Source organism: Mixophyes fleayi, assembly GCF_038048845.1.
Source record: "Mixophyes fleayi isolate aMixFle1 chromosome 2 unlocalized genomic scaffold, aMixFle1.hap1 SUPER_2_unloc_3, whole genome shotgun sequence".
Lineage (NCBI taxonomy): Eukaryota > Metazoa > Chordata > Amphibia > Anura > Limnodynastidae > Mixophyes > Mixophyes fleayi.
This window is the reverse complement of record NW_027445880.1, coordinates 99,487-160,434: the sequence shown is the minus strand read 5'-3', so window position 1 is coordinate 160,434 and position 60,948 is coordinate 99,487. Positions and strand designations below refer to the sequence as shown.

General features: G+C 31.9%; 1 protein-coding gene across 5 annotated transcripts; it reads left to right on the top strand.

The window, feature by feature from the left end:
• The first annotated feature begins 4,158 nt into the window (after nt 1-4,158).
• Nucleotides 4,159-20,102, top strand: SMIM12 (small integral membrane protein 12). Of its 5 annotated transcripts, XM_075193704.1 has the most exons (4): nt 4,160-4,299; nt 4,778-4,867; nt 17,515-17,639; nt 19,358-20,102. In XM_075193704.1, the coding sequence occupies exon 4, from the start codon at nt 19,416-19,418 to the stop codon at nt 19,689-19,691; it is 276 nt and encodes a 91-aa protein (XP_075049805.1). In that variant the 5' UTR covers nt 4,160-4,299; nt 4,778-4,867; nt 17,515-17,639; nt 19,358-19,415; the 3' UTR covers nt 19,692-20,102. The 5 variants fall into 5 exon arrangements, with proteins under 5 accessions (XP_075049804.1, XP_075049807.1, XP_075049805.1 ...); XM_075193703.1 differs by lacking the exon at nt 17,515-17,639 and having other exon boundaries at nt 4,159-4,261; XM_075193702.1 differs by lacking the exon at nt 17,515-17,639 and having other exon boundaries at nt 4,161-4,299.
• Nucleotides 20,103-60,948: the final 40,846 nt, after the last annotated feature.

Here is a 60,948-nt window from a genome sequence, read left to right as displayed (position 1 = left end):
AACAGAGAGCAAGGGATACAGCAGGCTAGTATGCAGCAAAGCAGGAACTATAACCGGCAGGAAGGCTTTGCCCCTTCCTGCCTAAAATACCAGCATGGCCCAATGGGAGTGAAGCAGCCACAGGAGGAATAAATTAACCAGCTGGCCCCTTCTCTATTTGCGTGCACGCCCGGCTGTCCTGAATGCCGGAGTGCAGCGCTGCACAGTGAAAGCGTCCCGACTGCTGCCTTGGCAAAGGCCGGGACAACCTGGAAGTGACGTCCCGGCCGTCATGAGGGCAGAGAGTTGCGGCGCCCGAAGCCGCAGCGGCTCATGACAATAAGTACATTTGACATATCATAACAGTACAAGTATAACAGACATCAGTTTACCAAATGAATTCTCTTATCTATTCTTTGACAGGTAAGTTGTTCATTTATACCTTCAGCTATAATATCACCATCGTCTATTTATATAACACCACTAATTTTGCAGTGCTGTACAGAGAACTTACTTACATCAGTACCTACCCCATTGGAGCTTACAATCTAAATTCCTCCATCCCGCCCTCTCCGATCTGCCAATGACCGTCTCCTCTCCTCCCCTCTGATTACCTCCTCCCACGTGCATATCCAAGACTTCTCCCCCGCTGCCCCCCTCCACTGGAACAAGCTCCCTCCCTCCATCAGAACATCCCCTAATCTGTCCAGTTTCAAACGGGCTCTAAAAACCCACCTCTTTCTCAAAGCCTTCCAGTCTCCCACTTAACTTTCTACCTTTTTTTCTGCCTCTCCCCCCTCCCCTGAATCTGCCTCCATTCCCCCTTCTCTCCCTCTCACCCGTGTCTCTCTGTCTGTCTACCCCTCCCCTTAGATTGTACGCTCCCTTGAGCAGGGCCGTCTCTCCTCCTGTTTCCTACACTTCTAACTCTGCTCTCCAGCTACCTTTGTTCCCCGTCATCCGCGCCCTTCCTCTTGGGCTCCGGCGCTTGCTGGTCTTCCCTCCCCCCTCTCTCTAGCTGTACTTTGAGCTTACTAAGTTACTGTGCTTATTGTTTACTGTACCGTGCCGTCCCACCTAGTATTGTACTTGTTTGTCTCTGTACAGCGCTACGAACACCTAGTGGCACCCTATAAATAAAAATTAATAATAATAATAACATACACACACACAAACACACACACACACACACACACAGACTAGGGTCAATTTAATAGCAGCCAATTAACATACCTGTGTATTTTTAGAGTGTGAGAGGAAACCCATGCATACACAGGGAGAACATACAAACGCCACAAGGTCAGAAATTGAATTCATGGGCTGTACTGCAGAGGTGCTAACCACTAAGCCAACGTGCTGCCCTGTAATGTAATGTAATATAATATAATATACTATAGTGTAGATCTATTGGGCTGGCCAGTTGACATGCTTAAAGTATTTAGATCAGTTTAGCATGCTGTCAGTTTTATTTTGTAAAATCAATTAGAGTCTCAACATTCATAGCAGTGCATTCTTATGTTTTAGTCAAATACATTTACTTCCTAAGAGAAATATCCGTAGACTTTCCACGTAATCCTACTGCCATATACCTTGCATTATTAATGTTCAGTAGACTTGCAGTAGTAGTAGTATTGTCAGTTTATTCTCTATGGCACTGTGAAAGCTCTTTGGTACTGGTGTTGTACAGTCAATTACTTGGGGTATCCTGTTGCATGGTATCCCACTCGCTGTCACCCTCCTCTTTTTCTATGGTGTGGGAGTGGCATCCATGACCAACGGGTCCCCTGAATACTCAGGTGTTTAAACACAATGAACATGGAGTAGTCACTAGTTTTTTGCAGTGCAAAGTCAAATAAATGTTGGGCACCAGACCATCTCATAGCAAATAGAAACAGTTTTTATTTTCAAATGTCTTCTCCTTCTGCACATATCATTTCGCTTGCAAAGGACAAAGATTTAAATGCCAAACTCCTCCAAGACTGATCATAGCGGTTACAAGCACAATTTCTCAAAACACCTCCAGCACATAAACAGCAGATGAATATGCTCTACACCTTTAATCTAAATGCATTTTACTTGTTTAAGTCCATCAAGTATAGTTATACAGATGCAAACCTGGAGTTGCAGGGTGCAGTAGCCCGACACACACTAAGAATACTTTGCTCTCTCTATGAGAGGTGTCAGCACACAATTGGCATACTTCAGAGTTTTATGCTTACGCTCCAACAAGGAATAAATGACATCCCACTACTCAGGGATTCTCCTTGCCACGGTCAACCCCATCCCTCACAGGGAGCCTCTTACTTCAGCCCTACTACTGCATCTCACACTGCCCATTTCAGATGCCATCCCAATATCCAGGGACCCTTCCATGCTTGGGACCTACACTGCAGTACTATGCAATTCAGGGGCATTAAATATCCAGACAGACCTCTTAAACATCTCAATGGCCAGGAACTCTGTCTCACTTGAGCAGGGGCAGGCTGGGCTGGGGGGCAGGGGGACATCTACTGGCTCTACACAGGGTCTTCTCTCAGATCACACGTGGCTTTAACCAATCACGCACACCCCTTCCAAGAGTTCCTTTCTGTTCATCCATGCCTTTCTCCTAGCACTGTCATCCAAAGGCTTTCCGCCTTAAGACTTTTGCTGCTGGGGATTCTCCCCCTCTTGTCTTCTTGTTCATTGTAATCCAGGTGCACCTCTCATGCAGTCCTGCACCTCTTCATGCTCTCCCCTGCACTGGGGCCTCTTCTGGGATACCCCTAAACCCGAGGATACCCCTAAAGGTGAGGACCCCCTTCAGCAACCCTCTCTATGGGGCTCCGAATAAATGGGGGATCTTTGGCATAATGTGGGCTTTTGACTTCCGACTGCCACCAGCTCTCTCTATCTACCCCTCTTTTATCACACTGGAGCTGTTTCTGCTCCCTTGCGGCTATTACATCAGGTGGGGTTCTCTTCCCCTTACACGGGCTTTTAACAAATGTCACTAGCGGCAATCGCCACGCACCCCCTTTGTGGGGGACCTGGGGCCACCCTCCTCCTCCCCATGTCCTGGATCGAAAAAGAATGGCTGCTCCCTAAACACAGGGAAACCAATCTTTATAGACTCTCCTCAAGATCAGGAAAAATTAGTCTTCAAAGACTTGGGTCCCCACGTGACTTGGTGTACCAATCACATTGTGCTCTCATGCTGCGATTGAAGCCACACATTGTCTCGTCGATCGCGAGGTCTCATCAATTCTATTATCCCCCTGGAGACTTCACCTGTCATGGTCACAAAATAATGCGGCCGATGTGAAACCACCAAGGAGAATTCTGTTCTGTGTTTTGGTTATTTTATGCTTTGTAAATAAAAGTGTATGCAGTTCTACACCCCCCCCCCCCAACTGAGTCATGTGTTAAAAGTTTAGAACATAAATAATACGTTAGCAATACTCAAAATACATCTTTATATGTACAAAGTGACCACAATGCTGCAACTCTGTAGCCATTGGACCCGGCCTTTGTTGCCTTTCTACAAACCCAAAACACACACAACAAATAAGTCTATTGAAAAGCAGGGCCGTTACTAGGGCTGTGCGACAGGGGCGACCGCCCAGGGTGCAACGCTGAAGGGGGGCACAATTTAGGAATATTTTAGGTTAATTTAGTTAAAATTGAGGGCTAGGGAAGCGGCATTTGTCTTTCTCGCCACGGGCACTAGAATTCTAAGTTACGGTTCTGTTTAAGAAAAGAAAGGGTTTTCCGAGTGTAACAGGTAAACTTAACTTGAATATTAGAAATCTAAGCAACTTACCATTATTGTATTTAATTACTGAAGATAATTGATTAATTTGTTCGTTTTGATTGTAGTTTTACCCACTTAAATTGATTTCTGCTTTTTGTCTTTACAGTAGTCCCTGCACTAAAACCGATTGTCTTTTAAATCTTTTAAAGTGACACTATTTCATCCAGTACCTATGGAGATTAGCGCAGGTGCTCCGTTTTCATATTAACGCCTTTCTCAGCCCATAAGAGAATTATTGGTTGTATTTACAATAGGTATTACGTATGTATATGCATTATGTAATGTTACACGCAATAGCCAGCAGACGGCAGAGTCCGCATTTAAAAGGCCTTAAAGACAGCGCATGTTCTAGATGACACCGTGAGTGATGGTCACAGTAGCCAATAGGGAACAGAAGTCGGCAGTCCTCTATATTGGTTCACCCTTTACGTCAAGGAAGTAGAATACACGCAGCGCCGCTGTGTGTATCGTGTGTTCAACGTCATTTAGGTAAGTAAGTTCATACACATACTTCTATGGCTGATCAGGTAAGCGGAAAGTGATATGGTTTGGAAAGTCGGGTTTCACGTTGTACAAAGTAAAACCTTGACTTATACTGCAGAATGGTTCACGTTTTCTTAATTTTGTTCTATTCTGATTGTAAAGGCTGATACATGCTGTCAGTTTCTTACTTACATGACGCTTTAACTATACGTGTGTCTGTCCAGCAGATAAATGACCTTGGGAATTTGATTCACGTTGGCAGCCATGTATTATTATTTCATCAGTTTTCGTTGAGCAATCACTGAATTGATTAGAGAACTGCGTATTTGGTGTGGAGCTGAATAATGAGTTAAATACAGTAATCGCACTATTGAATGTATTGAAAAAAATGAACGCATAATGCTTCCATAATAAAACTTCCTTTGTTGTTAACCGCTAAAAGCAGGTGTTTATATGCATTCAATATAGATAAACTACGACCACCATGCAGCACCTCCTTTTCTTTTTTCCTGTTCCTCTTAGAAGCAGCTGAAAACTAGGGAGTGGGAGGAGTGGAGTGAACAGGAGGACCAATCCCAAGTTCCAAACCTTCTTGCCCACTACATTGTCATGGTAATTGCATAACGCTTTAAATCTGTCAATCATTAATAGCAACTTGAATCAAAACATTAAAGAAAACTGAACAACTCAATTTGCCTTACAGGTAACCAAAGTGTGTTATGTTATAGAAACACACTTAATTTTTACAGTGGATTGCATCTTAAAATTCTCTTTTCAACAAAGGCTACATGCCATTTGCACTGAAAGGAATTTATGGAAAATGTACTACTTTTAATTTCAGAGTATGCGTTGTGATTGCCTTGTTCCTAATAGTGGGGCAACCTCCTAAAGATAAACTGTGTTTTTTGCATAACCCCCAAAGTAGGGTCCCTACTTAAGATACTCCATTTCCTGTATACTGCTTGTCATCTGTCTTTTGTTATAAAGATAAAATTAAATATATATATCCATAACAGAAAACAGGCAGGGTGCCTCATAGTGTATTATCAAGATGTACAGGTTGAAAAAGGTAATAGTATGCGTAAGGTAAGCAGCAGTGAATGTCACAACGGAGATGGGGATAACCTCTGTTCTGGCCTGATTCCTCCAAATCTCCAAAGAATCAGCACAGCGATATAAAGAGAACAAACATAGTATAACACTGCTATAGATAATATTCCTAATGAGGGTATCACACCTTTAGACATCGATGTATTATGGGGTGTGTGGGACCTAGATCACAAAGACACATAGAAGGGAACACCCTTTAAAGTGCAAAAATAAATAAGCAATCTGCGTACCAGACAACAAAGTAGATCTCACATATCAAGCAGTTTGTTGATAGCAGGTTTTCACATATGCTTAACCATAAGACTCCCAGTTTCCATCTGTGTGCTAGTGTGTCAGCTGTGAGTGGCTGTTGGCTGTGGCTATGTTAGTAATGTAAGCAGGGAAGAACATCAGAGGTATTTTTGAGGAGGAACCCCAAAATTCTCCAAACAGCAATCCAATGCCGGCACTCACCCTCAGCTACTGACACCAACATGCCTCTCAGACAAAAAAAAAAATATATATATATATATCTATCCCTTATTTCTGGATTTAGACCATACATGCCTACTCTCCCGAATTTCATGTAGTTGTCCCAGGGGCCTCAATGATGTGTGTTTTCACTCCCCCTGATCTTGCCACTTGACCTCTTCTCTGGGAGTTTTGAAGTGGGCAAGTATAATTTAAGCAATGTATTCTTCCTTATGGACCTTCTCCAATCCTTAAATCATACTTATAGATCCTGGACTTGTACCTCAAACAATTTGTTGCTAGTAGTCATATCTATTGCTTCTATGGAATCCCTGCCACTGCTGGTGGTGGATGAAAATGCTCCTTTCTCAAAGTTTGTTACATGCTGTACTATTCTGAAAAATAGATGTGACTGTTACCCATTTATCTGAACTTATATTCAAAACCAAAACATGTATAGATGCTCCTCCAAATTCTGCAGTAAACGTCGGACAATTCTTTTCAGATATTCCACAAACCCATAAAAGGTATCCTCCCCTCACTTTCATACAAAATATTGTCCTTGTATTTTCCCTATGCAAAGATCTCAGAAATCAATTAATTTGTATGTGAAAAAGGTGCTATCTATTCCAATTTGTCACGAACAGCACTCACCTGAGCCTGTATTGTGTGTGTGACAAAGGGTTAATCAAAAACAACCAACGGGTTTGTATAAAATGATTAAATCCTTCCCTATCTATAGCACACACTAACTTTGCTGTACCAACTATGCCACCACCAAGGTTTTTTCTGAAGCGCTGATGCTCTTATTTAGGAAGCCTTCGGTTCTTCCTTAGAAGTAACCTATCACAATTTACTTTAATCAGAGTTAATATGGACCACAATGTTCTCCTCGGTTTTCAGTTATGTAGCGTTTTGACTAAACTTTAGCATGAATTCGTAAGAACACAGAGACTTGAACTTATTAAGGGTAATTTAATATGGAAAATACATCCACTATGCTTAAGATAAAATAATTAGTACATGACATACAAATATAATGCAATATTTCTTATAATATGAAAGGGATAAAACACAGATATGATAACTCGCGTATAATCAAATTTCTGGTGCTGGGAGAAGTGGAAAAGTGGGACACTCTTCAATATCAGATTGACTTCCAAAAGCGAACAATTTCTTAGAGGTATACTACAGTTTTAAAGACTGCAGGAGTGCCCACAGCCCCCTTGCCTGTGTTGGGGTATCGGGGTTCACCGATCTACCAATCACCTTCAATGTCAGTCAGATCTTCCTTTTATTTTCAGTCGACTAGTGAACAGAAAAGTACTCAACACCTGTATGATATAATTTGAGACCGCTTCAGCGTCTATTTTTATATATGTAAGTCTAGGGGGGTATAGATGCTGAACAACCAATTATAAGACAGTAAATTATGAAAGAAAGTCAATCAACAATTATATATATATTGCAGTTTTCCAACAAAGTTCAAACAATTCTTTCTTCTTTATGCGTTATCTCTTTCCAGGTTTTCTGCCAATATTCTTGTGCTGCTCTGTGAAGAACGTTTCGCTTTGCTGCGCGTCCTTGGTCTGTTTCTGTTCATGGTAACATACTGCTATGCAGTTTCACAACCTTGAATAATTTGTCTTTTAAACTGAACATAATATCTGCTAATTTCTCTTAAGGTTATAGCATAACATATTAGTTTCTAAAGCTTAATATAAGAATGATATGAAATCAATAATCCTACAATTTCACTTTAACACCTGTGATGTCCGAACTGAAAGGTCTATGTAAATTCAAATTGGAGTCATAAAACCCTTGTTGACAAAAACCTTCTCTAGTCGGGATTTAAATACCCTGGTCCCAACTTTTTACCAGAATGGCTTACAAACATGATTTTACCTCCACACAACAGGTCATATGTTCCCCTTCATCTGCATACCACACATGCCTCTGATAAGTATGATATTGGAGAAAATTATGATATTTTCCCATGACCCTATTCAGCTTGAATTTTCCATTAACATATAACCCTGTCTTCGCAGTCGGCGTGTCTGTGGCTTCCCAGAGGTGTGTTAGATTTCACTTTTGCGACCTACCATAAATTAAACAAGGTGCTACAATGGATCTAGGCTCTTATCTACCAGCACCCTATGGGGAATTTAACATAATCAAACACATTGATTTAAACAGCTCCTTTGAGCCATGTCATGCTATGTATAGGAATTAAATAAAAAACACTTATTTGCATATTTATATGCCCAGAAATTAGCTTGCACATGACACCTCCCCGTTCTAGAGGGTGGCAGGGAAATTGTTACCTATGTGATTATCCCTACTCGCCTAACACAATGCTTCCATTGTGACAGTCTGTCTGTTACCATGTTGCTCTCTTTCTTATGCTGCACAGTAAAGTGACATGGGGGGGGGGGGGGGGGGCAGATTCCGCCTGGGTAACTTTACTTTTCTGTGGTCTGAGAGCCAGTACAAAGATGGCCACACCCACAACGCTGCACTCTTTCCATGGACCCTGTAGGGACCAATTGTACATGCCTATCCCAATCCCAGCTTCCGCTTTTCTTGTGAGACACAGGCAAGGCTTCTTCTGTTAGACCTCTCAGGGTCTTGGCACAAAGGACAGTCCATGGTACAGGCTGCAACCTCTCACATTGGGTCCAGTGTCTAGAAAAAATAGTCTGGGATTGGGGTCTACCTGTTGAGGGGGGTGAATTGGGGTATAGATTCAGCCTGTCCCTTTACCCATAGATCCCTGCATTCCCCCCCCCCCCCCCCCCCATCCTGAAAGCTCCATGCGGCCACACTGTTATCCAGCACTGCAGCAGTGGTCTCTGGGAAATCAGGGACAACACACGACATGCCCTCTTAATGTTCTGCCTCCCAATCAATCCCTGTGACACAATACCTGTTTTTGACTTTCCTTTGTAGGAACAGGGTAAAGTCTGGAGGTAAGCTCCCGCAATAATCTCTTCTCTATCCCTAGCTGGGTCTCTTCTTGGGGTCTAAGTGAGAAAGCACATTTTCCCCTAGACTCAGATATTGGGGAACCCACTCATTTTGGTACAGACGGGTACATACTAATCCCTAGTACTACCTCCCTATTCAGCTGTTCCTCCACATTCTGCGACTCTACTCCTTCTTCTTTTTCACCTGGCTTAGCATACATAGGTTCAAGGTGGGCCCAATCTGCCTGTGATCCTCTGACATCTGTCTTTACCAGAACCTCTGGAGAACTAGCTGAGCTTCTCCCCGTTAAACTCCGGTAAGCTGTGCCCACTACAGGGTTGGGCCATGCTGGTTCAAGCACAGATGGATACACAATTTTCCTCTGTCCTCCCTCCCACCCAGTCACACGTTACCCTTACTTCAGTACACATTACCTCTAGACATGCCCTGTTAATTCTGAATGCATCAGACTTCAAAACAGCTAGCACAGATTGCACATGCATTTAACCCAAGTCCGTATCATGTACAACATTGACAAAACTATTGCCCGCTTCCCTTATCTTAGGACAGGGAGTCTAAAGGGACAGGGTTAGATTGCATCACAACACAGTTTACCATATTGTAATCAGACACATCTATCATTGCAGGAGCTGGAGGAAGGGGGGTTGAAGAGACTGATTCAGGGTCAGTGTTACCTTCTGGCAGCCCCCTTCCCTCCCCCTCAGGGAATGACTCTAGGATATTGTCACCTTCACATTTTTAATCCATTCTCTCTATGTGTTGCAGTGATCTATCGCCCCCCCTGGAACATACCAAAAATTTATTGAGGATTTCTCTGCATGGCTCCCTCATTTCTAATCTTCAGATATCCCCACCCTCATCCTGGGTGAATTCAACATCCCTATTGATAACCCACCTTCCAAAGCTGCTTCCGAACTACTTTTTCTAACCTCACTTGACCTCTCCCAGTGGATTGAATCATCTACACATCAGGATGGCCATTACATTGATCTTAACACACCCTTCACCCTCGCAGATCATCATCTTATTAGCTACTCGCTCACCCCCACTGTTCTATCCTCTCTAACTCCGCCAAGTCTCCTCATACTCGCAGAAATCTTGACTCTGTTAATCTTCAACAATTTTCCACCTGTCTCCAACACCTTCTCTCCCCTATCTTTACATTCTCCTACCCTGAGATGTCAGTACCTCATTTTCACCAAACCTTAGCAACAGCCCTTGATCAAGTGGCTCCAGCGACTCTTCATACTACATGTTGACTTTGATGTCAGCTGTGGCACACTACAGCAACGAAAAAGCTTCAAAAACTTTCCCGTAAAGCAGAACGTCACTGGTGTAAATCTCGTACCTCTAATGACCTTCACATATACTTCTATCTATCACTATCGAAATGCTCTGGACACTGCAAAACAAACATGCTTCCAATCTCTCATCTATGCTCAGGCTTCTAACCCCAAACGCCTTTTTAACACATTTAAATCTCTTCTAAATCCTCCAACCCCAAACCCTCCGTCTACTATCAGTGCCCATGATCTTGCTTCCTACTTTAAGGAAAAGATTGATAAAATCAGACTAGAAATGGTATCGTCTTCCTTGACAAGCAATCGTCTTAATTCCTTCCCACCACCCTCTGACACCTTCTCTTCATTTGACCCCCACAAATGAATAGAAAGTATCTATTCTCTTATCTTCCTACTCTACCTCCTGTCTTCTTGATCCTACTCCCTCACAAATTGGTAGATCCCTGTCTCCTGTGCTCTTTCCACCTCTAACTAAGATCTGTAATCTCTCGCTCTCTACTGGCATCTTTCCATCACTGTACAAGCATGCAGTGATTACTCCTATTCTGAAAAAACAAAATCGACACCCAAACTCTCTCAAATTACTGTCTCAGCTCCCCTGCCTTTCCAAGCTTCTAGAGAGACTTGCCTACACTTGTCTCCTAGGCTTCCTTTCCACAAACAACCTATTGGATCCTCATTAGTCTGGCGTTCGTTCTCAACAGTCCACAGAAACTGCATTGACTAAGGTTGTCAATGATCTGATCACTACTAAAACTAAACGCCATTACTCTCTTCTAATTCTCCTGGATCTCTCTGCTGCATTTGACACCATTGACCACTCTCTTCTCATACAAACACTGCAATCCCTAGGTTTTCAGGACACTTCTCTGTCCTGGTTCTCATCCAATTCAGTATTAATTTCTCTGGATCCACCTCAACTCCGCTTCCTTTATCAGTTGGAGTACAGCAAGGCTCAGTGCTAGGTTCTCTGCTGTTCTCTATACCGCTTCTCTTGGAAATCTAATAAGCTTCTTTGGATTTCAGTATCATCTCTATGCGGATGATGCACAAATTTATCTATCCTCTCCTGATCTCTCGACATCTGTGTTGTCCTGTGTTACTGACTGTCTTTCTGTCATTTCATCATTATCATTGTTTATGTAGTGCTTTAATCTTGGATTTCATCCATCTTGGATGTCCTCTCACCAACTCGAACTTAAATCTTTCTAAAATAGTTAATAATATTCCCACCCATCAGCAAGAGCATACCTGACATTTCTATCTCTGTTGATAACATGACTTTAAACCACACCTTTCAAGCTCTTTGCCTAGGTGTGATCTTTGACTCAGAACTATCCTTTGTTTCCCATATCAACTAAATCATGTTATGTACATCTAAAAAACCTTTCCAGAATACGTACATATCTTACACAAGACACTGCAAAAACCTTAATTCATGCACTCATCTCCTGCATTGACTATTGCAATTCCCTCCTTACTGGTCTTTCCCAACACAGACTCAAACCCCTACAATCTATTTTGCATGCAGCGGCTAGATTGATTTTTCCCTTGCAAATCGTTATTTCTCTGCTGACTTACTCTGTATGTCTTTACACTGGCTGCCTGTTATCTACCAAATCCAATATAAAATACTTTTACTAACCTAGAAGGCCATCAGCAAAGCTACATCTTCTCTCTTGTCTCAAAATATCTCCCAACTCGGCAACTCCGTTCTGCACAAGGGCTGCGTCTCTCATCCACCCTCATTACATCCTCCCATTCCCGGTTAAAGGACTTTTTTCGGGCTGCACCCACTCAATGGAATTCACTCACTCGCACAATAAGACTCTCCTCTGGTCTACAAACTTTCAAGCGTTTTCTGAAAACCCACCTCTTCAGTCAAGCTTATAATATTCCTCAACCACTCTCTTAACCTCACTAGATTACCCTATTACTACTCGTTACACAATTCACACAAGACAACAACCCCCCCGACATTGCTGTGTGACAGGATCATTTAACTTACGAATCACTTTTTACCTTTGCAGTCTGGCTGGACCGAAATGCAAATTGTAGACTTAACGTTATGTATTAAACTCCCATTGTCCCATAGATTGTAAGCTTGGGAGCAAGGACTTCTCACCTCTTTGTCTGTTTTACCCAGTTTGTTTATTACTTTACTGTTTGTCCCCAATTGTAAAGTGCTACAGAATATGTTGGCGCTATATAAATGATCTATTCCAAGACATCAAAAAAAAAAAGTAGGGGCTGCTGTTGGCCCATGTATTAAGAACATACAATGAGATCAGGTTAGCTAAATGATGCTTACATCATTTTGTATAAATAGCCTAATTGTGCGTATAGTAATCGTTCCCTTTTTTTTTTTTTTTTTTAAAAAACTAAGTTATGTATTCCACACACAGTATTGCTTAACCCCTATGCTGCTAGGGCATTTTTTTTCAACCCCTCTACTGAGCCTTTTTTAGCACATCAAATATTAGCTTTAGTAACTGTTCAAAATTTTCTGCGCAGTACCCACACAAATTATAACTTGTTTTTTTCTAAATATGTATTCAACAGCAGAGCTATAGCAAGTTTGCAGTGTTCTTAACATGTGTTGACTGTAGTTATCTTGAGGGTTTTTTTTTGGGGGTTGGAGACTCCAATCTAAGGTGGATAATCTCATCTGGTAAAGTGCTGGTGACTTTCTCACAGTATTTCTACCTAATAAAGGGTAAACGTGATGGTGGCTGAGCAGGCTTAGTTCCAAACAACTACCTAAATCTGCATGTTAAACTTGCTTGGTTACTGTCAAGCCTGTTTAACTGAACATCAGTTACATGGGAAGAAAAATACTTTTCAGTTAATACTTGCTCCATCTAGAAGTGTATGGCAGTATGCAGAGGTTTAAGCTCTCCGAAATGGCTTTATACATGTCAGGTTTTTTTTTGTTTTTTTTTTTCTTTTCCTGTCCTGTCAGACATAGGCACCATATATCATTTAGCTTGTGATGTCTATGGAAAAGTGTTTTTGGAGAGAAAATTTTGTTTATATGCTGTCATTGACTCTCCGTTTAGTGTTTCATACTTCTACTGTGGTCTTGCAAAACATCTTATTTTGTGGTCAGCTGTTGAGTGGCTTGTTGAGGTCTGTGTGTGAGAGCAGGTTCATTGACTTGTCCGAGATTGTGACCTCTGTATCAAGGACACTGTTTCGGAACTATTATTCAAGGTGTAATTCATGAATCTAGCGCAGCCCCACCACATAGGCAAGAACATACCTTTTTCACCCAGTATCTAAAACGACACTTTTTTCCTTATACATATGTGCAAAGTTGGACAGATTTGGCCAACATTGTTCTAATAGCCCTGGTTTAATGATTGTTTAAGTTGTAATAACAAAGCTTTTGCCAATACCATGTTTAACTCCCATGCCCAGATACCAGTTTTAGTCAAGTCATATTCCTTTTTATTGAGTAGCCAGTATATTGAAGATTTACTGTGGCTTGTTATGCGCCATTATTATTTTTATTTCAAACCTGCTGCATATGGCTTGGGTTACGAGGTGCCCAAGTACTTCCTAGCCCAGGATAACCTTTGCTACTAGCAAAGCTGTTAACAGTGTCTTTTATTTCCAGTTAAATTGCTAAAGGTTGTACCAATAGGACAGGGAAAAGTTTATCAATTCAACATATCTGTATTATTTTTTGGTATCATTACCTTCTGAAATTTTTTTAAGTTTGGATGTTTTTTGCACAAACGGCTGAATTAGAGCCTTATGTACAGTTATTAGTATCCATTAAAGCAACATCAGAGGGAAACACAAAATCAAAATGGGAAAGTAAGTAATAATCTACATTTCCAGAGACACCTCCCCAGGACACATAAAAATAGGGATATTGAAACACAAAATAGAAAACCCAATATTGCTAGTTATAGCTCTGACTAATTTCCTTGTAAACCTATTTAATGTGAACCAAGTTTTGCACTTGTCTTTGAAAAGCATTATGATATTACACCCAGGACATACCCATTTTCGTCTCTTCGTCAGTGTGATCACGAATCTCATTGCCCACACCTGTTACTGTGTATAGAGCAGCGGATGTGGCTGGGAATTGGGCAACACGACTCCCATTAAATCATAATTGCCATACGCCTTACTAGGTTTTGAACTGCTGTTAGGTAATATAAGAGCTCCAAAAGTAAAAATACAATGCAAATGCCTCATCTGTAGACCAGAGGTGTCTTTGAAAAGCCGTATGATATTACACTCATGCCAAAGCAAAATGTTAGTAGCAATTTGGTAGTGCAAATCGAGTGCCAAAGTGACAATTTATATTTTTGTGAAGTTCTCAGAGATGGACACTCGGAATGCTTTCAGGCACCAGCTCAAGCTTATTTCGCTATTGCACTTCTTCCCTCTATGCTGACAACACACACATTTTCCTCTCCTCCCTGACCTCTACACTTCCATCCTCTTGTGTCGCCTTGTTTTCTGTCATATTCTCTTTAATGTCTCGCTGCTTTCCCCATTGACAATACCACCCACTCCTGCCTGGGTGTCATTCTGACTCCTCCTTCACCGCCCCCACATTCAGTCCCTCTCCCAAGTCTGATGCTTCACCACCCCCCTGATTACCCTTGCAACTCCCATCCTTCAGGATTTATCCTGCGCTGCTCCCAAGCTTTTGAATGGACCCCCACACCCAATTAGGCTATCCACATATCTCTGAGGCTTTAACTGTGTCCTAAAAAGTCACCTCTTTATTCAAATATATCAGCCCTCCTCCTAACTCTGCCACCTCTAGAACCCTAACCTTTGCCCCCATTCAGCTTCTCCCTCTTTGTGCTTGCCCCTTCCCTAGAGAATGTAAGATCTCATGAGCAGGGCCGTTTCTACTAGTTAAATTACTATTTTACCTGAGGTGCAGATTTGTCTGTTTTATCTGAGTCTGCCCTCTGTATTTTAGGTATCCTGAAATATAGTACTAGAGCGCTGTACAGGGTGATTCAAAAGTCGCAGTACACCCTTTTATTTCAAAAACTCTACAGGAATTGGGCCGATTGGCCGATTTCAAGATGGCGCCCATGTTTGGTACATACCGTAAAAGATAGACCACGTCACCCATACCTTACTGGAGTATTCAGGTTTCCCAATTTCCTGTAGAGTTTTTGAAATAAAAGGGTGTACTGCGACTTTTGAATCACCCTGTATATTCTATATTAGTGTTTCCCTCAATTTTTTTTTTTCAGTAGTTTTTTTATTTACTATTGGTACAAATAGATTTGAATTTGTAGATGTAGTTACAGCTTTTAGTGTCTATCCTGCGGCTGAGTAAAAAGTTTTTACTGTAGCCTGTCTACTAGTGTTTTCTTAATGTAATTATTTAGTTTTGCAGACAGTATTCCATGTATATTTTGACTTTTGTAGTTATGTAATTTTGTTTGTTCAATCCCTTGTGCTTGGCACTGCACCATAATAATACTAGGCACAAATGCCTTTTCTAATATGCTTTAATACTTGATCATTTTAGGCTTGAGAGGGGACAATTCTAAAAAAGTAATTGATAAAAGTAGCACTTCACTAAATATGCAGCCTGTTACATGTAGTGCAGAGTCCACTCCCTCCACAAACAAATACAGATTATACAATATAAAACACACATGTACACTTGGCGCACACCTTTTCACATATGATGGTAAATTACTCTTGGATTACATGATATTACCATCCTTTAACCAGGATGGTGATCTTTATCCTTCTTTCTCAATACACATAGAATCCAGGCTCATAGGAAAAATAGAGAAAATGATGGTGCAATACGTTTCATAACACAGATATCAAAAGTCCAATAAATTCCCATAAAGAAGTTCTTTCTACCACCTCGTGATTATGGATAAAAGTTGCACCAAAACAATCTTGTGTTAAAACACCATCAGATCCCCAAAAGATGTATGCTTACAGGACTTTAAATAGTGTAGAGCATTATAGGTATCATCCATGGATGTCTCCACCAGATTCAATCACAGGATCCATTCCACAATACATGTAGTGAGAGAAATAATAAACAAATTCTGGTGCATTATCAAAAACAATTTCCCATGACTAAGCCTGATACGGCGAAACGTACGTCGGGTCATGTGTGACGCGTGACGTCACACACCCAGAAGTGTGAAGCCGGTTAGCGGAGTTTAGCCGCGATCGTGCCACACTCTTTGAGAAATGCAGTCTCATTAGATACCTTTTTGTTAAATATCAAGACGTTATATTTGGAATACTATTTCAGGGGAATCAAATCCTAGGGGACTACTGTGTGTTTCAGTACCAGTATAGACAAAATATAGGGTGGTGCTTTGAAAGAGACCTAGCCAGACTATTGAAATAGCACTGATATAGGTGAGACTACCAGTACCGGTGTAAACCAATTACAGGGTGGTACTTTGAAAGAGATTTTCCTGTTTGCAAACGCTATCACTAGCCAGACTATTAAATTGGCACTAGTACAAGTGAGACTATTTAGTGCTAAGTACTGGTGGAAATCTGACACTAATAAACGCTATTTTGCAGAAATCCCCCTGTGGCAATAATGTTTCTATCTCTTTCTATGCAGCATACCTAATCCTAATAGGACTTGAGGGTACTACACATATAAGTGTCAGGTCATTTGACAACACAATAAATGTCATATTAATAGACCTCATTATCAAGGAACATCTTTGTTTCATATTGGTACTTCAATGATCCCATAATCCTGAATTTGAATAGCGCATATCATTATAGGGACTGCTTTTACTCTTACCATAGAGTGGACACAGTGTAACAATATGAGAGTTGACCCAGAGTATCCATGAATATGTGGAATCAATAAACGTTTGCTATTTTGAATAAAGTGATACAGTGTCCATACTAATGGATATTTTTCCCATTTAATAACCAAACCAATTTTTACAACTATAATTATGTGACTACCGGCCTCCCGGAAGGGTTTTCTTATTTACCTTTTATCACCTTTTTTCATTCTTTATCACTTTCTTTATTTTAAAATTCGCCAACCATAGTGATTCCTGGTTATTTGATTTTAAAGATGACCTCTAATAAATTTTGTTTTTATACTAATCTAATGGACTGGAGTGCCTTAGTAACCAACCCCTCTCAGGTGATCTTTTTCACCACTTGTGCTTTTTGAATATAATTTTTGGTTGGGAGAGCACCCCCTCATATTTAATTAACAATATATTTTTTTTTCTAAGGTAAAAATAATGAGGAAATCCTAATCCTAGAGTGAGATGGGATTGCTTTTTCTCTTTGCATTATCAAAAACACCAGGTTTATTCCATAAAATTCTGTCACACGGACAAAAATGCTGATAAAAGTAAGAGTATACCAAATCTCCAATCTGACAAATAGTAATGTATAAACTCATACTAGATTGAACAAGGATATTCGCATGTCACAAATCGATTAACGATGTAAGACGATCCAGCTGATATGACGGACCTGCTTGCATCTAGGATAGTCAACGCGTTTCGACTCGAACAAGAGTCTTTTTCAAGGTAAATTAACTGTCTCCTAATGCTTCTATTTGTACTCACATTTGGCGCAGAAAAACGGAGGAACAGTCTCACAATTTCGTCCGCCGTGAGATAGAGGCTTGACTAGCATGTTGTTACTTCCGATGACGGAAGTTGACAGGGAAAAACTTTATACATACACTTCATAATGGAACAACAAATAACTTGTCGCTACAAAATATCCGGGACTAATGAAATCTGTGCATGTTTCTTCTAAGCAGTATAATGGTCATATGAAACATCATAAACAAACAATCTTTAAAACCACAAAATGAATGTACCATAAAATCATATACATAAAAAGCATAGAATACTTGATCATTTTAGGCTTGGGAGGAAACAATAATGGTCAAAATGTTAAAGAGCATTTGTGCCACCATTTTATAAAAGGTGGAGGCCACTGGGTACTGCAGAACACATTATCTATCACTCATGGATCAGAAGTTGATAGAAAGATCTTGTGAGGTAACAAAGAATGAATATAAATGGCTCTGTTCTTATGGATAGAGGCTTCGGATATAATTTAATTACTAGTGTTACGTCTGTGACCATTTTCATATTCCGATGTCTGAGGAGCTCTGTGCACAAGGAGGCCTGAAGATAGTCTTGTTTCTGAAATCCGCACATTGACATGGTCAAGTGATGCTGCTCACCTTTTGTGGTCTGTTGAGCATAAGTTTGAAGTTGTCTATTGACTCATTATTGCTCAGTTTCTTGGGTCATAGCTGGATTAACAGTCTGTCAATTTTCTCTCTGCCCAAGCCATGCTTCTCGGTATATTACTTATGAGAGTTTTGTATCGGGGGTATGTCCATTATTGTTAGGAGTTGGATCCTGTTCCCTCCACTGCCTCAGTGCTCAGACATGGGAGACGTCTGAAGGCGCTTTGCAAGGAGTACTGATATACTGTACCCCCAGACAACTAGTTAGAAACTTTAAAATATGTTGGGCTGTTAGAAGTACCTGTCGGCACTTTTAATCTCAGAGTCTGTGTGTGTGTGTATATATAATGGAATTTTTTTTCTACTGCCTACTAGAAGCACTCTGTTTCAGTTTCTAAATATAGTAGAAAACAAAATATATTTTATATTGGCTTTAATAGATAGATATATATATATATATATATATATATATATATATATATATATATATATATATATATATATATATATATATAATATTGGCTGAAGTACCTGCCGTTGCCTGGGTTTAAATCTTCAAGTTAAGTTATCAATGTGTTGGCTGTAACTGTCAACCTTTTAAAAATAATTGGCAGCTTTTCCAACACAACCATAAGGTAGCTTGTCCTTCTTTTTTTTTTTTTCTTTTTTTTTAGATTGTCATTCAAATCCTTCAGTGGAAGGCCCAGATCAGGCTCCCAGAGTTAAACAAGAACTTCCTGATATGGTTTTGTTCAAAAACTTTTGGGTAACCGTATTGTAGAAGAATTCAGCTACTTATAATCATTAGGCTGCTGAGAACATTGTTTCATCACAGTTTATGGATAAATTTGCACTTTGCTACATAGCAAAGTGTTTAGTGTATGCAAATCTGAGGATAGATTGTTACAGAGGAAGGCGTTTTGATCATTTTATGGAGTAGTTTTAGAATAAAGGAAACGTGTTTGATGTTTAAACAAACTTAAATGTATACAGCTTAATAACTACAAGTAATAATTGTCTTTATCTTCATCACTGTAGGTTGTCACCTGGATTTGTACCCCCACATCAGGTTAGCATTACAGATATCTGATTTAAAATGTTGCCTATACTATGGGCTCTCACAAGGACCTACGCTCCATATATCACTCTTCCAGTGGCATTTGTGGTGGGTGCTGTAGGATACCACCTGGAGAGGTTTATCCGTGGAAGCCCACAACAGACTGTAGAAGAACAGAGCATTCTAGAAAAGAGAGAAGAAAGAGCCTTACAGGAGGCAGCAGGATGTGATCCTACTAAGGTCATCAGTTTGAAGGAAAAGTTGGAATTTAAACCTAAAGCTGTTCTTTATTGCAACAGACAGGAGAAAAGCTAAGAATACATATAGTGATTATAATCAAAATATCTGCGTGATGGTAAAGGAACACATGAGAGGGGGGGGGGGGGGGAGCCTTTGTTAGACCTGCACACGGAAAAGTAAATCTTTATAATGCTGGAAACATTTTATCCTCATGAGCTGTTCAAGCTGAATCATTAGAAAAAAAATTATTTTCTTACTTATGCTGCAACTGTAGTAAACATATATGAAATATTGGATGGTCCTCTGTGATTTAGCTTTCCATTTTTTTAAAAATACAAGAATGAAATCACTAATTTTAAATAAAAAAATAAATAAATGCATGTCTTAAGATTTTGTGTAACCTACTGCGTTCAGCCAAGTATATGCACAAACATTCAATGACTTTGTTTATCTATTTTCTTCTAAATAAATCTGAATTGGGAGTGACTCTGCTTTTCTTCCTTCCCTTAACAGCAATTGTTGAATGGAACAGGTTAAGTTAAAGTATATTTTCTTTCCTATTGGTCAGTAGACAGGTGGATTCTATGGGAAAATATTCTGCATAATGTAGGACTACTACAATATCCACTATGTGTTTTTGTTCAAATAGAACATTCATTTGTTGAAAATTTAAATTTTGCTAGTGGTGGGGATGGGATGGTGTTTTTAGCATAAATGTTGCTTTGGGTTGAGTTCTTTAAATGATTCAAGATAAAGTGAGATTTAATAAGAAAATAATATTGCAGTGGGAGGGAAGAGTAAAGCAATAAAAGTTCCATCTATACTGCAGATATTATGGTGGTAAAGTAAAAAATATTCATGATACATTTAAGGCTGTTTACTGACATTAAAAAAAAAGTGATCTTTTGAGACAAACACAATGGCTTACTTATGTTGTGCCTAGCATATTATAATATGAGCCATAGCCTTATACACTCTCATTGTATAGCAGACTAATAAGTTGTAGGTTTCCTGCAGTGCCATTTTACCAAGATTTATTTATTTGTTAACAATCCCCTTGCTTCTGTATGGATACCCAATGTATTTGCTTTCTGAACTGCATGAGGAGTTCTACATTTTCAGTCCGTCTCATTGAAAAGTGTTTAAATTCAAATTGGAATGCTTGGTAAGTGAGTTGAATAACTAGAGTTGCTGGCTCATGCAGTTGAAATGGCTAGTAAATTTATCACAATGATGAGATCAGGAGAATCAGGAGAACACTAGGCAAAACTGAGAATAAACAAATCGGAAGCAAAGTAAAAAACAATGGAGGGGAAGATGGTTTGTATCCATCCTAAATTCTATCAACCTTTGGTAATGTCCATCTAATGTTTATTAAGATACACAGTATCCCTATGAATAGAAGAAGTTGAGTAAACGCATGTAACGCCAACGCCGCAGCTTGCTTCCCCTGCTCCCCTGAATGATGAAATGAATGATGACATGGATGATGACATGGATGATGAAAGGAGTGATGAATGATGAAATGAATGACCAATAATGAATGATGAATTTAATGATGAATGATTAAATGAATGATGATATGATGAATGAGGAAAAGGATGATGAAATGAAGGATATGAAATGGATGATGAAATGAATGATGAAATGAAGGATGAAATGAAGGCTGAAATAAATAATGAATGATGAATTCAATGATGAATGATGAAATGAATCATGAAATGAATAATGCATGATGAAATGAATGATGACGAATGACGAAATAAATGATGAATTGAATGATGAAATGAAGGATGAAATAAATGATGAAGGATGAAATGAATGATGAATAATGAAATGAATGATGCATGATGAAATAAATAATGAATGATGCATGAGGAACTGAATGATGTAATGAAGAATGATGAAATGAATGACGAACGATGAAATGAAGGATGATATGAATAATGAAATTAATGATGAAATGAATGTTGAAATAAATGAATGAAGAATGATGCAATGAATAATTAAATGAATGATTGATGGAATGATGAAGGGTGAAATGAATGATGAAAGATGAAATGAATGAATAATGAGATAAATGATGAAGGATGAATGATAAAATTAATGATAAAATGAATGATAAATGAAATGAATGATGAATTAAATGATAAATGATGAATTGAATGATGAAATGAATGGTGAAATGAATGATGAATGATAAAATGAATGGCGAAATGAAGGATGAATGGCGAAATGAAGGATGAATAACGAAATGAAGGATGAATGGCGAAATGAAGGATGAATGATGAATCATATGATGAATGAGGAGATGAATGATGAATTCCATGATGAATGATATAATGAATGATGAATTAATGATGAAATGAAGGATGAAATAAATGAATGATGAAATGAATGAATGATTAAATGAATGATTAAATGAAAGCTGAATGAGAAATAAAATGATTGATGAAATGAATGATGACATGAAGGATAAAATATGAAATGAAGGATGAATGATAAAATAAATGATGAAATGAATGCTGAATGATGAAATGAATGATGAATGGTGAAATGAAGGATGAATGATAAATTATGAATGATGAAGGATAAATGATGAATTATGAATGATGAATTGAATGAATGATGAAATGAATGATGAATTATGAGATGAATGATGAAATGAATGATGAATTATGAGATGAATGATGAAATGAATTATGAGATGAATGATGAATGATATAATGAATGATAAATTAATGATGAAATGAAGGATGAATGATGAAATGAGTGACGAAATGAATGATGAAATGAATGAATGATTAAATGAATGATGAAATAAATGAAGAAGAATGAATGACTAAACGAATGATGAATGATAAAATGAATGATGAATGATGAACTGAGTGATGAATGATGAATGATTAAATGATGTGATGAATGATGAATTCAATGATGAATGATGAAATGAATAATAAATTCAATGATGAATGATGAAATGAATGATAAATGATGAATTATGAATGATAAAATGATTGATGAAATGAATGACGAAATGAATGATGAAATTAATGCCGAATGATGAAATGAATGGCGAATGAAGAATGATGAAATGAATGCTGAATTAAGAATGAATGCTGAAATGAATGCTGAATGATTAAATGAAAGATGAATGATTGATGGAATGATGAATTGAATTATGAAGGGTGAATGATGAAAGATGAAATAAATAATGAATGATGCATGATGAAATGAATGATGCATGATGAAATGAATGATGAGATAAATGATGATTGATGAAATAAATTATGAAATGAATGATGAATTATGAAATGAATGATGAATGATGAAATAAATGATGAATGGCGGAATGAAAGATGAAGGATGAATCATGAAGGATGAATGATATGATGAATGAGGAAATGAATGATGAAATGAATGATAGGATGAATGATGAAATGAATGATGAAATGAATGATCAATGATGAAATGAATGATGAATGATATGAAATGAATGATAAATGATAAAATGAATGATGACTGATGAAATGAATGATTAATTGAAAGATGAAAGATAAAATGAATGATTAAATGAAAGATGAATGATGAAATGAATGATGAATGATAAAATTAATGATGAAATGAATGATGAATGATAAAATGATTGATGAAATGAATGCCGAATGATGAAATGAATGCCGAATGAAGAATGATAAAATGAATGATGAAATGGAATGATGAATGGCGAAATGAAGGATGAATTATGAATGAGGAAATAAATGATGAATGATGAAATGAATGAAGAATGAATGATGAAATGAATGATAAAGGATAAATGATGAAATGAATGATAAAATGATGAATGATGAACTGAGTGATGAAATGAATGATGAATGATTGAATGATGTGATGAATGATTAACTGAGTGATGAATGATGAATTCAATGATGAAATAATTGATAAATGATGAATGATGAAATGAATGATGAATTATGAAATGAATGATGAATTCAATGATGAATGATGAAATGAATAATGAAATGAATGATGACTGATGAACTGAGTGATAAATAATGAAATGACTGATGAATGATGAAATGAAAGATAAATTCAATGATGAATGATGAAATGAATGATAAATGATGAATGATAAAATGAATGATGAAATGAATGCTGAATTAAGAATGAATGCTGAATTATTAATTGAAAGATGAATGATTAAATGAAAGATGAATGATTGATGGAATGATGAATTGAATGATGAAGGGTGAATGATGGAATGAATGAAGAATAATGAAAGATGAAATAAATAATGAAATGAATGATGCATGATGAAATATATAATGCATGATGAAATGAATTATAAAATGAATGGCGGAATGAAGGATGAATGATGAATGGCGGAATGAATGATGAATGATATAATGAATGATGAAATAAATAATGAATGATGAATGATGAAATAAATGATGAAATGAAGGATGAATGATGAAATGAATTATGAAATGAATGATCAATGATGAGATGAATGATGAATTTAATTATGAATAATAAAATGAATGATGAAATAAAAAATGAATGATGAAATGAATGATGAATAATAAAATGAATGATGACTGATGAAATGAATGATGAATTTAATGATGAATGATAAAATGAATGATTAAATGAAAGATGAATGATAAAATGAATGATTAAATGAAAGATGAATGATGAAATAAATGATGAATGATTGAATTATGTGATAAATGATGAGATGAATGATAAAATGAATGATGAACTGAGTAATGAATGATGAAATGAATGAATGATGAAATGAATGAATGATGAAATGAAAGATGAATGAAGAATGATGAAATGAATGATGAAGGATGAAAGATGAAATGAAGGATGAATGATGAAATAAATGATGAATGATAAAAGATTGATGAAATGAAGGTTGAAGGATGAATGATGAATTGAATGATGAATGATGAAATGAATGACTGATTAAATGAATGATGAAATAAAAGATGAATGAAGAATGATGAAATGAATGATGAAGGATGAAAGGTGAAATGAAGGATGAATGATGAAATGAAGGATGAATGATGAAATTAATGATGAAATGAATGATTGAATGATAAATGATGAAATGAATGAATGATGAATGATAAAATGAATGATGAACTGAAGGATAAAATATGAAATGAAGGATGAATGATGAAATGAAGGATGAATGAAAAAATGAATGATGAAATAATTGATGAATGATCAATGATGAAATGAATGATAAAATGAATGACGAATGATGAAATGAATGCTGAATTAAGAATGATGAAATGAATGCTGAATGATGAAATGAAGAATGATTAAATGAAAGATGAATGGTTGATGGAATGATGAAATGAATGAAGAAAGATGAAATAAATTATGAATGATGAAATGAATGATGAATGGTGGAATGAAAGATGAAGGATGAATGATGAAATGAGTGATGAAATGAATGATAAAATGAATGATTAAATGAATGATGCATGATGAAATGAGTAATGAATGATGAAATGAATGATATGATGAATGAGGAAATAAATGATAAATGATATAATGAAAGATGAATGACGAAATAAATGATGGAATAAATAATGAATGATGAAATGAATGATGAAATGAATGATAAATTCAATGATGAAATGAATGATAAATGATGAATGATGAATAGAATGATAAATGATGAATTATGAAATGAATGATGAAAGAATGATGAAATGAAGGTTGAAGGATGAATGATGAAATGAATGATGAAATAAATGAATGATAAATTGAATGATGAATGATGAAATGAATAAATGATTAAATGAATAATGAAATGAATGATGAAATGAATGATGAAATGAATGATAAAATGAATGATGACATGAATGATGAACTGAAGGATAAAATATGAAATGAAGGATGAATGATAAAATGAATGGTTAAATAATTAATGAATGATCAATGATGAAATGAATGAAGAATGATGAAAGATGAAATAATGAATGATGAATGATGAATTCAATGATAAATGATGAAATGAATGATGAAATGAATGATAAAGGATGAATGATGAAATTAATAATGAATGATAAAACGAATGAAGAATGATGAAAGATGAAATAAATTATGAATGATGAAATGAATGATGCATGATGAAATGAATGATGATGATTGATTAATGATAAGATGAATGATGAAATGAATGATGAAATAAATAATGAATGATGTGATGAATGATGAATGGCGGAATGAAAGATGAAGGATGAATGATGAAATGAATGATGAATTATGAAATGAATGATGAATGATAAAAGAATGATGAAATGAAGGTTGAAGGATGAATGATGAAATAAATGAATGATAAATTGAATGATGAAATGAATGAATGATTAAATGAATAATGAAATGAATGATGAAATGAATGATAAAATGAATGATGACATGAATGATGAAATGAATGATGAACTGAAGGATAAAATATGAAATGAAGGATGAATGATGAAATGAAGGATGAATGATAAAATGAATGATTAAATAATTAATGAATGATCAATGATGAAATGAATGCTGAATGATGAAATGAATGAAGAATGATGAAAGATGAAATAATGAATGATGAATTCAATGATAAATGATGAAATGAATGATGAAATGAATGATAAAGGATGAATGATGAAATTAATAATGAATGATAAAATGAATGAAGAATGATGAAAGATGAAATAAATTATGAATGATGAAATGAATGATGCATGATGAAATGAATGATGATTGATTAATGATGAGATGAATGGTGAGATGAGTGATGAGATGAATGATGAAATGAAGGATGAATGATGAAATGAATGATGAAATAAATAATGAATGATGAATGGCGGAATGAAGGATGAATGATGAAATGAATGATTAAATGAAAGATGAATGATGAATGATAAAATAAATGATGCATGATGAAATGAATGATGAATTATGAAATGAATGATAATCATATTTAATCCTTCCCGTCCTGGACACCCCCCTCTCTAGTAATATCATTCCATATATACCCTATATACACACACACTCTATATATACCCAATATACACATATATATATGTGTATATAGGGTATATATCTTCTGACTCGGACCCGCCTGGGTCGCCTCTTGTCTCCCACTGCCTGGACTCGCCTGCTGTCTCCTGCCGTCTTCCCCATCCATCCTCTACACGTGGCTTCTCTCTGACCACCGCCGCCGTCTCTGGTACCGCTTCCTGCTTATCCTTATCCGTCTGCTGTCTCCTGCCGCCTAAGCTGCCTGTGTCTCCTGGTCACCGCCGCCTAGCCTTCCTGACAAGTTCCCCTGGACACCCACAGCCTTGGCCTACCTTCCACGCTGCCCGCTGCCGTTCCTGATCTCTGGCCCTCCTGAGGACTACAGCGACCTGTGGTAATCGGCCCTGCACTCCTCTGGACACCCGCTGCCTGAAGCTCCTGCTTCTAAGTCTCCTGGCAATCACAGACGTTCTTCCAGCGACTTTGTCTCATCTCAGACTTCACAGACTTTCTCCCAGTGACTTTGTCTCATCTCCCGGGTTTGTTCTCATTCTCATTCTCCTGTTTTCACCCTAGTCCATATTGTACTGTATTTATTGTTCTCGGCTTCCTTTGTAGGCCTTATTTTTATTTTTTTCCACTTGTATTTCTTTATTTATTATATTTTTATATTTATTTTCTCCATTCTTTATTTTTATTTTTCGCTCTCTATTTTTATTGCATTTACTGTACTTATTTTTATTTTTCGCTCTCTGTTTTTATTGCATTTACTGTATTTATCTCTATTTACATTTCTTATTTACTTATTTACTGTATTTAATTATTTCTATTTGCTTCTCTTATTTACTGTATTTAATTATTTCTATTTGCATTTCTTAATCTATTCCTACAGCATTTTATTTTTCCCTTGGTACTCCTCTGCTCTCCGTCTATTGGCCTTTCTTGTCTCTTTGTTCCCCGTTCACGCCTCTCTGTCTCATTTAACACGGCTTGCCTTGCCTAGCCTCTTTGCCACACCTCTCCCCACCGTCATTGTCATTGTTGGCTATTACTTTATTTAACTCACTTATCTCATTTCCTCTTGTCTACCTTCTGACTCCCACTGTCCATTGTCATTGTTGGCTATTACTTTATTTAACTCACTTATCTCAATTCCTCTTGTCTACCTTCTGACTCCCCCTGTCCTCCTCTCCCGCCCCTCTGCTTCAGACGATTCTTTGGTCCCCCCTACTTCTTCCACTCCTCCCCCACCCCTCCCTCACCTCACCATGCCTCCCTGTTCACTTGCCATACCCATACTCTCACCTCGCCCAACTTCACGCTCCTGTCCCTGCACTCCCCGCGCACCGCTAACCTTGCCAACCTTATCCCCATCTCCCCTCTCCCCTCCCTCCCTTTCTCCTGTGCCCTCTGGAATGCTAGATCCGTCCGCAACAAACTCCCCTCTATCCATGACCTCTTCTTATCTAACTCTCTTAACCTTCTTGCCATTACCGAAACCTGGTTCACCGATTCCGACACTGCCTCCGCTGCCGCTCTCTCCTATGGCAGCCTCTCCTTCACCCACTCCGCCAGACCTGGAGACCGCCCAGGCGGAGGAGTGGGCATTCTCCTATCCTCCACCTGTACTTTCAGACTCATTCCTCCTGAACCCTCCCTCTCCTCCTCTTTTGAAGTCCACTCTATCCGTCTCTTCTACCCCATCCCTCTCCGCGTCTCTGTCATATACCGCCCCCCTGGGCCCTCCTCCCTTTTCCTTGACAACTTTGCTGCCTGGCTCCCACACCACCTCTCCTCTGACATCCCCTCCATTATCCTCGGCGACTTCAATATCCCTATTGACAACCCCACCGACCCTGCTTCCGTCAAACTCCTTGCCCTTTCTTCCTCCCTTGGCCTCTCCCAATGGACCTCCTCTTCTACCCACTGCCTTGGTCACTCCCTTGACCTTGTCTTCTCCCACCGTTGCAGTCTGTCCGACTTCTCTATCTCCCCCTTTCCACTCTCGGACCACCATCTCCTCTCATTCTCTCTCTCCTCTACTCCTGCACCCCTCCCCCCACCCAAATCTACCCGGTCCAGGCGCGATCTCGACACCCTTGATCCTGCTATTCTATCCTCTTCTCTCGAAACTCTCCTCTCTCCCCTTTTCACCCTGTCCTGCCCTAATCAGACGGCCTCCCTCTATAACCAAACCCTCTCCTCTGCCCTTGATGCGGTTGCCCCTGCCCAGCCCATCCACCTTCGCTGTTCCAATTCCCAACCCTGGCACTCCAAACTTACCCGTTTCCTCCAAAAATGCTCTCGTACTGCCGAACGCCACTGGAGAAAATCTCGCTCTCTGGCTGATTTCCTCCACTTCAAGTTTATCCTCTCCTACAGCTCTGCCCTCTCGCTCGCTAAGCAATGCTTCTTTAAATCCCTCATCTCCCAGTCCTCCAACCCCCGCCGCCTCTTCGCTACCTTTAACACTCTCCTGTCTCCCCCACCTCCCCCCTCCCTTCTTCCTTATCTGCCACTGACTTCACCTCTTTTTTCTCTTCTGAAATCGCGGCCATCAGACTTGAAATCTCCTCCTCCACCCACTCTTCCGCCACCCCCCCTCTCGCCCTTCCTCCCCCCTCCACTCTCCCCCCCTCTCCCCCCAGCCACCAACTCCTTTTCTCCTTCCGCCCCACCTCGGGTGAGGAAGTCCACTCTCTCATTTCTTCTTCCCCCCTTCTACCTGCCCCCAGGACCCCATCCCTTCTCACCTTCTTCGCTCCCTTCCCACCTCCACCTGCTCCCACCTCGCTCACCTCTTTAATCTGTCCCTCTCCACCGGCATCTTCCCCTCCGCCTTTAAACATGCTCTCGTCTCACCCATTCTCAAGAAACCCAATCTTGACCCCACCTCACTCTCTAATTACCGCCCTATTTCCCTTCTCCCATTTGCCTCCAAAATACTCGAGAGACTTGTCTGCAACCGTCTCTCCACCTACCTCTCTGAACACTCCCTCCTTGACCCTCTCCAATCAGGCTTCCGCCCCCTCCATTCTACTGAAACTGCCCTGGCTCAAGTTACGAACGATCTCCTCTCGGCTAAAGCCATGGGCCACTACTCCCTCCTGATTCTCCTCGACCTCTCAGCGGCCTTTGACACCGTTGACCACCCCCTCCTGCTTCACACCCTTCAGTCCATTGGCCTCTCCAGTACCGTCCTCTCCTGGTTCACCTCTTACCTTGCCGACCGTTCCTTCTCTGTTTCCACCTCTGATTCTCTCTCCCCTTCTTCCTCCCTTCCAGTAGGGGGCCCTCAGGGCTCTGTCCTTGGACCCTTACTATTCTCACTATACACCTCTTCTCTGGGTGCACTCATCAGCTCCTTCGGCCTCAAGTACCACCTTTATCCTGATGACACTCAACTCTACCTTTCCTCTCCTGATCTCTCTCCCTCCCTTCTTTCCAGGGTATCCGCATGCCTCTCTGCCATCTCCTCCTGGATGTCCTCTAGATTTCTTAAACTCAATCTTGCTAAAACAACTCATTGTCTTTCCTCCCTCTCGTACCTCCTTCCCCTCTGACCTCTCCTTTACTGTTGACAACTCATCTATCTCCCCTGTTCCCCAACTCTGCTGCCTAGGTGTCATCCTCGACTCCTCTCTCTCCTTTGCCCCTCACATTCACTCTCTCGCCAAATCCTGCCGTTTCCAGCTTTGCAACATTGCCTGCATTCGGCCCTTCCTCTCCCAGGATGCCACCAAATCTCTCGTCCACTCACTGATTATCTCCCGCTTGGACTACTGCAACCTTCTCCTTATCGGCCTCCCCCTCTCTCATCTCGCACCCCTTAGATCTGTACTTAACGCTGCTGCTAGGCTTATTTTCCTCTCTCGCCGTTCCACCTCTGTATCCCCACTCTACCAAGCCCTTCACTGGCTCCCCTTCCCCTACAGAATCCTTTTCAAGCTCCTCACTCTGACTTACAAGGCCCTCGCCAACTCCACTGCTCCCTACATCTCTAACCTTATCTCTATTCACACTCCCTCCCGCTCACTGTGATCGTCCAACGATCGTCGTCTCTCTTCCCCTCTGATTACCTCCTCACGCATGTATCCAAGACTTCTCCCGCGCCGCTCCCCTCCTTTGGAACAAGCTCCCCCGCTCCATCAGAACTTCCCCTAATCTGTCCACTTTCAAACGAACTTAAAAACCCACCTTTTCCTTAAAGCCTTCCAGTCTCATGCCTAAACTCCCATCGGTCGGTTACCTCTCTTTCTCATCCCTTCTCCCCCTTCCTCCCATCTCTCCGTCTCATCCATGTGTCTGTCTGTCTTCCCCTCCCTTTAGATTGTTCGCTCCTTTGAGCAGGGCTCTCCTACCTTCTGTTTCCATCACTTTTAACTGCGCTCTCCAGCTACTCAGCTCACCTCTTCTCAGTCCCTCTGCCCTCTGTCTCCTCTCGCTTCTTTCCGCTCCCCTCAGTGACTCTCAACCTGTCATCCGTGCCCACCCTCTTGAATGATGAAATGAATAAATGAATGATGAAATGAAAGATGAATGATGAAATGAATGAAGAATGATGAAATGAATGATTAAATGAATGATGAAATATGAAATGAATGATGAAATAAATAATAAATGATGAATGATGAAATTAATGATATGATGAATGATGAAATTAATGATGAATGATGAAATAAAGGATGAATGACGAAATGAAGGATGAATGAGGAAATTAATTATGAAGGATGAATGATAAAATGAATGACGAAATAAATGATGAATGATGAAATGAATGATGAATGATGAAATGAATGCTGAATGATAAAATGAATGATGAATGATTAAATGAATGATGCATGATGAAATGAATGATGAGATGAATGATGATTGATGAATGATGAGATGAATGGTGAATGATGAGATAAGTGATGAGATGAATGATGAATGATGAAATGAATGATGAAATAAATAATGAATTATGAATTATTAAATGAATGATGAAATACATAATGAATGATGAAATGAATGATGAATGATGAATTCAATGATGAATGATATGATGAATGATGAAATGAGTGATAAATGATATGATGAATGATAAATGATGAATTCAATGATAAATTCAATGATGAATGATGAAATGAATGATGAATGATGAAATGAATGATGAAATGAAGGATGCATGATAAAATGAATGATGAATGATGAAATGAATGATGACTGATGATATGAATGATGAAATGAATGATGAATGATGAAATGAATGATGAAGGATAAATAATGAAATGAATGAAGAATGATGAAATGAATGCTAAATGATGAAATGAATGATGTGATGAATGATTAAATGAATAATAAAATGAATGATGAATTGAATGATGAAATGAATGATGAATTATGAGATGAATGATGAAATGAATGATTAATTATGAGATGAATGATGAAATGAATGATGAATTATGAAATGAATGATGAATCCAATGAAGAAGGATGAAATGAATGATGAATGATAAATGAATGATGAAATGAAGGATAAATGATGAAATGAAGGATGAATGATGAAATGAATGCTGAACTAAATGAATGATGAATTGAATGATGAATTATGAAATAAATGAATGATTAAATGAATGAGATGAAAGATGAATGAAGAAATGAATGATGAATGAAGAATGATGAATGATAAAATGAATGATGAAATGAAGGATGAATGATGAAATAAATAATGAATGATGAAATTAATGCTGAATGATGAAATGATTGATGAAATAAATGAATGATGAAATGAATGAATGATGAATGATGAAATTAATCATGAATAATGAAATTAATCATGAATGATAAAATGAATGTTGAATGATAAAATGAATGATGAAATGAATGACGAAATTGATGAAATGAAAGATAAAATATGAAATAAATAATGAATGATGAATGATGAAATAAATGATGAATGATCAACGATGAAATGAATGATGAAATGAATGACGAATGAAGAATGATGAAATGAATGCTGAAAAATGAATGATGAAATGAATGATGATGGATTAAATGAATGATTAATTAAGAGATGAATGATGAGATGAATGATCAAATGAATGATGAATTATGAAATGAATGATGAATTCAATGATGAATGATGAAATGATGATGAAATGAATGATGAACTAAATGAATGATGAATTGAATGATGAATTATGAAATAAATGAATGATTAGATGAATGAAGAAATGAATGAAGAATGATGAATGATAAAATGAATGATGAAATGAAGGATGAATGATGAAATAAATAATGAATGAAGAAATTAATGATGAATGATGAAATTAATGATGAAATAAAGATGAAATGAATGAATGAATGATGAAGGATGAATAATGAAATAAATGATGAATGAACAATGATAAAATGAATGATGAAATGAATGGATGAATGATGAATGATAAAATGAATGATGAAATGAATGACAAATTGAATGATGAAATAAAAGATAAAATATGAAATGAATAATGAATGATGAAATGAATGATGAATGATCAATGATAAAATGTATGATGAAATGAATAAAGAATGATTAAATAAATGATGAAAAATAAATGATGAAATGAATGATGAATGATTAAATGAATGATGAATAATTGATGGAATGATAAATTGAATGATGAAGGGTGAATGATGAAATGAATGAAGAATGATTAAAGATGGAATAAATAATGAATGATGAATTCAATGATGAATGATGAAATGAATTATGAAGGATGAATGATGAAATGAATGATGAATTATGAAAGATGAATGATGAAATGAATGATGAATTATGAGATGAATGATGAAATGAATGATGAATTATGAGATGAATGATGAAATGAATGATGAATTCAATGATGAATGATAAATAAATGATGAAATGAAGGATGAATTCTGGAGGATGAATGATGAAATGAATGATGAAATAAATGAATGATGAATGATGAAATGAATGATTAAATAAATGATGAAATGAAAGATGAATGATGAAATGAATGAAGAATGATGAAATGAATGATGAATGATGAAGAATGAAAGATGAAATGAAGGATGAATGATGAAATAAATAATGAATGATAAAATTAATGATGAATAATGAAATGAATGATGAAATGAATGACGAATGAAGAATGATGAAATGAATGATGAAGGATGAATGATTAAATGAATGATGAATTATGAGAGGAATGATGAATTGAATGATGAATTCAATGATGAAATGAATGATGAATGATGAAATGAATGATGAAGGATGAATGATGAAATTAATAATGAATGATGAAGTGAATGATGAAATGAATGATGCATAATGAAATAAATGATGAATGATGAGATGAATGATGATTGATGGATGATGAGATGAATGGTGAATGATGAAATGAATGATGAAATAAATAATGAATTATGAAATGAATGATGAAATAAATAATAAATGATGAATTATAAAATGAATGATGAATTCAATGATGAATGATATAAATGATGAAATGAATGATGAGATGATATGATGAATTATAAGATGAATGATGAATGATAAAATGAATGATGAATTATGAAATAAATGATGAAATGAATGATGAGATGAACGATGAAATGAATGATGAAATAAGGGATGTAATGAAGGATGAATGATGAAATGAAGGATGCATGATAAAATGAATAATGAAATGAATGATGAATGATAAAATGAAAGATGAATGATAAAATGAATGATGACTGATGAAATGAATGATGAATGATAAAATGAATGATGAAGGATAAATAATGAAATGAATGATTAATGATGAAATGAATGCTAAATGAAGAAATGAATGATGAATGATAAAATGAATGATAATTTAATGATGAATGATGAAATGAATGATGAATGATAAAATGAATGATTAAATGAAAGATAAATGATGAAATGAATGATGAATGATGTGATGAATGATTTGATGAATAATGAATGATGAAATAAATGATGAATTCAATGATGAATGATGTGATGAATGATGAAATGAATGATGAAATGAATGATGAACTGAGTGATGAATGATGAAATGAATAATGCATGATGAAATGAATGATGAATTCAATGATGAATAATGAAATGAATGATGAAATGAATGATAAATGATGAATGATAATATAAATGATGAATGATGAAATGAATGATAAATTATGCGATGAATGATGAAATGAATGATGAATTATGAGATAATTGATGAAATGAATGATGAATTATGAGATGAATGATGAATTCAATGATAAATGATGAATTCAATGATGAAGGATGAAATGAATGACGAATGATATATGAATGATGAAATGAATGATGAAATGAATGACGAATGATGAAATGAATGCTGAAAAATGAATGATGAAATGAATGATAAATGATTAAATGAAAGATGAATGATGAAATGAATGATGAATAATTGATGGAATGATGAATTGAATGATGAAGGGTGAATGATAAAATGAATGAAGAATGATTAAAGATGGAATAAATAATGAATGATGAATGATGAATTCAATGATGAATGATGAAATGAATTATGAAGGATGAATGATGAAATGAATGATGAATTATGAGATGAATGATGAATTATGAGATGAATGATGAAATGACTGATGAATTCAATGATGAATGATAAATAAATGATGAAATGAAGGATGAATTCTGGAGTATGAATGATGAAATGAATGATGAAATAAATGAATGAAGAATGATGAAATGAATGATGAATGATAAAATGAATGATGAAGAATGAAAGATGAAATGAAGGATGAATGATGAAATTAATGATGAATAATGAAATGAATGATGAAATGAATGACGAATGAAGAATGATGAAATGAATGATGAAATGAATGATGAATGATGAATGATTAAATGAATGATGAATTATGAGATGAATGATGAAATGAATGATGAATTCAATGATGAAATGAATGATGAAGGATGAATGATGAAATTAATAATGAATGATGAAATAAATTAGGAAATGAATGAAGAATGATGAACGATGAAATAAATAATGAATGATGAAGTGAATGATGAAATGAATGATGCATGATGAAATGAATGATGAGATGAATGATGATTGATGAATGATGAGATGAATAGTGAATGATGAAATGAAAGATGAAATAAATAATGAATTATGAATGATGAAATAAATGATGAATTATGAAATGAATGATGAATTCAATGATGAATGATATGAATGATGAAATGAATGATGAGATGAATGATGAGATGAATGATGAATGATGAAATGAATGATGAATTCAATGATGAATGATGAAATGAATGATGAACGATGAAATGAATGATGAAATAAGGGATGAAATGAAGGATGAATGATGAAATGAAGGATGCATGATAAAATGAATGATGAAATGAATGATGAATGATAAAATGAATGATGAATGATAAAATGAATGATGACTGATGAAATGAATGATGAAATGAAGAAATGAATGATGAATGATAAAATGAATGATAATTTAATGATGAATGATGAAATGAATGATAAAATGAATGATTAAATGAAAGATAAATGATGAAATAAATGATGAATTCAATGATGAATGATGAAATGAATGATGAACTGAGTGATGAAATGAATAATGCATGATGAAATGAATGATGAATTCAATGACGAATAATGAAATGATAAATTATGAGATGAATGATGAAATGAATGATGAATTATGAGATGAATGATAAAATGAATGATGAATTATGAGATGAATGATGAATTCAATGATGAAGGATGAAATGAATGATGAATGATAATTGAATGATGAAATGAAGGATGAATGATGAAATTAATGATGAATGATCAATGATGAAATGAATGATGAAATGAATGAAGAATGATGAAATGAATGCTGAAAAATGAATGATGAAATGAATGATGATGGATTAAATGAATGATTAATTATGAGATGAATGATGAGATGAATGATCAAATGAATGATGAATTATGAAATGAATGATGAATGATGAAATGATGATGAAATGAATGATGAACTAAATGAATGATGAATTGAATGATGAATTATGAAATAAATGAATGATTAGATGAATGAAGAAATGAATGAAGAATGATGAATGATAAAATGAATGATGAAATGAAGGATGAATGATGAAATAAATAATGAATGAAGAAATTAATGATGAATGATGAAATTAATGATGAAATAAAGATGAAATGAATGAATGAATGAATGATGAAGGATGAATAATGAAATAAATGATGAATGAACAATGATAAAATGAATGATGAAATGAATGGATGAATGATGAATAATAAAATGAATGATGAAATGAATGACAAATTGAATGATGAAATAAAAGATAAAATATGAAATGAATAATGAATGATGAAATGAATGATGAAGGATGAATGATGAAATAAATGATGAATGATCAATGATAAAATGTATGATGAAATGAATGAAGAATGATTAAATAAATGCTGAAAAATAAATGATGAAATGAATGATGAATGATTAAATGAATGATGAATAATTGATGGAATGATAAATTGAATGATGAAGGGTGAATGATGAAATGAATGAAGAATGATTAAAGATGGAATAAATAATGAATGATGAATTCAATGATGAATGATGAAATGAATTATGAAGGATGAATGATGAAATGAATGATGAATTATGAGATGAATGATGAAATGAATGATGAATTCAATGATGAATGATAAATAAATGATGAAATGAAGGATGAATTCTGGAGGATGAATGATGAAATGAATGATGAAATAAATGAATGATGAATGATGAAATGAATGATTAAATAAATGATGAAATGAAAGATGAATGATGAAATGAATGAAGAATGATGAAATGAATGATGAATGATGAAGAATGAAAGATGAAATGAAGGATGAATGATGAAATAAATAATGAATGATAAAATTAATGATGAATAATGAAATGAATGATGAAATGAATGACGAATGAAGAATGATGAAATGAATGATGAAGGATGAATGATTAAATGAATGATGAATTATGAGAGGAATGATGAAATGAATGATGAATTCAATGATGAAATGAATGATGAATGATGAAATGAATGATGAAGGATGAATGATGAAATTAATAATGAATGATGAAATAAATTAGGAAATGAATGAAGAATGATAAACGATGAAATAAATAATGAATGATGAAGTGAATGATGAAATGAATGATGCATAATGAAATAAATGATGAATGATGAGATGAATGATGATTGATGGATGATGAGATGAATGGTGAATGATGAAATGAATGATGAAATGAATGACGAATGAAGAATGATGAAATGAATGCTGAAAAATGAATGATGAAATGAATGATGATGGATTAAATGAATGATTAATTATGAGATGAATGATGAGATGAATGATCAAATGAATGATGAATTATGAAATGAATGATGAATTCAATGATGAATGATGAAATGATGATGAAATGAATGATGAACTAAATGAATGATGAATTGAATGATGAATTATGAAATAAATGAATGATTAGATGAATGAAGAAATGAATGAAGAATGATGAATGATAAAATGAATGATGAAATGAAGGATGAATGATGAAATAAATAATGAATGAAGAAATTAATGATGAATGATGAAATTAATGATGAAATAAAGATGAAATGAACGAATGAATGATGAAGGATGAATAATGAAATAAATGATGAATGAACAATGATAAAATGAATGATGAAATGAATGGATTAATGATAAATGATAAAATGAATGATGAAATGAATGACAAATTGAATGATGAAATAAAAGATAAAATATGAAATGAATAATGAATGATGAAATGAATGATGAAGGATGAATGATGAAATAAATGATGAATGATCAATGATAAAATGTATGATGAAATGAATGAAGAATGATTAAATAAATGATGAAAAATAAATGATGAAATGAATGATGAATGATTAAATGAATGATGAATAATTGATGGAATGATAAATTGAATGATGAAGGGTGAATGATGAAATGAATGAAGAATGATTAAAGAGGGAATAAATAATGAATGATGAATTCAATGATGAATGATGAAATGAATTATGAAGGATGAATGATGAAATGAATGATGAATTATGAGATGAATGATGAAATGAATGATGAATTATGAGATGAATGATGAAATGAATGATGAATTCAATGTTGAATGATAAATAAATGATGAAATGAAGGATGAATTCTGGAGGATGAATGATGAAATGAATGATGAAATAAATGAATGATGAATGATGAAATGAATGATTAAATAAATGATGAAATGAAAGATGAATGATGAAATGAATGAAGAATGATGAAATGAATGATGAATGATGAAGAATGAAAGATGAAATGAAGGATGAATGATGAAATAAATAATGAATGATAAAATTAATGATGAATAATGAAATGAATGATGAAATGAATGACGAATGAAGAATGATGAAATGAATGATGAAGGATGAATGATTAAATGAATGATGAATTATGAGAGGAATGATGAAATGAATGATGAATTCAATGATGAAATGAATGATGAATGATGAAATGAATGATGAAGGATGAATGATGAAATTAATAATGAATGATGAAATAAATTAGGAAATGAATGAAGAATGATAAACGATGAAATAAATAATGAATGATGAAGTGAATGATGAAATGAATGATGCATAATGAAATAAATGATGAATGATGAGATGAATGATGATTGATGGATGATGAGATGAATGGTGAATGATGAAATGAATGATGAAATAAATAATGAATTATGAAATGAATGATGAAATAAATAATAAATGATGAATTATAAAATGAATGATGAATTCAATGATGAATGATATAAATGATGAAATGAATGATGAGATGATATGATGAATTATAAGATGAATGATGAATGATAAAATGAATGATGAATTCAATGATGAATGATGAAATGAATGATGAATTATGAAATAAATGATGAAATGAATGATGAGATGAACGATGAAATGAATGATGAAATAAGGGATGTAATGAAGGATGAATGATGAAATGAAGGATGCATGATAAAATGAATAATGAAATGAATGATGAATGATAAAATGAAAGATGAATGATAAAATGAATGATGACTGATGAAATGAATGATGAATGATAAAATGAATGATGAAGGATAAATAATGAAATGAATGATTAATGATGAAATGAATGCTAAATGAAGAAATGAATGATGAATGATAAAATGAATGATAATTTAATGATGAATGATGAAATGAATGATGAATGATAAAATGAATGATTAAATGAAAGATAAATGATGAAATGAATGATGAATGATGTGATGAATGATTTGATGAATGATGAAATAAATGATGAAATGAATGATGAACTGAGTGATGAATGATGAAATGAATAATGAATGATGAAATAAATGATGAATTCAATGATGAATGATGTGATGAATGATGAAATGAATGATGAAATGAATGATGAACTGAGTGATGAATGATGAAATGAATAATGCATGATGAAATGAATGATGAATTCAATGATGAATGATGAAATGAATGATGAAATGAATGATAAATGATGAATGATAATATAAATGATGAATGATGAAATGAATGATAAATTATGCGATGAATGATGAAATGAATGATGAATTATGAGATAATTGATGAAATGAATGATGAATTATGAGATGAATGATGAATTCAATGATGAATGATGAATTCAATGATGAAGGATGAAATGAATGATGAATGATATATGAATGATGAAATGAATGATGAAATGAAAGATAAAATATGAAATAAATAAAGAATGATGAAATGAATGATGAAATTAATGATGAATGATCAATGATGAAATGAATGATGAAATGAATGACGAATGATGAAATGAATGCTGAAAAATGAATGATGAAATGAATGATAAATGATTAAATGAAAGATGAATGATGAAATGAATGATGAATAATTGATGGAATGATGAATTGAATGATGAAGGGTGAATGATAAAATGAATGAAGAATGATTAAAGATGGAATAAATAATGAATGATGAATTCAATGATGAATGATGAAATGAATTATGAAGGATGAATGATGAAATGAATGATGAATTATGAGATGAATGATGAAATGAATGATGAATTATGAGATGAATGATGAAATGACTGATGAATTCAATGATGAATGATAAATAAATGATGAAATGAAGGATGAATTCTGGAGTATGAATGATGAAATGAATGATGAAATAAATGAATGAAGAATGATGAAATGAATGATGAATGATAAAATGAATGATGAAGAATGAAAGATGAAATGAAGGATGAATGATGAAATTAATGATGAATAATGAAATGAATGATGAATGATGAAATGAATGACGAATGAAGAATGATGAAATGAATGATGAAATGAATGATGAATGATGAATGATTAAATGAATGATGAATTATGAGATGAATGATGAAATGAATGATGAATTCAATGATGAAATGAATGATGAAGGATGAATGATGAAATTAATAATGAATGATGAAATAAATTAGGAAATGAATGAAGAATGATGAACGATGAAATAAATAATGAATGATGAAGTGAATGATGAAATGAATGATGCATGATGAAATGAATGATGAGATGAATGATGATTGATGAATAATGAGATGAATAGTGAATGATGAAATGAATGATGAAATAAATAATGAATTATGAATGATGAAATAAATAATGAATGATGAATTATGAAATGAATGATGAATTCAATGATGAATGATATGAATGATGAAATGAATGATGAGATGAATGATGAGATGAATGATGAATGATGAAATGAATGATGAATTCAATGATGAATGATGAAATGAATGATGAACGATGAAATGAATTATGAAATAAGGGATGAAATGAATGATGAAATGAAGGATGCATGATAAAATGAATGATGAAATGAATGATGAATGATAAAATGAATGATGAATGATAAAATGAATGATGACTGATGAAATGAATGATGAAATGAAGAAATGAATGATGAATGATAAAATGAATGATAATTTAATGATGAATGATGAAATGAATGATAAAATGAATGATTAAATGAAAGATTTATGATGAAATAAATGATGAATTCAATGATGAATGATGAAATGAATGATGAACTGAGTGATGAAATGAATAATGCATGATGAAATGAATGATGAATTCAATGACGAATAATGAAATGATAAATTATGAGATGAATGATGAAATGAATGATGAATTATGAGATGAATGATAAAATGAATGATGAATTATGAGATGAATGATGAATTCAATGATGAAGGATGAAATGAATGATGAATGATAATTGAATGATGAAATGAAGGATGAATGATGAAATTAATGATGAATGATCAATGATGAAATGAATGATGAAATGAATGACGAATGAAGAATGATGAAATGAATGCTGAAAAATGAATGATGAAATGAATGATGAATGATTAAATGAAAGATGAATGATGAAATGAATGATGAATAATTGATGGAATGATGAATTGAATGAAGAATGATTAAAGATGGAATAAATAATGAATGATGAATTCAATGATGAATGATTAAATGAATTATGAAAGATGAAATTAATGATGAAATAAGGGATGAAATGAAGGATGAATGATGAAATGAAGGATGCATGATAAAATGAATGATGAAATGAATGATGAATGATAAAATGAATGATGAATGATAAAATGAATGATGACTGATGAAATGAATGATGAAATGAATGATGAATGATGAAATGAATGCTAAATGAAGAAATGAATGATAAAATGAATGATTAAATAAAAGATAAATGATGAAATGAATGATGTGATGAATGATGAAATGAATGATGTGATGAATGATGAAATGAATGATGAAATGAATGATGAACTGAGTGATGAATGATGAAATGAATAATGTATGATGAAATAAATGATGAATTCAATGATGAATGATGAAATGAATGATGAACTGAGTGATGAAATGAATAATGCATGATGAAATGAATGATGAATTCAATGACGAATGATGAAATGATAAATTATGAGATGAATGATGAATTATGAGATGAATGATGAATTCAATGATGAAGGATGAAATGAATGATGAATGATAATTGAATGATGAAATGAAGGATGAATGATGAAATGAAGGATGAATGATGAAATGAATGATGAAATAAATGAATGATGAATTGAATGATAAAATAACTGAATGATTAAATGAATGATGAAATGAAAGATGAATGAAGAAGGATGAAAGATGAAATGAAGGATGAATGATGAGATGAAGGATGAATTATGAGATGAATGATGAAATGAATGATGAAATGAAGGATGAATGATGAATGATGAAATAAATGAATGATGAATTGAATGATGAATGATGAAATGAATGATTACATGAATGATGAAATGAAAGATCAATGATGAAATGAATGATGAAATGAATGACGAATGAAGAAGGATGAAATGAATACTGAATGATGAAATGCATGATGAATGATAAATGATTAAATGAATGATGAATTATGTGATGAATGATGAAATGAATAATGAATGATGAAATGAATGATGAAGGATAAATGATGAAATGAATTAGGAAATGAATAAAGAATGATGAAAGATAAAATAAATAATGAATGATGAAATGAATGATGCATGATGCATGATATGATGAATGATGAAATAAATGATGAGATGACTAATGAAATGATTGATGAATGATTAAATGAATGATATGATGAATGATGAAATGAATGATGAATTCAATGATGAATGATATGAATGATAAATGATGAAATGAATGATAAATAATATGATGAATGATGAAATTAATTATGAAATGAAGGATGAATGATAAATGAATGATGAAATAAATAATGAATGATGAATGATAAAATGAAAGATGTTTGATGAAATGAAGGATGAATGATAAATGAATGATGAAATAAATAATGAATGATGAATGATGAAATGAATTATAAAATGAATGATGACAGATGAAATGAATGATGAATGATGAAATGAATGATGAATGATGAAGCATGAAGGATGAATGATAAATGAATGATGAAATAAATAATGAATGATGAATGATGAAATGAATGATAAAATGAATGATGAAATGAATAATGAAATGAATGATGAATTATGAAATTAATGATTAATTTAATGATGAATGATGAATTTAATGATGAATGAATGATGAATGATAAATGAATGATGAAATTAATGATGAATGATGAAATGAAAGATGAATGATGAAATAAATGAATGATGAATTCAATGATGAATGTTGAAATAAATGAATGAATAAATGAATGATGAAATGAAAGATGACTGATGAAATGAATGAAGAATGATAAAATGAATGATGAATAATGAAATGAATGATGAAGGATGAAAGATGAAATGAAGGATGAAGGATGAAAGATGAAATGAATTATGAATGATGAAATGAAGGATGCATGATAAAATGAATGATGAATGATAAAATGAAAGATGATTGATAAAATGAAGGATGAAGGATGAATGATGAAATGAATGATGAATGATGAAATGAATGCTAAATGAAGAAATGAATGATAAAATGAATGATAATTTAATGATGAATGATGAAATGAATGATGAATGATAAAATGAATGATTAAATGAAAGATAAATGATGAAATGAATGATAAAATCAATAATGAATGATGAAATGAATGATGAAATCAATAATGAATGATGAATTATGAAAGAAATGATGAATGATAAGATAAATGATATGATGAATGATGAGATGAATGATGAATGATGAAATGAAGGATGAAATGAAGGATGATTGATGAAATGAATGCTGAATGATGAAATTAACGAAGAATGATGAAATGAATGATGAATAATGAAATAAATGATGAATGATGAATTCAAAAACTAAATAAATAATGAATGATGAATTATGAAATGAATGATATGATAAATGATGAAATGAACGATGAGATGAATGATGAAATGAATGATGAAGGATGAATGATGAAATTAATGATGAAATAAATGATGAAATGAATGATGAAATGAAGGATGAATGATGAAATGAATAGTAAATGATGAAATTAATAATGAATGATGAATTGAATGATGAAATGAATGATGAATGATAAAATGAATGATGAATGATGAAATGAATGATGAAATAAATAAGGAATGATGAAGAATGAATAATAAAATGAATGATATGATGAATGATGAAATGAATGATGAATGATTAGATGAATGGTGAAATGAATGCTGAATGATGAAATGAATGATAAATTTAATGATAAATGATGAAATGAATGATAAAATGAATGATTAAAAGAAAGATGAATGATGAAATGAATAATATATGATAAAATGAATGATGCATGTTGAAATGAATGATTGAATGATGTGATGAAATAAATGATGAATGATGAATTCAATGATGAATGATGAAATGAATAATGAATGATGAAATGAATGATGAAATAAATAATGAATGATGAATTATGAAATGAATGATATGATGAATGATGAATGATATGATGAATGATGAAATGAATGATGAATGATGAGATGATTGATGAAATGAATGATAAATGATGAAATGAAGGATGAATGATGGATGATGAATGATGGAATGATAAATGATGAAATGAAAGATGAATGATAAATGATGAATGATGAACTCAATGATGAATGATGAAATGAATAATGAATGATGAATTATGAAATGAATGATGAATGATATGATAAATGATGAATTGAATGATGAATGATGAATTCAATGATAAAATAAATAATGAATGATGAATTTTGAAATGAATGATATGATGAATGATGAAATGAATGATGAAATGAAGGATGAATGATGAAATGAATGATAAATGATGAAATAAATAATGAATGATGAAATTAATGATGAATTGAATCATGAATGATGAAATAAATGATGAAGGATAAATAATAAAATGAATGATGAAATGAATGATTAAATGAATGATGAAATGAATGATGAATGGTGAAATGAATGATGTAATGAATGATTGAATGATGTGATGAATGATTGAATGATGTGATGAATGATAAAATGAATGATGAAATAAATGATGAATGATGAATTCAATGATGAATGATGAAATGAAGAATGAATGATGAAATGAAGATGAAATGAATGATGAAATAAATATTGAATGATGAATTATGAAATGAATGATATGATGAATGATGAATGATATGATGAATGTTATGATGAATGATGAAATTATTGATGAGATGAATGATGAATGATGACATGATTGATGAAATGAATGATAAATGATGAAATGAAGTATGAATGATGAATGATGGAATGATGAATTGAATGATGAAATAAATGATGAATGATGAAATGAATGAAGAATGATTAAGTGAATGAAGAATGATGAAATGAAGGATGAATGATGAAATGAAGGATGAATGATAAAATGAATGATGTAATGAAGGATGAATGATGAAATGAAGGATGAATGATGAAATAAATAATGAAATGAATATTGAATGATGAATTGAACGATTAAATGAATGATGAAATGAATGATGAATGATGAAATGAAGGATGAATGATAAAATGAATGATGAAATAAATGTTGAATGATCAATAATGAAATGAATGATGAATAGTGAAATGAATGACAAATGATGAATTGAATGATGAAATAAATGATGAATGATAAAATAAATGATGAATGATGAAATGAATGATGAATGATGAAATAAATAATGAATGATGAATTAAGAAATGAATAATGACTGATAAAATGAATGATGAATAATTAATGATGAATGATGAATTCAATAATGAATGATGAATGATGAAATTAGAGATGAATGATGAAATGAAAGATGAATGATAAAATGAATGATGAAATAAATAATAAATGATGAAATGAATGATGAATGATGAAATGCATGATGCATGATGAAATGAATGATGAATGATGAAATAAATAATAAATAATGAATTATGAAACAAATGATGATTTGAATGATGAAATCAATATTGGATGATGAATTATGAAATAAATGATGAATGATAAGATGAATGATATGATGAATGATAAAATGAAGGATGAAATGAAGGATGAATGAGGAAATGAAGGATGAATGATAAAATGAATGATGAAATGAATGACGAATGATGAAATGAAGGATGAATGATGAAATAAATGATGAATGATGAAATTAATGATGAAATGAATAATGAATGATAAATTGAATTTTAAAATGAATGATGAAATGAATGATGAATTCAATGATGAAATGATTGATGAATGATGAAATGAATGATGAAGGATGAATGATGAAATTAATAATGAATGATGAAATAAATTAGGAAATGAATGAAGAATGATAAACGAAGAAATAAATAATGAATGATGAAGTGAATGATGAAATAAATGATGAATGATGAAATTAATGATGAAATGAATAATGAATGATAAATTGAATTTTAAAATGAATGATGAAATAAATGATGAATGATCAATTATTAAATGAATGATAAATGATGAATTCAATGATGAATGATGAAATAAATGTTAAATGATGAAATTAAAAATGAAATGAATGATGAATTGAATGATGAATGATGAAATGAATGATGAATGATATAATGAATGATGAAATGAATGATGAATTATGAAATGAAGGATAATTGATGATGAAGGATGAAATGAATGATGAATGATGAAATGAAGGATGAATGATGAAATGAAGGATGAATGATGAAATAAATAATGAATGATGAATGATGAAATGAATGATGAATAATGAAATGAATGATGAATGATGAAATGAATGATGCATGATGAAATGAATAATGAAGGATGAATGATATAATAAATGATGAATGATGAAATGAATGAATGAATGATTAAATGAAAGATGAATGATGAAATTAATTATGAATAACAAAATTAATGATATAATGAATGATGAATGATGAAATGAATGAAAAATGATGAAATGAATGATGAATTATGAAATGAATGATGAATGATGAATGATAAAATGAATGACGAAATGAATGATGAAAGGAATGATTAAAGATGAAATAAAGGATGAGGGATGAAACTAATGATGAAATAAATGATAAATGATGAAATGAAGGATGAAATGAAGGATGAAATGACTGATGAAGGAGGAATGATAAAATGAATGATGAATGATGAAATGAATGATGAATAATGAAATGAATGGTGAAATGAATGATAAATGATGAAATGAATGATGAATGATAAATTGAATGATGAAATGAATGAGGAAATGAATGATGAATGATGAAATGAATGATGCATGATGAAATGAATGATATAATAAATGATGAATGATGAAATGAATGAATGATTAAATGAAAGATGAATTATGAAATGAATGATGAATGACGAAATGAATGATTGATGAAATGAATGAAGAATGATGAAATGAATGATGATATGAAAGATGAATTATGAAATGAATGATGAATGATGAAATGAATGATAAAATTAATGACAAAATGAATTATGAAATGAATGATTAAATGAACGATGAAATAAAAGATGAATGATGAAACTAATGATGAAATGAATGATGAAATAAATGATGAATGATGAAATGAAGGATGAAGGATGAATGATAAAATGAATGATGAAATAATTGATGAATGATCAATGATGAAATGAATGATGAAATGAAAGATGAATGATGAATGATGAAATGAATGATGAATGATGAAATAAATAATGAATGATTAAATGAAAGATGAATGATGAAATGAATGATACCTGATTAAATGAATGATGCATGATGAAATGAATGATGAAATGAATGATGAGATGAATAATGAGATGAATGATGAGGTAAATGATAAATAATGAGATGAATGATGAGATAATTGATGAATGATGAGATGAATGATGAAATAAATTATGAATGATGAATTATGAAATGAATAATGAATTCAATGATGAATGATGAAATGAATGATGAAATGAATGATGAATTATAAATAGAAAGATGAAATGAATGACAAAATGAATGATGAATGATGAAATGAATGATGCATGATGAAATGAATGATGAAGGATGAATGATCTAATAAATGATGATTGATTAAATGAAAGATGAATGATGAAATTAATGATGAATGACGAAATGAATGATATAATGAATGATGAAAAGAATGAAGAATGATGAAATGAATGATGATATGAATGATGAATTATGAAATGAATGATAAATAAGAAAATGAATGATGAAATGAATGATGAAAGATGAAATGAAGGATGAAGGATGAATGATGAAACTAATGATGAATGATGAAATAAATGATGATTGATGAAACTAATGATGAAATGAATGATGAAATAAATGATGAATGATGAAATGAATGATGAATGATGAAATGATGGATGAAATGAATGATGAAGGATGAATGATAAAATTAATGATGAAATAATTGATGAATAATCAATGATGAAATGAATGATGGAATAAATGACTAATGATGAAATGAAAGATGAATGATGAAATGAATGATGAATGATAAATGATGAAATGAATAATGAATGACTAAATGAAAGATGAATGAAGAAATGAATAATGAATGATGAAATGAATGAGAAATGATGAATGATTGATGAATTGAATGATGAATGATGAAGGATGAATGATGAAATGAACGATGAATGATGAAAGATGAAATAAATAATGAATGATGAATGATGAATTCAATGATGAATTCAATAATTAATGATGAAATGAATAATAAATGATGAAATGAATGATGAATGATGAAAGATGAATTCAATGATGAATGATGAATTAAATAATAGAGGATGAAATGAATGATGAAATGAATGATGAGATGAATGATAAGATGAATGATGAAATAAATAATGAATGATGAATTATGAAATGAATGATGAATTCAATGATGAATGATGAAATGAATGGTGAAATGAATGATGCATGGTGAAATGAATGATGCATGATGAATTCAATGATGAATGATGAAATGAATGATGAAATGAATGATGAATAATGGATGATGAATGATGGAATGATGAATTGAATAATGAATGATGAAATGAAAGATGAATGATGAAATTAATGATGAATGATGAAATGAATGAAGAATGATGAAGTGAATGAAGAATGATGAAATGAAGGATGAATGATGAAATGAAGGATGAATGATGAAATGAAGGATGAATGATGAAATAAATGATGAATGATCAATTATGAAATGAATGATGAATAGTGAAATGAATGATAAATGATGAATTCAATGATGAATGATGAAATGAATGATGGATGATGAAATAAATAATGAATTATGAATTAAGAAATAAATAATGAATGATGAAATGAATGATGAATAATGAATGATGAATTCAATAATGAATGATGAATTCAATAATGAATGATGAATTCAATGATAAATGATGAAATTAAAAATGAATGATGAATGATGAAATGAAGGATGGATGATAAAATGAATGATGAAATAAATAATAAATGATGAATTATGAAATGAATGATGAATGATGAAATGAATGATAAAATCAATAATGAATGATGAAATGAATGATGAAATCAATAATGAATGATAAGATAAATGATATGATGAATGATGAAATGAAGGATGAAATGAAGAATGATTGATGAAATGAATGCTGAATGATGAAATTAATGAAGAATGATGAAATGAATGATGAATAATGAAATGAATGATGAATGATGAATTCAATGACTAAATAAATAATGAATGATGAATTATGAAATGAATGATATGATAAATGATGAAATGAACGATGAGATGAATGATGAATGATGAAATGAATGATGAAGGATGAATGATGAAATTAATGATGAAATAAATGATGAAATGAATGATGAAATGAATGATGAAATGAAGGATGAATGATGAAATGAATAATAAATGATGAAATGAATAATGAATGATGAATTGAATGATGAAATGAATGATGAATGATAAAATGAATGATGAATGATGAAATGAATGATGAAATAAATGAGGAATGATGAAGAATGAATAATAAAATGAATGATATGATGAATGATGAAATGAATGATGAATGATTAGATGAATGGTGAAATGAATGCTGAATGATGAAATGAATGATAAATTTAATGATAAATGATGAAATGAATGATAAAATGAATGATTAAAAGAAAGATGAATGATGAAATGAATAATATATGATAAAATGAATGATGCATGATGAAATGAGTAATGAATGTTAAAATGAATGATTGAATGATGTGATGAATGATTGAATGATGTGATGAAATAAATGATGAATGATGAATTCAATGATGAATGATGAAATGAATGATGAAATAAATAATGAATGATGAATTATGAAATGAATGATATGATGAATGATGAATGATATGATGAATGATGAAATGAATGATGAATGATGAGATGATTTATGAAATGAATGATAAATGATGAAATGAAGGATGAATGATAAATGATGAATGATGGAATGATGAATGATGAAATGAAAGATGAATGATAAATGATGAATGATGAACTCAATGATGAATGATGAAATGAATAATGAATGATGAAATGAATGATGAATTATGAAATGAATGATGAATGATATGATGAATGATGAAATGAATGATGAAATGAATGATGAATGAAAGATGAATGATGAAATTAATGATGATTGATGAAATGAATGATAAATGATGAAATGAATGAAGAATGATGATGTGAATGAAGAATGATGAAATGAAGGATGAATGATGAAATGAATGATGAATGATAAAATGAATGAGGAAGAATGAAAGATGAAATGAAGGATGAATGATGAAATAAATGATAATTGATGAAATTAATAATGAAATGAATAATGAATGATTACTTAAACGATTTAATGAATAATGAAATGAATGATGAATGATGAAATGAAGGATGAATGATATAATAAATGATGAATGATGAAATAAATGATGAATGATCAATTACGAAATGAATGATGAATAGTAAAATGAATGATAAATGATGAATTGAATGATGAAATAAATGATGAATGATAAAATAAATGATGAATGATGAAATGAATAATGAATGATGAAATAAATAATGAATGATGAATTAAGAAATGAATAATGACTGATAAAATGAATGATGAATAAAGAATGATGAATTCAATAATGAATGATGAATTCAATGATGAATGATGAAATGAAAGATAAATGATAAAATGAATGATGAAATAAATAATAAATGATGAAATGAATGATGAATGATGAAATGAATGATGAATGATGAAATGAATGATGCATGATGAAATGAATAATGAATGATGAAATGAATGATGAAATAAATAATAAATAATGAATGATGAATTATGAAATGAATGATGATTTGAATGATGAAATCAATATTGAATGATGAATGATGAATTAAATGATGAATGATAAGATGTATGATATGATGAAGGATGAAATGAAGGATGAAATGAAGGATGAATTATGAAATGAATGATATGATAAATGATGAAATGAACGATGAGATGAATGATGAATGATAAAATGAATGATGAAATTAATGATGAAATAAATGATAAAATGAATGATGAAATGAAGGATGAATGATGAAATGAATAATAAATGATGAAATTAATAATGAATGATGAATTGAATGATGAAATGAATGATGAATGATAAAATGAATGATGAATGATGAAATGAATGATGAAATAAATGAGGAATGATGAAGAATGAATAATAAAATGAATGATATGATGAATGATGAAATGAATGATGAATGATTAGATGAATGGTGAAATGAATGATAAATTTAATGATAAATGATGAAATGAATGATAAAATAAATAATGAATGATGAATTATAAAATGAATGATATGATGAATGATGAATGATATGATGAATGATGAAATGAATGATGAATGATGAGATGATTGATGAAATGAATGATAAATGATGAAATGAAGGATGAATGATGGATGATGAATGAGGGAATGATGAATGATGAATGATGAAATGAAAGATGAATGATAAATGATGAATGATGAAATGAATAATGAATGATGAAATGAATGATGAATTATGAAATGAATGATGAATGATGAAATGAATGATGCATGATGAAATAAATAATAAATAATGAATGATGAATTATGAAATGAATGATGATTTGAATGATAAAATCAATATTGAATGATGAATTATGAATTAAATGATGAATGATAAGATGTATGATATGATGAATGATGAAATGAAGGATGAAATGAAGGATGAATTATGAAATGAATGATATGATAAATGATGAAATGAACGATGAGATGAATGATGAATGATAAAATGAATGATGAAATAAATGATGAAATGAATGATGAAATGAATGATGAAATGAAGGATGAATGATGAAATGAATAATAAATGATGAAATTAATAATGAATGATGAATTGAATGATGAAATGAATGATGAATGATAAAATGAATGATGAATGATGAAATGAATGATGAAATAAATGAGGAATGATGAAGAATGAATGATATGATGAATGATGAAATGAATGATTAGATGAATGGTGAAATGAATGCTGAATGATGAAATGAATGATAAATTTAATGATAAATGATTAAATGAATGATAAAATGAATGATTAAAAGAAAGATGAATGATGAAATGAATAATATATGATAAAATGAATGATGCATGATGAAATGAGTAATGAATGTTGAAATGAATGATTGAATGATGTGATGAATAATTGAATGATGTGATGAAATAAATGATGAATGATGAATTCAATGATGAATGATGAAATAATTGATGAAATAAATAATGAATGATGAATTATGAAATGAATGATATGATGAATGATATGATGAATGATGAAATGAATGATGAATGATGAGATGATTGATGAAATGAATGATGAATGATGGAATGATGAATGATGAAATGAAAGATGAATGATAAATGATGAATGATGAACTCAATGATGAATGATGAAATGAATAATGAATGATGAATTATGAAATGAATGATGAATGATATGATGAATGATATGATGAATAATATGATGAATGATGAAATGAATGATGAAATGAATGATGAATGATGAAATTAATGATGATTGATGAAATGAATGATAAATGATGAAATGAATGAAGAATGATGAAGTGAATGAAGAATGATGAAATGAAGGATGAATGATAAAATGAATGATGAATGATAAAATGAATGAGGAAAAATTAAAGATGAAATGAAGGATGAATGATGAAATAAATGATAATTGATGAAATTAATAATGAAATGAATAATGAATGATTACTTAAACAATTTAATGAATGATGAAATGAATGATGAATGATGAAATGAAGGATGAATGATAAAATGAATGATGAATGATGAAATCAATGATGAATGATCAATTACGAAATGAATGATGAATAGTAAAATGAATGATAAATGATGAATTGAATGATGAAATGAATAATGAATGACTAAATGAAAGATGAATGATGAAATGAATAATGAATGATGAAATAAATAATGAATGATGAATTAAGAAATGAATAATGACTGATAAAATGAATGATGAATAAAGAATGATGAATTCAATAATGAATGATGAATTCAATGATGAATGATGAAATGAAAGATAAATGATAAAATGAATGATGAAATAAATAATAAATGATGAAATGAATGATGAATGATGAAATGAATGATGAATGATGAAATGAATGATGCATGATGAAATGAATAACGAATGATGAAATGAATGATGAAATGAATGATGAAATAAATAATAAATAATGAATGATGAATTATGAAATGAATCATGATTTGAATGATGAATGATATGATGAATGATGAAATAAATGATGATGAATTCAATGATAAAATAAATAATGAATGATGAATTAGGAAATGAATGATGAATGATATGATGAATGATGAGATGAATAATGAAATGAATGATGAAATGAAAGAAGAATGATGAAATGAATGATAAATTATGAAATAAATAATGAATGATGAAATGAATGATGAATTGAATAATAAATTATGAAATGAATGATGAAGGATGAATGATAAAATTAATGATGAAATGAATGTTGAAATGAAGGATGAATGATGAAATGATGAAATAAATAATGAATGATGAAGTGAATGATGAAATGAATGATGACTGATGAAATGAATGATGAATGATAAAGGATGAATGGTAAAATGAATGATATGATGAATAATCATTGATGAAATAAATGATGAATGATTAAATGAATTATGAAATAAATGATGAAATGAATGCTGAATGATGAAATGAATGTTGAATTTAATGATAAATGATGAAATGAATGATGAATGATAAAATGAATGATTAAAAGAAAGATGAATGATGAAATGAATGATAAATGATGAAATGAATGATGCATGATGAAATAAGTGATGAATGATGAAATAATTGATGAATGATGAAATGAATGATGATATGAATGATGAATGATGAGATGATTGATGAAATGAAGGATGAATGATGAATGATGAAATGAATGAAGAATGATAAAGTGAATGAAGAATGATAAAATGAAGGATAATTGATGAAATGTAAGATGAATGATAAAATGAATGATGAAATGAAGAATGAATGATGAAATAAATGATGAATGATGAAATTAATGATGATATAAATAATAAATAATGAATGATGAATTATGAAATGAATAATGACTGATAAAATGAATGATGAATAATGAATGATGAATTCAATAATGAATGATGAATTCAATGATGAATGATAAAATTAGAGATGAATGATGAAATGAAAGATTAATGATAAAATGAATGATGAAATAAATAATAAATGATGAAATGAATGATGCATGATAAAATGAATGATGCATGATGAAATGAATGATGCATGATGAAATGAATGATGAAATGAATAATGAATGATGAAATGAATGAATGATGAAATGAATGATTATATAAATAATAAATAATGAATGATGAATTATGAAATAAATGATGATTTGAATAATGAAATCAATATTGAATGATGAATTATAAAATAAATGATGAATGATAAGATGAATGATATGATGAATGATGAAATGAAGGATGAAATGAAGGATGAATCATGAAATGAATGCTGAATGATGAAATTATTGAAGAATGATAAAATGAATGATGAAATGAATGTTGAATGATGAAATGAATGATGAATGATATGATGAATGATGAAATGAATGATAAATGATATGATGAATGATGAAATGAATGATGAGAGGAATGATGAATGATGAGATGAATGATAAAATGAATGATGAAATGAATGATGAATGATGAAATGAAGGATGAATGATGAAATAAATGATGAATGATGAAATTAATGATGAAATGAATAATGCATGATAAATTGAATGATAAAATGAATGATGAAATGAATGATGAATGAAGGATGAATTTTAAAATGAATGATGAAATAAATGATGAATGATCAATTATTAAATGAATGATAAATGATGAATTCAATGATGAATGATGAAATAAATGTTGAATGATGAAATTAAAAATGAAATGAATGATGAATTGAATAATGAATGATGAAATGAATGATGAATGATAAAATGAATGATGAAATGAATGATGAATTATGAAATGAAGGATAATTGATGATGAAGGATGAAATGAATGATGAATGATGAAATGAAGGATGAATGATAAAATAAATAATGAATGATGAATGATGAAATGAATGATGAATAATGAAATGAATGATGAAATGAATGATGCATGATGAAATGAATAATGAAGGATGAATGATATAATAAATGATGAATGATGAAATGAATGAATGAATGATTAAATGAAAGATGAATGATGAAATTAATTATGAATGTCAAAATGAATGATATAATGAATGATGAATGATGAAATGAATGAAAAATGATGAAATGAATTATGAAATGAATGATGAATGATGAATGATAAAATGAATGACAAAATGAATAATGAAAGGAATGATGAAATGAATGATTAAAGATGAAATAAAGGATGAGGGATGAAACTAATGATGAAATGATTGATGAAATAAATGATAAATGATGAAATGAAGGATGAAATGAAGGATGAATGATAAAATGAATGATGAATGATGAAATGAATGATGAATAATGAAATGAATGGTGAAATGAATGATAAATGATGAAATGAATGATGAATGATAAATTGAATGAGGAAATGAATGATGAATGATGAAATGAATGATGCATGATGAAATGAATGATATAATAAATGATGAATGATGAAATGAATGAATGATTAAATGAAAGATGAATTATAAAATGAATGATGAATGACGAAATGAATGATTGATGAAATGAATGAAGAATGATGAAATGAATGATGATATGAAAGATGAATTATGAAATGAATTATGAAATGAATGATGAATGATGAAATGAATGATAAAATGAATGACAAAATGAATTATGAAATGAATGATTAAATGAACGATGAAATGAATGATGAAAGATGAAATGAAGGATGAAGGATGAATGATGAAAAAAATAATGAATGATGAAATAAATGATGAATGATGAAACTAATGATGAAATGAATGATGAAATAAATGATGAATGATGATATGAATGATGAATGATGAAATGAAGAATGAAATGAATGATGAAGGATGAATGATAAAATGAATGATGAAATAATTGATGAATGATCAATGATGAAATGAATGACGAATGAAGAAATGAAAGATGAATGATGAATGATGAAATGAATTATGAATGATGAAATGAATAATGAATGATTAAATGAAAGATGAATGATGAAATGAATGATGAATGATGAAATGAATAATGAATGATTAAATGAAAGATGAATGATGAATTCAATCATTAATGATGAAATGAATGATAAAATGAATAATGAATGATGAAATCAATGAAGAATGATGAATGATGAAAGATGAATTCAAAGATGAATGATGAAATAAATGATGTATGATGAAATGAATGATGAAATGAATGATACATGATTAAATGAATGATGCATGATGAAATGAATGATGAGATGAATAATGAGATGAATGATGAGGTAAATGATAAATGATAAGATGAATGATGAGATGAATGATGAAATAAATTATGAATGATGAATTATGAAATGAATAATGAATTCAATGATGAATGATGAAATGAATGATGAAATGAATGATGAATTATAAATAGAAAGATGAAATGAATGACAAAATGAATGATGAATGATGAAATGAATGATGCATGATGAAATGAATGATGAATGATGAATGATATAATAAATGATGATTGATTAAATGAATGATGAATGATGAAAAGAATGAAGAATGATGAAATGAATGATGATATGAATGATGAATTATGAAATGAATGATAAATGAGAAAATGAATGATGAAATGAATGATGAAATGAATGATGAAATGAATGATGAAAGATGAAATGAAGAATGAAGGATGAATGATGAAATAAATGATGAATGATGAAACTAATGATGAAATGAATGATGAAATAAATGATGAATGATGAAATGAATGATGAATGATGAAATGATGGATGAAATGAATGAAGGATGAATGATAAAATTAATGATGAAATAATTGATGAATGATCAATGATGAAATGAATGATGAAATAAATGACTAATGATGAAATGAAAGATGAATGATGAAATGAATAATGAATGACTAAATGAAAGATAAATGAAGAAATGAATGATGAAATGAATGAGAAATGATGAATGATTTATGAATTGAATGATGAATGATGAAATGAACGATGAATGATGAAAGATGAAATAAATAATGAATGATGAATGATGAATTCAATGATGAATTCAATAATTAATGATGAAATGAATAATAAATGATGAAATGAATGATGAATGATGAAAGATGAATTCAATGATGAAAGATGAATTAAATAATAGATGATGAAATGAATGATGAAATGAATGATGAGATGAATGATAAGATGAATGATGAAATAAATAATGAATGATGAATTATGAAATGAATGATGAATTCAATGATGAATGATGAAATGAATGGTGAAATGAATGATGCATGGTGAAATGAATGATGCATGATCAAATGAATGATGAATGATGAAATGAATGATGAATAATAGATGATGAATGATGGAATGATAAATTGAATAATGAATGATGAAATGAAAGATGAATGATGAAATGAACGATGAATGATGAAAGATGAAATAGATAATGAATGATGAATGATGAATTCAATGATGAATTCAATAATTAATGATGAAATGAATAATAAATGATGAAATGAATGATGAATGATGAAAGATGAATTCAATGATGAATGATGAATTAAATAATAGATGATGAAATGAATGATGAAATGAATGATGAGATGAATGATAAGATGAATGATGAAATAAATAATGAATGATGAATTATGAAATGAATGATGAATTCAATGATGAATGATGAAATGAATGGTGAAATAAATGATTCATGGTGAAATGAATGATGCATGATCAAATGAATGATGAATGATGAATAATGGATGATGAATGATGGAATGATGAATTGAATAATGAATGATGAAATGAAAGATGAATGATGAAATGAAGGATGAATGATGAAATGAAGGATGAATGATGAAATTAATGATGAAATGAATAATGAATGATGAATTGAATGATGAAATGAATGGTGAATAATGAAATGAAGGATGAATGATAAAATGAATGATGAATGATGAAATAAATGATGAATGATCAATTATGAAATGAATGATGAATAGTGAAATGAATGATAAATGATGAATTCAATGATGAATGATGAAATGAATGATGGATGATGAAATAAATAATAAATTATGAATTAAGAAATAAATAATGAATGATGAAATGAATGATGAATAATGAATGATGAATTCAATAATGAATGATGAATTCAATAAGGTATGATGAATTCAATGATAAATGATGAAATTAGAGATGAATGATGAATGATGAAATGAAGGATGGATGATAAAATGAATGATGAAATAAATAATAAATGATGAATGATGAATTATGAAATGAATGATGAATGATGAAATGAATGATAAAATCAATAATGAATGATGAAATGAATGATGAAATCAATAATGAATGATGAATTATGAAAGAAATCATGAATGATGAATGATAAGATAAATGATATGATGAATGATGAAATGAATGATGAGATGAATGATGAATGATTAGATGAATGATGAAATGAAGGATGAAATGAAGGATGATTGATGAAATGAATTCTGAATGATGAAATTAACGAAGAATGATGAAATGAATGATGAATAATGAAATGAATGATGAATGATGAATTCAATGACTAAATAAATAATGAATGATGAATTTTGAAATGAATGATATGATTAATGATGAAATGAACGATGAGATGAATGATGAATGATGAAATGAATGATGAAGGATGAATGATAAAATGAATGATGAAATTAATGATGAAATAAATGATGAAATGAATGATGAAATGAATGATGAAATGAAGGATGAATGATGAAATGAATAATAAATGATGAAATTAATAATGAATGATGAATTGAATGATGAAATGAATGATGAATGATAAAATGAATGATGAATGATGAAATGAATGATGAAATAAATGAGGAATGATGAAGAATGAATAATAAAATGAATGATATGATGAATGATGAAATGAATGATGAATGATTAGATGAATGGTGAAATGAATGCTGAATGATGAAATGAATGATAAATTTAATGATAAATGATGAAATAAATGATAAAATGAATGATTAAAAGAAAGATGAATGATGAAATGAATAATATATGATAAAATGATGAATGATGAAATGAGTAATGAATGTTGAAATGAATGATTGAATGATGTGATGAATGATTGAATGATGTGATGAAATAAATGATGAATGATGAATTCAATGATGAATGATGAAATGAATAATGAATGATGAAATGAATGATGAAATAAATAATGAATGATGAATTATGAAATGAATGATATGATGAATGATGAATGATATGATGAATGATGAGATGAATGATGAATGATGAGATGATTGATGAAATGAATGATAAATGATGAAATGAAGGATGAATGATGGATAATGAATGATGTAATGATG

Coding starts and splice junctions, on each gene's coding strand:
- SMIM12 (XM_075193706.1), top strand. CDS start 19,416: ATGTTGCCTATACTATGGGCTCTCACAAGGACCTACGCTCCATATATC.